Genomic DNA, 72089 nt, shown 5'->3' on the forward strand with positions numbered 1-72089 from the left:
GTAAAGCATAATCTAACTTGTATACTGAGATTGGAAACACTGAGCAATTGTATGGTGTGTTTTCTCTTCTGAAAGCTCAATTCTAAAGCTTTCTTCTCTTTGCCTCCACTGTTTTCTTAAACACAAAAGTCAGTTCAGCGTGGAGTTGTTTTAAACCATGATTTTGCTATGGTGCCCCTACTTAAAATCCTCAGGCTGTCCTTATAGAATCATAGAATCATAGAATAACCAGGTTGGAAGAGACCCACCAGATCATCGAGTCCAACCATTCCTATCAAACACTAAACCATGCCCCTTAGCACCTCGTCCACCCGTGCCTTAAACACCTCCAGGGAAGGGGACTCAAACACCTCCCTGGGCAGCCTGTTCCAGTGCCCAATGACCCTTTCTGTGAAAAATTTTTTCCTAATGTCCAGCCTAAACCTCCCCTGGCGGAACTTGAAGCCATTCCCTCTTGTCCTGTCCGCTGTCACTTGGGAGAAGAGGCCAGCACCCTCCTCTCTACAACCTCCTTTGAGGTAGTTATAGAGAGCAATGAGGTCTCCCCTCAGCCTCCTCTTCTCCAGGCTAAACAACCCCAGCTCTCTCAGCCGTTCCTCATAAGGCCTGTTCTCCAGCCCCTTCACCAGCTTTGTTGCTCTTCTCTGGACTCGCTCCAGAGCCTCAACATCCTTCTTGTGGTGAGGGGCCCAGAACTGAACACAATATTCGAGCAGCGGTCTCACCAGTGCCGAGTACAGAGGGAGAATAACCTCCCTGGACCTGCTGGTCATGCCGTTTCTGATACAAGCCAAGATGCCATTGGCCTTCTTGGCCACCTGGGCACACTGCTGGCTCATGTTCAGTCGGTTGTCAACCAACATCCCCAGGTCCCTCTCCTCCAGGCAGCTTTCTAGACAGACTTCTCCTAGTCTGCAGCTTTCTAGACAGACTTCTCCTAGTCTGTAGCACTGCATAGGGTTGTTGTGCCCCAAGTGCAGAACCCGGCATTTGGCCTTGTTAAACCTCATGCAGTTGGACTCAGCCCAGTGGTCCAGCCTGTTCAGATCCCTTTGCAGAGCCTCCCTACCCTCCAGCAGATCGACACTTCCACCCAGCTTAGTATCGTCCGCAAACTTGCTAAGGGTGCACTCGATGCCTTCATCCAGGTCATTGATAAAGACATTGAATAGGACCCAGCACTGAGCCCCAGGGAACCCCACTTGTCACTGGCCTCCAGCTGGATTTAATACCATTTACCACCACTCTGTGGGCCTGGCCATCAAACCAGTTTTCCACCCAGGAGAGTGTGCGCCTGTCCAGGCCAGAGGCTGACAGTTTCTCAAGCAGAATGCTGTGAGAAACTGTGTCAAAGGCTTTACTGAAGTCCAGGAAGACTACATCCACAGCCTTTCCCTCATCCAGTAGGTGAGTCACTTTGTCATAGAAGGCAATCAGGTTTGTTTGGCAAGACCTGCCTTTTGTGAACCCCTGTTGACTGGGCCTGATCAGCCGGTTCTCTTGCATGTGCTTCATGATAGCACTCAAGATCATCTGCTCCATGACTTTCCCTGGCACTGAGGTCAGACTGACAGGCCTGTAGTTTCCTGGGTCCTCCCTGCGACCCTTCTTGTAGCTGGGCACAACATCAGCCAGCCTCCAGTCCAGTGGGACTTCCCCAGTCTTCCAGGACTGTTGGAAGATGATGGAAAGGGGTTTGGCCAGCACATCCGCCAGCCCCTTCAATACCCTAGGGTGAATCCCGTCCAGCCCCATAGACTTGTGCCTGTCTAGTTGGGCTAGCAAGGCTCTGACCACCTCCTCTTGGATCATGGGAGCCTCATTATGCTCCTCTAGCTCCTGGGTTATGTAAAGTATAGGAACATGATGGGCAGAAATTGTTTGCAGATGGCAAGACGATGACAATATGAAATTGTTTCACAGGCCACATAATAATGGAACTTAACCCTATTGTATGTGGCTTCTCAGCATTCAACCAGCTTTCTTTAAAGGGAACAGGCTGTGTTCGATTAATTTCTATTTTCGCTTCTGCACCCTGTACCCACTAATTCTGAAAACATACATTCACTTAACAACAACATAAAGCCTCTTTTCTGCTAAATGTAGATTTAGTAAAACCTCTTAAAACACAATGCTGCAGAGCACATCCCTGAAGTTCTAGGAGGGCTGTTGGTGACACTGTAGTGGGAAAGGAATTAATCCCCTCACACCTGAAATTAGGCTGAAGAACACCTCTTTAAGATTTAAACCAAAAACGGAGAGTGCAAGAACCACTCTCAAAGTTCTAGTTCTTCATAGGCTCCAAGTTACACCTAAGAAATGCTGCAGATTGGTGGTCATGTTGTTAATTAGTGGGCAGAGTGGACTCATGAATCTCTAGGTTTGGTGCAGACAACCTGTCAAATGTAAGGCTCAAAGGTCACTTTGCAGGGAAGTCTCAGGAGACTTTACCTGAAGTCACAGCTCCCAAGGTTGTGTGATTATGACTGGAAAGGTCGCTGCCTCTTCACTCACAACCTCACATTTTAGCTTGCACTTCCTATCCTGTCTGTGTTTTTATTCTATTTGGTTTTGCTTGTACAGTTCTTCATTTTAGCACGTTTTAACATGTGTTTTTCCTTTTCAGTATTTTTACTTCTCCCTGCGCTTTACTGCGCTGGATTTGGATTTTTTTCTTATTTTTGCTTTAGATTTTCTTGTCTTCTTTTGACTGCATTATTGATTTCATGATGGTGTTGCTTTTTTCCCCAGCATGTCTGCCCAGATACCTTTTTTCCCCCAAGGGTGCCTGAAGGCCTGAAATTCAGTAGAAAATTGCCACTGGATGGCACTGGAGAAAGAAAGACCCTGAAGTCCCACCAAGCACATCACATGGGAAGACTGTCAATTCAGGCAAGCATCTGCAAGTAGGAGACATGGAAGTGGGAGAGGGAAAAGGGCGAGCATCCTGCCTCCTGGGCTCAGGCTAAGGATGGAGATGTGGTGTGGGGAGACTCACTTTTTCCCTTTGGGCTTCATCACAACGCCTTCTCCTTTCACTTACAGTTTACCCAAAGCTTATAGAAAGAAAAACAACAGAATTTTTGCAGTAGCCTTTTAAATGCAACAAAAAATGAGTGAAGCCTTAAATATTTCAATTAGTGGCAAACTCATGCATTCTGTATACTTATGCACAATTTTCCACCAGCTCAATTTAATTTCCACAATGTTTTGATCCAGCAACTTACCATTTGTAGGACTTTGCTCTCCTTAGATCTCATGGGACTGTTTCACAGTAGAAACATGCCAGAATTTGCCCACCCAGTAACCACGTTTTTGAGGAAAACTTGTTCTGTGACCACAACATTCAGTAGTTCATGTTTTATATGCCTGCTAACACCATCTATCTGGAGTCACAGAATCACAGCTTGTTTTGCACCATCTTCACACTGAATGAATGAAACCAAACCAGCAAATTTAGGTCCAGGTGAGTTTATTGTCCATACAGCATACTTAATCCCACCAACACACTTTTCTTAGAACCATCTTTAAACTAGTCAAAACAACAGGTTATTAATAAAAACACTGAACAAAGAAGACCTTTTAAAAGGTAACCAAGACTACACTGTATCAGTCTTATCCATCGAAAACAGTCTCACATACTTTCTAAAAACTTTTGTTTAAACTGATCATATCTACTACTGCACTTTCTAACATCCCCTGACCATATAAACATCCACACCTCTTAAATCTTAAAGAGCACATTGTGAGAGAATAACATTGACTTGATATGGCATCACACTCGATAAAGCAAAAAAAAAACCAACCAAAAAAACTAAAAAAAGAAGTTTGGGAACAGAAACTGTGCAACCAAGAGTGACTTTTGAGGTACATGAGAACATGGTAATAAACATAGTGGAAAAAATCCAGTGGCCAGGTGGTTTGCTGAGTAATTAAGAGCTGTCTGATTATTCAAACATAAATAATTGATATTAAAATGGGAGAAATAGTATTTTTCTCTTTCACAAGCATGCTGGAATATAAATAGATTGATCATGAGGTGCTTCTACACTACAGTAAGGGGAGGGAAAAAGTACCATCAATAGGAAGCTGAGAGAGAAATGCTTTTAGCAATGGTGCCAATCCTTTGGCACTTGTGAAGGTATAATCAACAAAGCATTTTTGTTGATCAGTAGGAAGGTTTATGGTTTCTGCAGTTCAAGGAAAAAAAAATCGCACACCTCATTTGCAATTGCAGCATCATTTTTTTAAAACTTCTCTTAAAAAGGAGTACTATGTAGCATTTTAATTTTGGATGTTGTGGTGAAAATGCTCAACTTCTAGGTTTTCCAGACTTCAAATACAGTATTTCTAGGTGTAACCAGATGGCTTGTATTTTTTAAGTGCACCACTGCAGCTGAGGACAGTATTAACCATGGCAGTCACCTGCATAGACCTCCTGAGGTATTGCAAGGGACTGGGGCAGCTGAATGGCACCACAGCTCCTGTGCCCACTTGACCTATAGCACAGAGGGGCGCAAACCATGCACATGCAATGGACGTGGTGCCTACGCTCACTATGGGCAGCTCTACTCCAACCCAGCATGCCAAGAGGGTATCCCACTGCCTGGAGACCCTCCCCCATGCTCCCTGTGAAGTCACATTTGCTAACACAGGATGGCTGTCAGGGAGTGGTCAGATCTCTCATGTATGAATTGCATGCAGCTCCAGAGCCTTGCTTCCACAACATTAACTTTTGTTTGTCTCCAAGAGAGACACTGCTGCTGAACTTCAGATGCTCTCAATGTGGTACATCAAGGTGGAAGGTCGCAGTGGTGAGAACAAGGCTGTCCCTACCACCATTTTTCAGGAAGATGGGCACTCCAGACCTGCTCCAGCAAAGCTGCTGGTGGAGAGTCAATGTATTTTTTCCACTATGAAAAGGATACCAAAGACCAAAAGGGAGCCAGCGCCCTGACTGCCTGCGGCCTCTCCCCAGCATGGCCAGAGCACAGGCCCTGGGGAAAAACCAAACCGTCACGTTGTGAGGTATTGTGAAAATGGGAACCATTTCTGTTTTGTCCAGTAAACCTGAGGTAAGTATACTGTTTTTGCAGGATGTGATCAGGAAGGATGAAAATAAAAAAAGAAAGAAAGAGGGAAAAAATAAAATAAAATTAAAAAATCATGAACACGCCATTAGGAAAAAAAGAAAAAAACAACTGTACAGGGCATTTCCAGTAAATCAAAGAACTCATCGTATCTCCACTTAACCATCTACTTCAGGATTTGAAATTTAAGCAGTAAAATAATATATTATAAAAATGTTTATAAAATAGCAGCACACTCAGTGAAACAATACAGCTAAGTACTGTTAATGTGAATAAGAATGAAACAAATCATAGCTTCTTAGCAGCGCAAAAAAACCCCCAACCAAACCAAACCCAGCCCCCCCCAAAAAATATAACCAACAGAACCTTAGACTCTTATCCCATTTTCTACCCTCATCTAGCCAAACACGGCTGAGTCCGTTCATATAATATTCTTCAAAGTAGCATGTTCTTTCTGGATTTTTGTCTTAAAGATGCAAACGTTAACATTTCAACCATCATTTCAACTGTATATTCGCAAACGGTTAATACAACTGTGCAAAAAAAAAAAAGAATAAAAAAGTTGCTCCAACTCCTTTGCCATTTAAACGCCTCTTCATTACAGATGGAGCAGAAAAATAAATTCAAGTACACTGAATACACTTTTGTGATAAAACCCCAAGTCACACACCTTGATGTTTACCACTCGTGTCTTTTGCACCAGCAATTTTCTTTTGTTTTCCATAGATAAGCATGCACGTGGTATTAAAATCCTTCTGTGACACTGAACAATACAAATCATCAGGCTTTTATCCGGAATGTCATGACAGGAATGTCATCTGAAGCACGTGTTGGTATTTCCAGCAACACTGCAACTAACCAAGTACACCAGATACTGGAAAATATTGATTAGAAAAAGCTATATGCTTTGCTTTTGTGAGTTTCTCTTTTTTTTCTTATTTTTTGTTCCTTTTCTTTTTTTTTTTCTTTTTTTTTTCTTGGTAAAATCATCATAAACCATCTCATTTAATCCCTTAGGAACAATTTTCAAAGTGCTTTTTGAATGAAATGGTTTACAAAAATGCTCACCATGGATCAATAAAGTTAATGAAATGCTGAAAAAGTGTGCGGGGGCTGTGGGGGAATATGGGTAGGTAGAAGAGGGATCAAACCAAATCTCATCTTCTTTAATAGAGTATATGTTAATAAAGAAGATGGACAGAGCATTATTTAAATGTCTTTACAGCCAAGCTAAGAAGCTGCCAGAAGATAACATTGATGTAAAGCACTAGCACTGTAAAGGAATATAATGCTTTTCACAGATGATCCACCCCATCTTGCAATCCAAAAGTTGGAGGCGGTCTGATTAGCTGACTGGTCAGAATTAATTGGTGCATTTCCCTCATCTAATGTGAACACTCAATAGCTTTGGCTTGGCCCACAGTCGAGTAGACAGGATTGCCCTTATGCCAAAGATGCTGCAGTGTTTAGGATATTAACCATTTCTGAAAGAAAAGGAGAAAATGTCCAGAGGGGAGAGGGGAATTTGGAAAAAAGGCAAAAAAATAAAAATAAACAAAAATAAACCAACCCAAAACCCCCACCACCTGCTCCTCTGGCTGGCAAAATAAAGCATCTTCTTTCTTAGGTAGCAGCTACCACAAACAGCAAGAAACAAGACTAACTGTATACAGAGACCCAACAAACACTTCTGACTAACAACAGAGGTGATAGATCAGCAAATCTCTTCTGCATTCAAAATGGTTCAATTGCTTCTGGGATCTTCTCCCACTTTGCCCTAAAACTCTTATTCTATTGCTTTGCAATCTAGTCAAGCCATAAAATCGCACACACAATTCCTTTCTTAAATCTAAAAAAGGGGTGTATGCACTAGGTCATAATATGCAGACAACTATACTCTACTACTTTGTTCCCACAAACGCAGGCTTACATTTAGCTAGCTACTTCATATGCTTTTATAAGCATTTAATATCACTGATACATAATCAAATAGCGATTACCAAATATATTGTGGGATTCCCTTCTGAAGAACATCACAGGCACCAACACTTTTTTTCCATTATTCATTTTTTGTATTTTTTTTTACCTAAAGAGCTTTAAATATGTTTTATGTGGGAGCCGATTAAAAAAAAACCCGAAGATTTCACTCTAAAAATAATAAAAAAAAATAAAGGGTCTGGGGGAGCAAATGTGACTCTGTGTGCTGATGTCCTCACAGGTTGATATCTCTCACATCTGTGGGAGTGCTGGCCTGGTCCAGTTCATCCATCGTCTTAGAAGGACTGCTTTGCTCTTCCTGCTGCTGGACTTGCCTAAGGCTGTTTACTAGCACCGCCTCAATCTGTTCTTGACAAGCTTTAAGGCAGTCCTAGAGGACAGAAAGAAAATGGAGCTATTAGTGGAGATGATAGGCGTTTTTCCCTACTGAGGTAGCAGAAGTTGGAAGGGCATCATTCTGCTGTTCCCAAGGAGTGTCTGCTGTGAAAGTGACCTTGAATTCTCACAGGTAATCACTATGTACATACTCTCTGGGTTAAACAACTCTAATGCCATCTTTATTAGACTCTCCAAATCTTGATATTTAACCTATTCTTGCTCATTTGTGTGGTCCTCTTGAGCAGGAACCAAGTGTTGCAAAAAACCAGAAGAGTGGGGTATATGAATTGTTGCACTCTCCTCTGCTGAGTTAAATCACTTGGGTGGTTCTTCACAACAAAAAAGTTGTGGTTTTCTCAAGAAATAATCAATGCGTGCTATGCCAAAGCTATACTGACAGAAGCACTTCAGTTTTACCATCAAGCAATCTGAGGGTAAATCAAAGCGAAGGAGAAGCTTTGAGGTCCCTGGAAAAGCAGTGTTCTGTCACTGAGTTTTTATCAGTTACACATTTGGGTTCCTAAAGCAAAGGCAAAAGAAGGGTCTGTTTATCTGTGGAAATTCACACATGGGGAATGAACGATGCAGCCCCAAACAAGCAGCCACTTTATCATTATCTCAGTGCATTCCAGAGAAGAAAAGTAATTTCAGCACCTGGGTAGGAGGAGGATGTGGTGTAGGGTATGCTCCCACACCTTCACTCTGAGAGCAGGGCTATTTTAACACCCCCAGGAACAGCTATTGGCAATAATGTACAGAAGACATTAAAGCAAGGACAGCTACTGGGAAAAGATGTAAATCAAAAATGCACAGCCAAGCCTCAGAGACCACCTCATTACAAATTACACTACACAATACTTGGATAAGGAGCAGGATACAGTTCAGTCACACAAATTCTTGTATATTAGGAGTCCTGCAAAAATAATGAAGTATAAATAAACTAACGTGAGGTATTCGCCACACTTAAACCAGACACAGCAATGAAGATGACCATTAGAATATTACAGGATGTTCCACAACCTTGATAATACACTGGAAGACCAAATAACATGGTTATTTAAAAATAAAGACATGAGAAAATGCTGACAAACACTTGGTTATAGCAGAAACTGAAAAACAAAACCCAAGCCATGAATGCATAAACACAATGCCAATTATGTGCAGCATACCGAGACTGTAAAAGTATCAATGCAACACTGAGTAGGTGGGCAGGTGGTGTTCTGATAAATGCTTTTTTTCTAAAAGCAGCCCTGTGCAGTCTTTCTGCAATGCTGGAAAAGGTACCACTACTGCAAACTCACCAAAAGCCTCAGACTATGTAAGAGCTGGGTCTCTCCCAAAGGTTTCAAGAAGCAGAGAAACACAGTTTTTGGTAGGAAGTTTTACAGCAGAACATTTTAAGCAGAACCCTGTTAGCATCTGGCATGGGTGGTGTGACCTGGTGCCAACACTCCCACTTCCAGGCAGGGCAACCAAAGAACAGAGCTGTGCACTGACCTTGTCAGGATTCCACGGGCACTTGTGTATGGACCATCTATCTTCTCCAGGCAATACCAGGTTATTTAGGAGACCTTGAAATATTAATGTGTGGAGATTTCATTTGTCATACTAGCCAGACTGGGTAACACGTCAAATGCAGAGTATCCATTCCGCTGATGATGTTTATGTTTGTGACGTGCACAATTAGCTCTGATGGGTTCACAAACACCCATTTTCCTTGGCTAGTAGCCAGCAGCTGCTAGCTGCAAAATCATGTCCTCTCCTTGTTGTGGAACTGTCCTGTTTAATGTAATGAACCTTTCCCTGAAGTTGCCTCTGCCACAGAGAGGCTGTGAGGGATGGCTTTTCAAATTGACCCAAGAAAAGGGGGCTGAATGAGATGCTGGCTGTACTGGAGACAAAAAAGATTCACAGTGATGTGGACTACTCCAGCTAAAGCCAGAGAAAGATGTCATCAAATCTCCTCAGTATCTAGGCTACCTGTGTGCAAACTGATTCAGAAGTTTGTTCCCTCAGCACGATAACACCACAGGCAACAGAGCACAGGGACAGTGACATGGAAAATCCCTGCTGCAATATCATGTGTGTGCAGCAGACAGACAGAGCCTTTCTCATGTTTGCCTTCTGTCCCAAGAGCTGGGGACAGTGGGACTGCCCCTGAAAAAGGAGCTGTGGTCAAGTTAACCAGATTGCAGCTGTACGGTTACCTACCCCAATGAAGCTCCACTGTAAGCAATGCTTCTCACTGCCACCAACTTTCCCAAGTCTCAGTCACTGCAGCTAAACTTTCACACGCTTCACCCTCCGCCTCAGGCTGGTTTTTTTATGGAAGAGAAGAAACCAGAACAAAAAAGTGCCGCTGCGTCCAAGGAAACAGTTAAGGAAAGCAGGTAATTTTACCAGCATTAGCCAGCTCTTAACCAAAGTTTCCAATTGTGTTTTTCCAAGATTAAGTATAATTAGGATTCAGCATGGCACATGGAGGGGTGTGTCATGCACCTTTTCATATCCTCAAAAAATGCAGCCCAGGATCAGCCAAGATACATGGCTTGGAAAACTACATATTAGCCATGCTCAGGGAGCTTATGGAAGTCTTGGTGCTCAGCTCCCATGGCACCAGATCTGCAAGACAGAGCCTCAGGAGCAGACCTACAGCAGCTACTGTCTCCGCAGCTTATAAGTAGACCAAAGCCAAACTGCAGCACTGCTGCCAAATCCGTGAACACTGAGAGATGGTGTTAAATCTGGTGATCTTCATTCAGAGCCCTTATAATTAAGATCTGTGCTTTGGAGGAAGACAACCACCGTCCTTGTTTGCATCAAAGTTCGGCTGAGCACAGGTCAGTCCCTGCAGGGGTACAGGGGAGTTCCCTGCCAGCCCTGGCACCCAAGTTTCCCTTCTCTGGAAACCAGGTTATAGAAAAAATGGTATGTATATGCTATACCACTGGTGCAGAGCCAGAACACAAATGAAGCACAGTGCCAAAGCAGGGAAGGTGGGAAATGGAGAGTTTGTTTAAGATGGCCGAGGCAGCACTGAACACTGAATTCAGGTGACTGGCTGTAGGGTCCTTGTCTCACAGAGCACAACACTCTCCTGAGCTCCAGCAAGCACCAGTATAGCCCACAGTCAAGCGAAGGACTGCTGCAACCTGCTCTTGATTGCACCAGTCCTTGCCCATACATGAACTACTCCTGCATCATATGTATTGCAGAGATCACCTCAAACTCTTTGTAGCCATTCCCAGGGCATTCCCTAATTTCTGTCACTACTGTAATTCATCCTGACACTCTGTAAAGCAGGAATGATGCCCTTGGAAGATCAGTAGTATGGCTGTGGGCACTGCCACAGCCATAATCACAACCATTTGCAACCAGTGAATAACTGTGGGGCTTAGAACCACAGAGCACCTGAAATGTCAAGACAGCTCAGTGAGATGCAAGTTTTATTGGTGAACTAAGTAAATGACCATTCAAGAGAAATGGCAGCACTCGGGCTGGAAGCCTGTGTTGGAAAACACTGGTCTTGGTGTGCCTGGTCACTGCTTCCCCTGCCCTGAGACAGGACACCAGCTCATCCCAGTGCCTGGGCTGCAGCTCTGGGTAGACCCATGTTGGGCTGTATCCCCATCTCCATCTCACACCAGTGAGCGCTACCTTTCCCAGGGCCCCACACTGAAAAATTCCTTGTGTATAAATGGTGCCAGCAGGATGTTAATCAAAAAAACGTGCAGTTACCAAACACACTGTTCACACATCAGCTTCATCACAGCCTGAGTACACCTAAACCCAGGCCTCCTAGAGCTCTATGGCAGGCAGAGCACTGCGGAACAGCCCATCCCTGCTTGCATAGCCATTGCCTGGGGTCTGCTGTCTGCTGTACTCCTGCTTCTGGAGAGAAGAGAAGCTTCAGTGTCCGAGTTTGCTTGGCACAGAGCAGGAAGCCTTGGAAGTGAGAGACCAAGGCAAATGCCTTTGACGATGCAATAAAATGTAAACACATTTCTGTGATGAGATTCAGGACAGGTAAGTTTTCAGCATGCCTCACCTCAAGGGGTTCCGCCTTTCTTATTAGCAAAAGATAAAGACAAGGGCTTCTTTCTCTGTTGCCACTTTCCTGCTGCTGCTAGCAAGGCTGATTTTTTTTGTACTTTTATATTTTTGTTTAACCAGGTAAATGTTTTTTTTTTTTAATAAGCTGGAACTTGCTCTTGTATTATTGGGAGCTTCATCATTTCCTAATTCTGGAATTGCTTGTTTCATGATGAGCAATAGTAGCTGGACAAATTCCTCAGCCTTTCTTCTGTAGCATCTACCTGGCAAAAGCTATTAGAAACTCAGATAAAGAAAATCCCCCGTTATTAGCCTGGGTGGGTTTCAGGTCTGTTGTAAGCACTCACCTGTTTGTGAGAGGGCAATGACAACAAATCACTTCAAGAGTCAAGGCATTTTCAAACAGAAGGAAGAAGAGGGCACCAGTTTGGAGACTTTTGTAACAGACTACACTCGTAATGCACCTTTTTATTTGGTATAAGAATCTCTTCTTTGAAAGCATAGCAGGGCACAATTTCAAAATAGTTTGTCCTTCTGAATATATGCCAGATTTTTTACAAGCAGCTTCTGACTGGAGAGCTTAATGAGGCAATTTCCTTGCAGCCAGGATTGGGTAAGGAAGGGTGGTGACATGTAGAACATAAGGCTTTAAGCATTTGGAGCCAACTTTGTCTGTTTCTAAACACCTTTACATTGCTATTATACAGACTTCTAGTGGTCAATATGATGCTCCACTTAATGTATGAAGAGCCTAAAATCTCTATGTAATCCTATAGAGAAATAGGTCATTTCTGAAATCTTCATTTTGTACATCAAAACAATGAAAGGGCCCAGACTGAAACTGCCACTTTGCATGGATTTTATTTCATATGGAGATCCACAGGCCACTGATTTTTTCTGTCATGCATTAGCTTTGGTCTACACTTATGTTTCAAACTTAAAATAATGCACCATTGAATTCTTTAAAATGAAGAACACTGGTGAAATGGGCAGCATGTCACATTCACCACGAAATAGCTTCCCAAAGAAGCGTTGCTATTTGCATACTAAAATTCCATTTTTTGTCGGTCTGAGTAACACATTCTGTTTAGACTCCTCTATAAAGCATCCATCCAGGAACTGAAGTTGCCTGGCCAGCATAAACCAATAACGGTGAAACCTTTATTTTGAAGGTTGTCAAGTTCTACAATCAAAATCTAGTAAGGAAAAAAACCAAACTCATCAAACTTATGAGTGAACCTCAGTTATGCAGCAAAATGAGCTGGAACACACCAGCAGATGCAGCCCAAAATCTCCAGTACTGATGATGGAGATACAACAAACTCATCCACCTGAGGCTGTGGCTATGCAATTATTAATCCCAGCTCTGCAGACTGGCCAGCCGTCTTGGTGTGCTGCTGGTCACACACAGACCCACACCACCGCTTCTGCCAAGGTATTCGGGTCACACAGTGGGTTTTACTCACCATGGCAGCTGCTGGACAGCAGATGATATCTGGCACAGCCCAATGCCAGAATGCTGTGGAAAGATCTGAGCAACGGGTTTTATGCCAGATGAGATGCCAGCTAAACCTGTAAATGGCTTTTTAAAATAAACGGGAATTGGCACAATAAGTTTACACCTGGCCAATGAGACATTTGAGCAAAGTGTTGTACTATTACATGAAAATCCTAAATCCATATTTGCTGTGCACTTGAACCACTGTCTCAGTCGGCAACTAGCTTTAAGATGTATGAAGCACACCAGCTGAAGGCAATCTTATGGGTGAAAGGAAGAAAAAAAAAATTTATTATGAGTATCTTAAAAGACCATTTGTAATAGTTTTATACAGGAAGTGGTTTATTTTATAGATGGGGCTACCACTTCCATGTGCTTCACTGCAACTTTCTGTCAATCCAAAGTTAAAGGATACAACACAAAAAATATAAAAAACCTGTCAGGACAAACAGTCTGGCCTTCCCATGATGCAGTGTTTTTAACCTCTCCTAGTTTCATGTGGATTTGCTGCATATGTACATATTTTACTGGTGGACTTCAATTTTTCAAGCTCTAAGTAGCACTGACAAGAGAAAATTAAAGCTTTAAAAAACTCATCAAAGAAAAAAAAATGAATTGCATTATTTTCAGCAACTCTTCCTGGAAAGAACAATATAACATATTGAAGTAATGGCCTAGGATTTGCAACACGGGGACTGGGCCGTTCCTTCACAATATTGTAGGGTTGCCTTTGCTGCTCTCATTAAAAAGTTTTTTAAGTGTGTGTCACATGGATCAACTTCCTCATTCTTCTATATGGTCTATGTAATGATTAAAATAGTTCAGGTACTTTCCATTCCATAGTTTTAGTTTTACTTCAGCATGTACAGAACTAAAAAGGCAATTAACTTCTGGGTTTTCTGAAGCTTTTTCATCCCTGGGTGGTTTTACTACCACACTTGAAGTGCATTTGAAGGAAAATTTTCTGTGTCTAATCAGCACCCTCGTGGCTGTGATGGAAACACCAGCAGTGAATAAAAGGAATAAAAGGGATAAAAGGAATAAAAAAGGGAATGGGGATATTAAAAAGACATTTTAGAGCTGATTTAGTAACTTGGCTTGGGTTTCTTCCATACACTTTATCTAGCCGTTTTCAAGTCTTCCTTGGCACCCCATCCGAATCAAAGCTGATGAATGGCATGAAAAATGAAAAGGATAGTAGAGATAAGTCAAAGCAACAATACTTTTCACCAGTCATGCACACATTGCTTGGATAATCTAAGAAAGCAGCAATCAGACATGCATTAAATGGTTGGGATTTACATAAATTCTAGTGTAGAATGTGTCATCTGTGCTCCTCAATATAAAAGAAGGGTGGATTCCTCTACTGGTTCACGTTTAAGCCCCAATTAAGACCTCTCCAAAGCACATGCTTCATTGTTGACATAAACAGGGATTCCTCCTCAAAGTAGGGCCTCCGTGTGCTGATTGTTGGCCTTTACCTCACTGATGTTCTCCAAAAAAAGAGCTTGCTGGGGGAATACCATGCCCATTTACTACATTCACTGTATCACACACTTTAAAAACAGGAGTATTTTCCTCCTAAATATGTCTATTTTTGCTACAATAACAAACAGCTTAAACTACAGATAAGTGTCTATGTCTTTGTTTTCCCATGTGGAAGTACAGGAAACATTAATTTGCTGATCCAAAGGGCATTTCATACAGACTAAGAGGACATCTTGCTTTAAAAAAAACCAAAACCCAAACCTCATCTGTGCCAGAATTTCTCCACTTAAAGATTGCTACATTATTGTAAGAATGCAATATATAAGATGCCTAACGTTAAGCATCTGAAAGATGACACATTTTTCTCTGCAATTTTTTGGTCTTTTCAGCACTTTCAACAGTGTATTTTCTAGATTCAGTTCCACTGTTTGCTTCAACAGTTAGTTTGTTGGTTTCCTGTTGCTTGTGTGGGTATTTCTCATAGCAACAGGAGAGAACAATCTTTTCAGAACCGGAAAAAAAGTGAGAGTAAAGCCAATGCACAGGAAGGGTGACACAGGGGCAGATGCCGTGCCTGAAATTATAATTCCTGCTTAATGTGACTTGGGATGTTAAGGATAATCTCTAACAGGCATACTTCACAACTGTGAAAAGCTGTGAATTTACCCTGCTGTAATAAAGGCTGTGAGCATTTATTGAAAAAGGGGGTTTTAAAAAAGCTGTGACAACCCGCTTGCATTATCCAAAGCTGTACAAGCCAAGTAAAGACTCCCCGCCAGAGGCTGGGCGCAAGTCTCTGACCAGACTATCTATCGCCAGACCCTGAGCTCCTCCGGCAGCGATGCCTGGGCTACGGAGACAGTTCCTTGGGGAGCCTGGCTTCCTTGGTGCACTGGCCAAGGCTGTATTTATGAATGGATCTGACGGAACTCCGCCATGAGCCCGTGGTGTAACTGCATCACCCCATTGTTGCTACACACGCACAGCAATCACTGGGGAACAAAAAGCTGAATGAAGTGGAGCAGCTGCCAACTCAGGCAAAGACAACTTAGGAAACTATCTCATTCTTCCTTTCTTTTGGCGGCTACATTGCCTGTTATTTCCTTGCATACAAAATGCTGCCTGCAACAAGGCAGGATAAGGTACAGCAGGTCCTGTTACTTGGTTCCAAAACCACAGGCCCTAAACACTACAAAGGAGGGGATAAATGGTCTGTGTGCTACAGGGACAATGTTCAAATGCTACCCATTCAAGATAGATTTCCATGGAACTATACTGCACCTCAGCAGAAACTCTTGAGCATGGTGGTTCTGAATGTAATTTCTGCGCAGACATTTGCAGGGCTCTTTATGCAGGGATGATTCAGAGCTTGGGGGAAGAAAAAGGTTCTAGTCCTGACATATGTAGCACATTTAAGTGGAGATAATTTAAATGCCATTTATGACAGATCCACTCTTCAAAACAGTCTGACATATTTTCAAGGGCTCACAGCCAGCTGTTTTGATAAGACTTTAAGAAAAGCCTGGTTCCTTTTTCTTCTCTACCTCAGGCCCTTACATACGCTTTGGATTTTCAAAACCATCCAGTGCACACTACCTTCCACATGGGAACAGACTTTTAAAAAGTACTTGTGCTCGTGTACAAACCTAAATGTTGACTGCCTGAAAACCCTTCTCCTGCTGCTGATGCTAGGGAAGACAATTCCTCATCAGCTGCAGGCAACCTTGTGAGCTGGGCTTTAGGAAGAAGATGCTCCTTACGTGCACATATAACCCTCATTATCACAAAGAGTGAACCTGGACAGCCTTTCTGGTAGCTATGGTGCTACAGAGTTTATACACAAACAGATACTAACCAGATTAATTTGGGATCTAACCTTGCCAGCTTTTGTCAATGATGTAAGCCTGAATGCATTTTTAATACGAGATAATAATTTCTACATTCCACTGTACTCAGTCGCATAAGAAGGGGATGGAAGGGACCTCTGGAACTGACACACTGAACTGATGGCTGCTCTTCCAGGAGGTGAGGAGAGAGATTTTCCCAAGACAGGCTTATGGCAAAAGAGAATATTGATTATAAGGTCTTAAAATGCATCCTACCCATTCAGCTCTCCTTTCTCACATCCCGTAATTGTGCATAGTGGGGATGCTCGTATCCTCTTCTGAAGCATATGGCGGGGACAGGATGCTGCACACAATGGAGGCCTGATCTGGGATACTATAGAAATTCCTGACTTCCAGAGTTGTTTATTTTTCCATTGCAATGACCCACCAAGAGATGCACAGGGAGCTCTGTGGCTTCCTGTGAGTAGGTCTGTTAACTCTTTGCCCACTAGCCCCTCTTCTCCTCTTCAAAAAACAGCAAAGAAAAATGTTTCCACTCTGGCAGCAAAACAGATCAGTAAATGCAATCTCCACCCTGCAGAACTGTGTGGGACTAGCTCCTATGAACTCTTCATGACAATCATGATCAGAAAAGGCAATTCAGACATACCACGCAAAGCTACTTCCACCACCCATAAGGCTGTTGAGCTTTTCCAAGAGTAGCTCCCTGGTGCTCATTTTGGTAGTAATGAAAGAATAATGAAACCAAGGTTTGCATGGCCTCATTGTCACTGCCTCTTCATAGTGTGATTTTGCTCAGGGACATGGTTTAGAGGCAGACAGAAATGGTTGGACTCAATGATCCAAGAGGTCTTTTCCAACCTGGTGATTTTATGATTCTATGAACCTTCAACAAATGGCCCAGGGCAGCTATTCACCATAAATAACTGTTATCCCTAGAATGACACTGGCGGGATGCCTTGTACTATCTCATCCAAAGTCTGGAGCACTGCTTTGGATTCATACAAGGATGGTTGACACCAGTGTGTTTTTGAAAGAAACACTCATGCGTTGGTTGTTTGCTTACACAGCAGCTGGGTTATAAATGAAATGCTGTTTATTTTTGGTCCAATTCTTAATGAAACATCCATTAAAAGCATTATAGAACTAAATGTCTACCTGCAGTCTCAGTTACACTAGTGTAAATCTAGATTAACTCCACTGACTTCAGCTTCTTCATTTATGCTATTTCATATCAAACAGATAGCACCCTCAAATTATCACTATAAAACAGAAGACTTCATTGCAGTGAATTTGCATCAAGATTTCACTATCATTCTCTATTTTCATACACTTAGAACTTCAAAGCTGAAATTTTTCATGCTTTACCTCAGATGGTGATGTTTTTCGGAAAAGCACCGAGAAAATCTCATCACCTGTTTCCATGCTAAGTAATCACAAACACCAAGAGAAAAAAAGAAGCAGACACCCTTGGGACCCTCTGGTTGGGAAGGACTCTGCCATTGTCTGTGCGCTACCAGGAGGTGAGCAGGGAGAGCAGGGAGGGGAAGCAAAAAGTTCTTCCTCTGCAGAAATGTAATTTCTGTGAGGTCCCTTGCACGATGCTCTGAAGCCTAGGAATTCTCATTTCTTCCTCTTGCTTAACCTCTGCTTTGAAAACAAAATCATTCATACAGTGATAATGAATTACTTGTGTTGCTGCAGGAACACCTCTTGGGCATCAGAAATTAGGAAGCAGACGAACTGAAACTTTTCATTCAAGTCTCAGCGTAAAATCTATTACAATAGTCTTTACTTTTCATTAACACAGACTTGGACTAACTCTTACACAATCTACACAGCACATTTTTTGCAACAACACATTTTAGAGATGAGGCTAATATTACTACCTATTGGTAAGACTGTCTGGTACTTCCCTGACATCCTTCCTTCAGTTGCTCATCTCTCTCTCAAGCTTCATGTGGGATGAAATTTTCCAGTCCTGGGCCCTGATTCAAATCAAAAGTCATGTGGAAACTATCTCCCAAAATATCTTTCCCATTTCCAAACTGCTGGTTGATGAAAAATACTCTATTTTGCCCAGGTTAAAAATTCAAGTCTGGGACTTAAAAGCTTGCAGGAGACAGACTTTGATTTAAGGCCACCTCAGCCACAACACTGCAAACATTCTGAAAAAATGACCGCACTTTGACCTTCTGAAAGACTTAAATTTTTTAGCAATTAAATTATTACTGAGTGAGACTCTCCTCAGCGGTCTGTGCTGCTGTGGGTTGAGACCAGGAGTAAAATGAAGAATGCTTGTCTCTACCCACTGGCAACAACAGACTCCTAGAAAGGATGTGACCAGTAAAACGTTAAATGTTAAGAGTCCTTTGTTATTTGGGAAGACCATTGTGACTTTTCTTCTGTACCTACAAGCTGAACACCTCCAGTACACAGTCTGAGCATGGGAAGAGTCACTTGGGATCCCGATTCATAGGTGAAGCAGCAAGGCATCCATCAAGAATCAGAAAGAAACACATGGAGAGGTGCAGCAGGAAAATCCATAGGTGTAGTTCCCCCTGAGGGGAGTGGCTATGTGAGCAACCAGCTGCATCTAGCCTTGTGGGACCTTCTGAACACAATCCCATGCAGCACAACTGCAATAACCCAACCGAAAGGTGACTAAGAAACAGATTACTCTGGCAAGGGCTGCATGAAAAAGGGATGTTCAAAATGTCTTTGCTGGCAAAAAAAATGGATGAGGGAGGGAAATACTCTTCCCTCTGACCAGGGAATCAAGGTACAGCTAAGTATCTTGCAAGGTCCCAATGATGCAGCCCTTGGGGTCCTGGCCTATGTATTGAGCCTGCTTGCCCTCACCTAAGACCTGAGTACCACCAGCACTGCACAGCCCTGTCTATGCTGAAAAAGACCAAGGAGGGAAAAGATCTTCATGACTGCACAGGGGAACTCTCAGAGGAAAATAACTACCCTGAACAACTCCCTGCCATCTCCAGAAAGATGGAACCCAGCTACTCAATGGTCAATCATAATCTACCAAACATATCAAATACAAATACACCAGCAAGGGCTGCTGTAGTATCCTCCTTCTGACATGTGCTAAAATATTGTGGATGTGGAAGCAATATCAGAGGTTTATCTGGAGTTTATCTGGAGTATGGGGACCATGGTCTGGTAATGGAAAGACTGCTTTGTTAATCAGATGGTATAGGAACAAAGTGATGAGCTCTGCTGAGGGTATGCATGCGTTCTAGGTCTGTGTTTTGGTGGTACCTGAACACTACTTACTTCTGCCTTTAAAAAGGATTTCTGAAGGACTAATTAGGGATTTCTGCAGGCAGTGATGTGTTGTGATATACTTCACAGCAGCTTAAACAGGTACTGACACTGTGAAGGCTCCCCCTATACTTTCCAATTACTCTCTTCTTCACTCTGCATACTTCCTTGTACCTCCCCTGCCACCTTAAGGGCTATGTGTGTTTCCATCCCTCAGTCCATGCAGTCATTCCCTTGCACTCATCATTATCCCTGTCCTGCTGACTGCCAGGTTGGTCCATTAGTCAGGCTATGATTTCTAGAGCTGTATCACAGAAAATGATGGTTAAAGGTATTCCTCTTGTCCCCATCTTGCCCTGTTGTCCAGCCCTGTGCCACAGAGCTCAGGTCTTCCAGCTGTTTATGAGGCTGTTCTTAGAAATCTATCAGTGAACTGATGCAGCTTAGAAATGAAGCAAGCCCCCATGACCTCCATCTCTGGAAAAAAACAAGTGGTCCTTCCTCCCTCCTTTAAGCTGGATCAGTTCCAGGACGGGATTTGAAGCACAAAGGCATGAACAGTTCTGCAGCCATGCATCAGCAAAAACAAGGAGAAAAACAAGCAGCAGCTGAGCAGGAACAACATTTGCATCATCATGCAACAAGGAAATCATACTGGTGGGGCACCAACTTTTCAGACACTTCATGGATTTAAGACATGGAGTTACTAAAGAAGTTCTTACTGGCTAGCACCAACCACTTTCCTTATTCTGTGGATATTCACAACCTTGGATGAAGACAGCACCTTTGCTAACAAAATGTCAAGTCTCTCCCTAAATCCTCATCTTCCTTTGCCCTGTTTTCTCATGTCACTCTCCCATCTGCCCACTTGCTTTAAGAGTCCTCCCTATCATTTGCTGGATGCAGCATTCAAAAGCCAAACATCCATGGAGAAAATTTCTTTCAGCCAATAACTGCCAGTATAAGTATCACTAACAGGTAATTCTTGTTATGCACACAAATGAAGCAAACTTGATGGATTTACACAATCCAAAGGTAACAACTTTACAAATAAGATTTGTGCAATACTTGTAACAGGCCACACAGTTTCAATTATTGTAGAGGACTCTTCTCGCACGCTCCTGCTGCTTCCTGATTACAGTATCACTGCTGTTTCTCTGGATTTATACCACAGACACAAAAATGTGTAAGATTTTCATTTACACTGAAATAAATGTATGTTAAATTACTGCAGCTAGCTGATTTACATCATAAGCATTCAGAATGGGAAATGGTCCTTTTTCTATGCAAAAGCCAGTTCCAATCAAAATAAATGGGGAGCCCCAGAACTGTACTTGAATATTGTGATCAATCTGATTGAAAGAAAAAAGAAAATTAGCAAAATTCTTCCCTTTTTCTTAAACTGGACTGTTTTATTTCAACTGAAACACAGAATATTCGTTGGAAAAAACAAACTTTCTCTTGGCAATGTTATCACAGATCTAAGAGTTGTACTGTGTATTTATTTACTCTGCAAACTGAAGGCAATAAAAGCTTCATAGGTAGCACATGATGTTAAGAAGGACATATTGGAAACTGATACTTTTATGGTAAAAAAAACCCCAAACATTATCTTATTAGTGACCTGCATGTCAGAAAGCCTCACTGGTTTTCTTTCCATTTGAGTGAATTTCATCACAGCAAGACATGTCAGCTTTGCAAGAGATGAAACTCTTGTTTATCCATAGAACAATCGATCAGTCAGAATTTGCAGGAGTGAAAGGTCTCTCTGCAGTGTCCCACCAATCTGGCAGTGGTAGAGGCACCAACCCTCAGGGAAGGCAGCCTCAGTGCTCCCTTCAGTCCCCTCAGCTTTCTGCTGAGACAGCTGTACAGAGCTGTTAGGTTGAGTTTTTTGTGTCTCCACTAGAAGCTGATGCCAAACCAGAGAACTCACTTTTGAATTGCCATGAGATCCACTTCTCCTACTGATGACAGGGCCTTCTGACAAGTCAAGAAATGCCCTTCATGGGGCAAGCTCAGTGAAGTTATAGACGCAGACAGCCTGGGTTGCACCTGCCTCAACACTGTGCAAGTACTGGAAGATTAGCTAATTTTTCACTTCACAGATTTTTAAATGGTAAGTCACAGATTTTTAAATGATACCTCAATGAGTGCCAGAAGAGCAGTTTCATGATTGCAAACACAGGACCAGGACACATACTGGTTTAACTTATGCCGCAGGGGATGCTGTCTGCCTACTCGCTCCATCACCCAAGGTGGTACCCAAGGTGGTTTCCTACTATAGCAAGCCTGAACACACTACTATGGGCAGAGCAGGCTCTCCCCCACCAAGCTGCTGAACAAAGTGTGAATTAAAAATGGTCCTGGGAGGCCAAGGAGCTCTGGACATCCAAAGCACAGCAGCCAAGGTGCCAGCGCCACACTTGCAACCTGCTTACTCTGAGAGTTCCCCCTTCCTTGACTGCACTGGGCTTTCAGGACTAGGCCAAGTTTGATGGCCTGGTTCCCCCTTGCACTCGCATAAGTGAAAAGGAGAAGAGCAATGTGGGACACTCACCACGTCTGTGTTTGTGATCTTGGCCAGGAGGTCCGTAAGGCTGTCACTGTCATCGAGCTGAAGGCCACAGATGGCTGCTCCCACACTTCCAGTTGCTATCATTGATGGTGGGTACATGGCAAAGTTAAAATCTGCAAGAACAGATCTGGGAATTAGTCCAAGCCCAGACCAGAAAAAACATCAGAGGCAAGAAACATAAAAAAAACGACATCCAGGAATAAAAAACGGGGAAGTAGGAGAAAGGGAAAAGTGCTACTCTTTTTGGTATGACAGAGCTCATTAGTCACACTGCTCATCACAAGCAGTCAAAGCAGGGGTAACAGATCTGCAAATTAACATGGAAATGTGGTTCAGTCTTTTATCCTCATTGATGCATAAATTAAACCTGGACAACTTTTAATTGTCTCTCCCTAGTTTTAAAGAAATGGAAAAGAGAAGAAGGAGGGTTTCTGTAATTTATGTCAGAAATCTGGGTCTTGGTCACATTAGAGCTCTCTGTATAACTGGAAAACTAGCTGGAATAAGCTACCACAAAGGACCAAACTAAGAGTTTAGTCACATCAATTTTTAAAGAATTAATTAACTCAAGCACTTAAAGACCTGTTGGGGAAAGAGATTTTAATTGACATTTCATCTTTACTACCTTTGCAATTAGGAAGCGAGAACATTTACAGCCCATAGCTACGTGATCAAAGAGTAAACAAAGATCACATTTGTCACTACTACTATTTCTTAAGAAACAAACTGAAAATATATTTCAAAACCTCCTCTCTCACATTTGTGAAGATCAGGAGAAAAATAAAATAAAACTGAAAGTTCTTGCAAACTTTATAAGGCAATTTTATGCTTTATGATACTGCTATAGGCACTGGCTTATTGGCACATCTTACTAAATAACGTTTCCAGGAGATCTTCTAGTTCCCTAATATTCTCCTAAAAAGTACTTTGGGTTGCAAGTTTTTTGGTTCAACAATAACTCATTAACAAACCTTTCTCTACCAGTTTTCATTGGAAGGACTGCAAGAGAAGGAAGAGGAAACCCAAGTGATACTTTAAAAGAAATAAACCACGAACAATATATTCAGTCTACTTATAGAAATAAATTGTTACAGAAAACTGTCCTGTTAAGGGCAGATCCCAAGCCTCCTCTCTTCAGCTAGTACAAATTCTGTAACACTGTTATGTCTGCATAACTGCCCAAGCTTTAGACACATGGAGAGTTGTTTTCAGCCTCCCAGACTCTGAGCTGGCAGATACTGCAATCTCTGTGGAGACAGTATGTTCCTTCTCCAGGCTGTAGTATGTCCCTGGGACCCATGAGGAATGAAGTAGTCAGGTAAGAACGGGAATCAAATCGTTAACGTTCATCCAGATGCACTGGAGGGGGGATGGTAGAATTGGAGAGAGAAATTCTTACATGGATTCGACTGTCTCAGAATGCTATGAGGAGGTGATCAACTGCAAGCCCACCACTGTACGCTGCTGAAGTCCACTGTCCTTCCTACCAGGAGCGCTCACACTCTGACAGCCACTTCTGAAGGAGCAAATTCCCACCAACAGAAGCAATGAATTATTATTGTAAAATATATATATTCTAGTATTATAATAATTATGCATGTCATTATTATAGAATTAATAATTAATTACTACTGCAATACTAAAAATCCACTGTACCTAGGAAATCTGATGATCTCGGAAATTAAGTCATATTGGCCCCACTGATGAGTTAGTCCAGAGTCTTGACTCATACTTATTAGGGCAGGACACAACCGTAAGGGTGTTGATCTCAGCACAGCAGGAACCGCACTTCCACAATCACAACTGCTTTTGCTCATGATGTTTTACTCACATACATAAGGGCTAACATCATCCAGCCTGGTAAATGCAGGACCAAGGAAAATAAATAAGGCTACTTGACACATGCCACATGCTCTACCCACAGAGCTGTCCCCATCCCCAGTGCCTCAGCTGGTGGCCACACTTATCATTGGAACAGACCTCAAGACCGGGCCATAAATACAGTGACATTTTAAGCTCTTGCAACAGCCTTTGGTTTATGCCATTCTACTTCTCTTCTTACCCACTGCTACTGACAGGGGACCCCAGGACTTGGCTCTGGGTGGCTGCTGCAGTAGCTCATTGCTGTGGGTTCATCTGGTAGCCAGTGGGTCCACAGAAGAACTGTGATAACTGGGCTACCAGTGTACAAATTCCAACGGGCAACCTGTTTACAAAGTCCAATATCAAAGCCAGGAATGGTTAAAAGACTCTGATAAGGAGAAGCTCTTATAAAGGTCATGAATGTTTATGTGCTTGTGTGACTGTCCAGTGCTTCCTCCTCGTCCATGGAGCAAAAAACAAATGTCTATAAAATCTAAGAAAGTTCAAACATTTATGGAAGAGATGTAGTGTCCCCCAAATCTGCTCTCATCTACACAGAGTGATTCACCAGCAATCCAACTGATTTCTTTAGAGAAGGGATAAATTAAAGCAAACTACATCTCTGCAGGTCTGTTTCTCCTCTTGTACACACTGCATTTGCTTGGGTTCACAAATACTGTATAATTGTATTGGTGTGAATGAGGTCAACATGGCCCTAAATTGGGAAGTGACTCCCACACTTAATATTTGGCCCTACCAAACCCACTCCTATGCATGGGAACTATGAGTGGCAAGGGACTTTCCATAATTTACCCCTCCTTTTCTTGAGTTTGAGGGAAGATATAGTAAAAAGATGGTGTGAAACCTCTCGAACTCTGCCAATGTTTGGACGGTCCCAATGGAAGCTACAATGCAGTGGGTGAGAAGGAAAGTCGACCCTCTCCCATCCATCATTTGTGCCAGCAGCAGGGTGAAACAGACCTACTCAAAGGCCCAGATGGACCCACGTTCTCACGCATGGTCACTGAGCTGCCACGGAGCAGCTTCACCCAGCACTGAGCAGCTGCTGGTGAGACCCAAGTAACAGGGAGCTCCCATGTCTTGAACCCAACACTCAGGACTGGCCAGGCATGGCAACTTGAGTGAAGGACACAGCTTCTGCCTGCCCTCTGAACCTCCTTGCCTCCTAGGGGCTTGCATCAAGACCTTCACATTATCCAAATACCATTTTTCTCATGGTTGATTTTAGATCTACATCCAGAAACTGTCTTCCTAGGAAGCCGAATAAAGAGCCACAGTGCCCCTGCCAGCTAGCACTGCTGTAGGTCTGCTTCCACGTGGGGTCACATGAGAACATTTCTATGCCCAATAACCTTGTTAGTTCCCTTAATGTCATTCATAATGCAAATGAGACAGCGAGCGAATGGCCAGAGGCCCAGAGTGACTAAAGCTCAGCATCCAGAAAGTCTTACATTGCCTCTAGCTCTAAACTAACTGCCCTCCATAACAAGCACCATAAACTTGGCTATCAAAGCTACACATGCCCAGTCTTTGTTGTACAACAGGCAGCGATTTGTATCACTGGCTTCTATTTTTAGCATATTAATTAACTACTGCAACTGGTGAGGCAAATGTCTCCAACTGGAGAGTGTGGCACCATTGTCTGAAGTCATCACCTCATCTCGCGCTATAGAAAACCATGGCAGTGACCCTCCTGCTGATATGAATTTAACCTGACATGCCCACAAAGAGATGGGGGGTGGTGCACCAATTTTGTGCACATGGTTCTCCACATCACCCTGGACCCTATTAGTCTGGAAAGAGCTCACTGAAAGAAAAGAAGCCACATTGTGCTGGGCCACCTAGAGGGTTGAATAGAAAAGGCTGAGGAAAAGAGCAGGCAGCAGTATAAAGGCTGTAATTAACATATTTCCATATTCAAGCAAAGCAATAACTACGTGAAATGTTTGTCAAGGTGCAATGAAAGCATAAACATTAAGTACCGCATCTGAGAGGATGCAGAACCCCCTCCGAGTCCCTTACATTCCATCAAGAAATTCAAAACAAGCTTTTTACACATTATTTTCAATTATAAACCTCTTATCTCTGCTTCCTCAGTGATGAGAAGCCAAGTCCCAATATTATTACTCAGTTTTTGTCCAGGTAAAATCGCTCTCAGAATTAAGTTACAAGCTTACCCTGAGATTTTTTTTTAAAAGACCAAAATAAAAAAGGGGAAGAGAGGACTTGAACATTTGACTTATGCTTTTACTTTAAATTCTTGTTGGAGATGATGAACTCCGAATTACAGAGGGAATATTATAAAAAACACTTCTTACTGGCCATCTGAAACAAGGTCATGGGCTAAACCCTTCTTTAGGACCTATGTGCAGTCTGGGTTAACGGGCATCCAGAGCCTGCACTGAAGACACACTCTCACTCCAACCTTATTGTGAATTGTGCAATTCTGTTGGAAAGTACAAAAGAGTCGGTTTCGTTAAAAGTCAGAGGAGTAGTGCAACAACGTGTACTCTACAGGAATCTAAGCAGATCAATGTTTCAAGGAAGAAATGGGTTGTTAAAAAGCAGGATTCCTTTTACCTTCTGTTCCCAGGCAATAAACACCAGAAACAGCCCCATCCCCATTTCAGAATCACTTTCTTTCTAAAGGAACTTAAAAACAATGGATCAACCTTGCACAACCTCACTGTCTTCACTGTTGAAGATAAAAAAGCCAGCATAAGAAACAGTGCCTTTTTGAACACAGCTGCCTCTGAACCTGGCAGCCGGAGTCATCAAGCAAACACAGGTTATCCCAAACCCACACCCTGCTTCAGGGGCATGGTTTGGTGTTTGATAGGAATGGTTGGACTCAATGATCCGGTGGGTCTCTTCCAACCTGGTGATTCTATGATTCTATGATTGTATGAACACTGGAGCTAACACAGCCCAGGCCGAACATACGCACATGTCAAGGATGTTTTTGTGCTGGTGCAGCACACATAGGAGATGGCCAGGTTCTAGGACCCCGCGCACTGCAGATGAGCTGTTTTGCTGGCTTTTCCCTCTTCCTGTGGATTTCACTACCTCCGCGCTCAGAAAAATGCAAGTTTGACAGTCAGTTTAAAACAGGACGGAACTGGAATCAGGAACCCAGAGAGGTCCTGCAAGGGGAAGACCTAACTCACAGCCAATAAATGAAAACTGCCGGAAGGAAAAGAGCACTAACAAATATCCAAGCTGAATGTGCTTGTTGTGCCAAAGCCAGGTAGGAACTCTACCTTCTTACAATGACCCTTGTTACTGCTCTGGGTGCAAGTTGTGTTCTTTAACAGACAGCTTTAATCTCTATAATTTCATAGAGGTTTATTTTCAGAGTTGCAAATGGACAATTGGAAACCCATCTGGAGGAAGATAGCGCTTTCAGGCGGGGCGGGTGGGGGGTGGGGAGTGGGAGGGTGGGCAGAGAAGGAAAGGAATGTTACTTCCATGAGGAGAACAGATGACAGCCATCAGTACTGGTTTATAAACTTCACCCAGACAGTGACTTTACTACAAGGACAAACATGGATCTATATTTTACTGGGTAAGTTTAAAAGAAAAGTCTAAGGGAAACAATGCAAGTAGTTAATTTAATTCTTGCCTGTTTTGATCCAAATGCAATTCCAGCATCAGTATGCTACTTTTTTTTTTTTTTTTTAAATGCTGTTTGGTTTAACTGCATTGACCATTTTTTTTCTCTTGCTCTGACATTTTTACAAGATACAGCAATTTTTACCCATGATAACTATCTTTGCTTTTCAAGGCAAAACCAGATGACTCTCAGCCCTTCAAAAGAGAGCATGGCAGTGCCAAGTATCATCAAAGAAAAAACTGTCCAGAAAAACAGCAGGCAGACCTGCTTCTATTCTTCAAGTAGGCAGGCGGGCAGACACCTAATTCTGTTCCTGGGCTACAGCGAGGCAGTGCCTTTATACAAATGGTTCTAATGTGTCCTAAATACTAATGCTACACCACAACCATTCAAGTGAGGTCGAGATAGTAAAATACATTGAGCACCCTAAGTAAAGTACATCATATACACTCAGTACATCATGCTTATTAGCTGATCATAAACTATATCTGAACAACTGTTTGCACTGGTTGCTATTTACACTTGTTCTACACCTTCACTAAGGAAGCCTAAGGATCAGGGTTATGTAAGTGCCTGAACCATAAAAGGGTCAGATCTGCAGCTGGTAGGAAGGACGACAACTTATCCAGCAGCACAGGAATTACACTGGCTTGCATCAGCAAAGTCTCTCTTCCTCCATTTCCTGCCACCTCATCTTCCCAGATCTGATGGGTCCTACAACTTAAGGAGTGAGTCTGCTTATACGCAGCACTCCCCAGGCCCTGCTTGCTTCTTAATGGAGCTTCCATGGTTCATGTAGCTTCATTTTGCTGGAAAGCTCAGTATACTGATAGGAGCCGCCTCTCCCAGGAACAAGGAAGAGTCTTCTTTCCTATGGCAAGAAATTAATGGGGATTATTCTTTCCTCTGCCATACAAGAAGCATTTGTGCAACCACTATCACTTTGCAACTAGTATTTTGTTTCTGAGAGATTAATCCACACAACGAAGCCTCTGTGGACTTCCTTCTTTCCTTCTAGAAAGAACAGGTACCCAACAAAACTTGTATCACACCTTTATCCTCTGCAGGACAGAGCCTAATAGCTCCTACATTAGCTGTAGGAAGGATGGAGAGTAGACTTGCCCAGAAGGAGTCCTGAGGACCAAACATGCCTTTTGGTGTTACAAAGCATTCTGTGTGGTTACCCTCCAGATCACTAGGGTTGTGGGCTCCATCTTGCATTTGCAGTCTTTTCTCAGACAACACTCTCATTGACTTACACAGAACTTCTGTCTGAGTAAGAACCCAGGTTTTGGCCCAGAAGTTAAAAAAAGCCCTCTCAGCTTTCAAATGTAGATGATTAATGACCCAGAGACAGTGGGCAGAAGTTTGGCACACTGTACAGAACGGACTTAAAGCTGAAATTTTCCTCCTTTTTCTCAGCCTCTGCAGACATAGGCTTTAAAAGCCACAGGTCTATGAGATGCTGCATTGTACCCATCATGGGAACATCTCACCTGCCATACCACCCAGCTGAAGCACAAGAAAAGACTACGCAAACGGCTGAGTCTAGGGATCTACACAAATTGCCTTCTGTCTCTGCAAGTCTGCAAAGCTTTTTGCTTCCAAGTTTTCCATTCCACTTAAACACTGAAAACCTCCTCATTGAGATTAGTCTCTCCATTACAGCTTGTGTTCACAGACGCACAGCTCTTCTTGAAAGCATGACTTACACAATCTGTCCTCCCTCCAAACCCATCCCCTTACATGCTTTGACATAAAAAAAGAGTATCCTGCACCAAAACAGCGGCATGCGCAGCCTCCAACGAGACAGAGTAATTCAAGGGAGTAGCTGGGCTTATGTGACTCTGAACTGCCTGGAAAAAAAAGAAAAAATGAAGGGCACCCTGAAATCAAGGAAATCACGCACTCTCTTTCTTTTGCCTGGTAGCAGCTCTGTAGCCAGTGCCCCTTCCCACTCCTCCAGGTATGGTTCCCTGTCTTGAGAGCACAGCACATACAAGCAAACAGGTAACCCCAGAGAATGCCTTTCCAAAGCATGGAGCCCTGTGTGAAGAGACAGAGGAGGGACAAAGGGTGCAAAACAATGAACAGATAGAGGTAGGGTCAGAGCAGGAAAGTGACAGGATCCTAGAAAGCTGAAGAAGGATGATGTCCATTGGTCTCACAGGTAAACAGGAACATCTCAAGCTGAAAAAGCGGTAAACATCAATTTTGCCAAGCTATACTCTAAGGATAAGGGGTCCAGATTCAGCCTTTTAGTGCCTTTAAAATTCAGAAGAATCCTGATGGAGGTTATAGCTTACATGAGGAGCCACCAGAAGGATAAGAAAACAAATGACATCATGACAGACCAGGCTATGCCTGTGAATGTCAATCCATACATTCTTACTGCGCAGTGAGCAAGGCAGCTTGAAGAAAGCTGGCCTACACACAAGCAATTCCCAGCCAACAGATTCTCACTTAATGATGGCTGGAATGGGCTGCAAGCAGACACAGCTTTTGGCCCCTTCCAGTGGCAAAGCAGGCTCCTGAAAGAATTTTGAGTGCAGAACAGGGGAAAGAGGCAACTTTTTATTCAAGGAATAAGCTTCTGTCTTGCTTAGCAGCTGTATGTTCAGATGGGACTAAGGGCAACAAGGGATGCATTCCAGTTTCAGTGATGCTCGTGTGAATCATTAATCACTACAAGGACTAGGGAGAGGCTGTAGATTTGTATCCATGAAGCTTGCTTCAGAAATAAAGCTTGCTCAAAATAAAGATAGACAGAATGACAATATGATAAAACATAACTGGGAGAAATACATAAAAGACTCTCACACCACCATCTTTTGTATAACATTCAAATGGAAAGGAGAATAGAGAAGACTACCAAAATCATCCTATAGATACAGCACAACATCCAGAATTGTCAATGGTTGCTTCCATCTCTGCTCACATAAAGTATTGAAGGACCAAGATCCCAGCTGGCATTGAAAAGGCAGGGAACACTTGGGAATTTCTGGCATAAAGCTTTTCCTAGCAAATTAAAATAGAGCATTTGGTGAAGAAGAACTCAGGCTAGAGGAGAAAAAAACAGTATATGCCATATTTTGCACGATACACTAAAGAAGGATTTGAGAGTAGAGAAAACTGCACTTAGATGAATTAGCAGATAAAAAAATATTCAATACTATGCTCCAGACCAGAGCTGTAAGCTAACCAGTGAGGTCAGGTCTGGTTCCAGTGAAGAGCCAAAAATGGGCCCAAACCACACATTTCTCACTGAAAGAAGCCAAATGGAGAAATGAAACATCAGGCTTAGCCTGAGCTGGCAGAGAGCAGAAGCTTTGAGGGAGAAAGAAGAAACATAGCAGCCGATGAGAGCTCTCCGACAACCAGGACAAGAAAAGGAAATGACAACTGATCTGGAAGGAAGACTGATGAGAAGGGGCTTTTCTTCACCACAGACAGTAAGAACAACTTTGAGAAAGCAGCAGTGAAATGGAAGTAGAGTCGTAATAACATGACAGTTCCATGTGGGAGAAGTAGCTTGCTAGTAAACTGTGAATGAGGTAGAAAACTGGGAGTGAGGGCTTGAATAAGACATTTGCTTTTGAAACTGCAATTGGCTGTGGGTCCTCCTCCAAACAAAATGCCAACACAGCTGTCTGTGGAGAGCAGGATGAGAAGAAAAGAAAATCCACAGCTAGCAACATGGTGCCCTGTCTCTCGGAAAGCTCCTTATGCAATTAATTATGTATTTCACTTGTAAGAAAAGAAACTCTGACCCATTGCCTCTTTAAATTACAGGTAAAGGACTTCAGTTCATGCACTGGAGACACGTAACTTGAGTAGCAGATCACACAGGAAAAACACAGGAGAAAAGTGCATGTTGGGACTAAGATGTGGAAAGAAGATGATGATGTCCTGACTCTCAGGAGAAGGACTAGTAAAGCACGGAGCTAACCATCAAAAAATTAATAGAAAAAAGGTTGTAAGAAGCCATGGACTTGGAAAGCCCACAGTCCCGTAATAGTTTGATTATACTGAAAACTGCAAGGGCAAAGGATTACAGACCTGAATTTGAAAAGTTCAATCATAATTACATCTATGTCACTCAAGAAAAAGTTATTTTGGATAAAACAAAACAAAGGGAAACACTATCATAGAAGGCAAAAGCAGCAAAAGAGAGGGAAAAATGATCTGGTCTGGAAGACAATATCCAGGTATGCTGGAGGCTGACGGCTAATGGTGTTCTGAGGATCCAGAGAAATGCCCACAGGAAAGGCCATCTTTATAAGAAAAAAAGGCAGTGTGAATGAACTCTGAGTAAAAGAAGAAAGCAAAAGAAAGAAGGCAAAGGTGACGTAACAGGTCGATACTAAAGTAAAATCCACTAGTACAGAAATGTCTGATGAATTACCAAGAGCGATCCTGCAGACTTTAAGCAATATTTCTATTGAGTCCTGTGGCCTTTTGCCTGAAAAGAATCACGTGGCAGTGGGAAAAGAAGGAGAAGCTTGACCATCTTGGTAACCAAAAAGTCAAGTACCCTAACTCAGCCCATGCTAAGATTCTCTTGAACAGACTGACTGATGTAGACAAAACTGGCCTAAGTCATAAAAGCAGTCACTACATCTCAAACATTGATAAGCAGGCATAGTAGTAGACGTTCATACTCAAAAGCTACATGCCATCTTCCTTTTCCCTCTGCAGACACACAGGCAGAACCGCTCCTATCACAAAGGACTAGGTATGTCAAACTGTAGTGAATGCAAACATTGAGCCGAATACCACTTGATAACAACCCTGGAAAACACTGTATGTGTTCCAGGTCTAACTTCCAAGAAGTGGTCTACCTGTTAATCCTTTAGGTGAAAATTAAAATGCCCTTATTTTCTAAAAATCATTGGGATAAAAAACCAACCAAACGAAACCCACTGTTTTGTAGATGGGTATAAATTGAAAGCCTCTTTTCCACAGAAGTAGTTATTCTCATCTATATCTCCAGAAACTGTATTTGGCCAAACATACAACAAAAGGCAAATGTAACGGTTCCCTTCAAAATGGACAAGTTTCACTGCCTTCTTGGAGCGAAGTTAGAGAAAAAATTCTATCTTTAAAAAAAAATTACTTCTTACATCGTCATTCTCTATACTGCAGTAATGTGGTAAAATCCCACACACGTTCAGAAACAAATCTTTACCTTCTATGTAGATAGCATCCAGTTAATGAAGATTTTACAAACACAGTAATTTAATGCATTACCCCAGCGCATTTTGGGCTAACTTGCCATAATTTCTAGCATTTTGGCTGTTCCATATCTATCCTTACGAATGATCTGGGGCCCTTGGAATAAAATTAGGGCACGGGCAAAGTAAAAAATCATACGGTCTAATCCAGTCTTACTGACTTTATCACAAAAGCCCCACACGTGTTCATAGGAGCAGGACTGCAACTCTACTATGGCTCCTGACTGCAAAAACACTCTTTATATGCAGTTTTGGAGCTTGCTTCACAATGCCCTTTGCAAACAGTCTCACTGGCTTGAACCACTCTTCCTCCACTGCGTAAGAACAGATGGAATGAAAAGCCCTTGCATCACCAGTGACAAATCACAGAATCACAGAAAGGTTTGGGTTGGAAGGGACCTTAAAGATCATCCAATTCTACCCCCCTGCCATGGGTGCGGATGCCTCATTCACACCAGACCAGGTTGCTCAAAGCCCCATCCAATCTGGCATTGGAACACCTCCAGGGAGGGGGCAGCCACAGTTTCCCTGGGCAACCTGTGCCACTGCCTCACCACCCTCACAGGCAATTTTTTTTCTTGATATCTAATCTAAATTTCCCTTCTTTCAGCTTAAAACAGTTGCTCCTCATCCTATCCCTACACTCCCCGATAAATGGCCCCTCCCCTGTTTTCTGCCCTTTCAACCACGCAGCAAGTAGCAGATGCATACGGAGCACCTTGGCCTACCTGTGGCACACAGAGCAATGAATGTCTGTGCATGCTTCCGGATCAAAAGCAACTTGTCTTTAGGTAGAGGCAGCTTCCTTAGGATGTGTTCAATGAAATCATGTGGGGTGATGGCTGCAAGGTTCCACTTCAACTTCCCCAGCACCACCAACTCCCATTCCTGCAGAGGAGGACGGGGACAGGGAAGGGAGAAGACAAGAAAAGCCGTAAGCAAACCTGAAGGAAATCTCAATTCATTTATAATTCATTTATTTCTCTGATTGTAATTATATCACTGCTAAATCAGTTTTGCTCAAACTTTTCTTTCTCTATACCCCTACTGCTTTGAAGTTGTTGACTTCAATAATATTGGTTTTGAACACTGGAAATATCAAGCTCTAATGAAAATAATGAGACCTGGCAGCTCCTGCCAAGATTTTCCTTTTTTTTTTTTGTATCCAGCGCTGAATGCCCACCCAGAAAGTTTAGCCTGCAATTAGATATTGCCAAGGTCACTGTAGTCCTTTCCTAGTAACTTCTTTTAAATGACTGTAGTCCTTACTACATAGCCATTTAAAGCCCCAGGGATAACCAGGCACAAAAATAACCTAACTACACATTCTTTTTTTTCATAACTGGAGAAGTTAGCTTGATGGCATCTCTCCCAAAACTGCATTCAAAAGCTCCTGTAGATAAACCTGATGGTGCTCAGAACACTCTAAGACAGGCTCTGCAGAAAGGAAATGCATACGTAAATTATCTGTGAATAGATCATGTAGAATCTATTCCCACATTCTTTGTACGACCCAAACTCCCAGTGAAACCAAAGGAAAGCTTGGGCGTGCATGTAACTACTAGCCATTCCCTGCAATGTGACTACACGTAGAAATGGTACCTTAATCAACAGATCCGGCCACGGGGTTCAAGCAGGGATAGACCTGCATGCTTTAATGTCTAAAATAAGTTTTGAATACCTTACAGTGCCAAGCAGAGTGAACAACATTCAGACCTTGGACTTCTTTCTTTCTCATGCATCAACTACTAGCTATTAACTAAATTCCATGCACTGATTCTTCAGTCCTGATGATGCATGAGCCTGGTGGAGCCCAGCACGGCAGGGAGCCCCAGCTAAGCTTGTAGAGTTGGCAAGTTGAAAGAAAGTCCTTTAATTTTGCAGCCAAGGAGAGGTCAACCAGCATTGCCGAGAAACCATAAATATGGACCCCAAAATGCCATTTCTGCAGTTGTTTCTCTGAACAGATGCCCTCTCTAACAGCAAGTCACTTTCCTTCAGACATTCCTACTGGATTATGACAGCATCCTCCATAGCTCAAAAAAATCTCACATTCACATATGTAAAAGCCCCCAGAAACCAGATGTTGTTTTGTTCTTTCTCAAGAAAACCTGTTAGATGTTTGAACGTAATAGTAATTACATTAACTAAGGACCAACCTTCCCAACATTACTAATGCGACAGATTTTGGTACAGAAGAACACTTAATCTAGAAGACTGAACACAGTGAAGCACATGCCTAAATCCATATGGCACAAAAAAGTAGGCCTGTTGTTCCACACCTTCTTGTGTGGAGCCCAAGGCACTTCCCCTAGCAGTCCATACCCCCCGTGGGACCTCACATCTGTGACAGCCATGGCAAGGTTTGCAGTGTAAAGCTTTTTACCATGCAGAAGCATGAGCAGACAACCTCTCCCCCAGGGGGAATTCCCATTGCCTTCACCCAGTGACTCACAGGAGAAAGCCTCCTGGGATTCGGCTGTCTACATGCACCCACCAGGACCTGTGAGAATAAAGCTATCTGCCTGAACATACATTTCACTCAGAGTCTTAAATACTCCTCTAGCACACTGTACCACAAGGCACTTTGCAAATATTATTTATTCCATAAAAAAAATTTGATTCTTTTTGTTTCTGCTTTCACTATGTCCAAACTGGACATTGGAGAAGTCCTACCACGGGACATGACTCACAGTGATGTTTAACCAGGCTCAATTTTCATCTTATTGCCTAGCTCATTGTTAAAACTACAGGGAAGTACATTCGTAAGCACCACAGGAGCAGGAGCACAGCTTCCCAAGTGGCAAACCCAACCATCCACCTGTTACTTCCCAGATGACAAACCCAGCCATTCACCCATAGCCTCCCAATGACAAACCCAACCAACCACTCACCAGCTGCCTCCCAGGTGAAAAACCCAGCCATCCACCTGCTGCTTCCCAGTGACAAACCCAACAATTCACCCACTGTTTCCAAGGAACAAACCCAACCATCCACCCAATGCTTCCCAGCTGACAAACACAGCCCTTCAGCCGCTGCTTCAAGTGACAGATCCAGCCATTCACCGGCTGCTTCCCAGGTGACAAACCCAACCATTCACCCGCCGCTTGCAGGTGACAAACCCAGCCACTAATCCACTGCCACCTGAGCTTTCCTAGGTGCCACCCGGCAGCTAAATCCCCCACCGGGCTTCTCCGAGACGGGGACCACCCCCCGCTACCCATGCATGACCCCTGCCTGGGGACGCTGCCCCTCGCTTCGCCCCCCCCTCCACCCCAGGTGGCGAGGTGCAGTCTCGCCCTGCACCGCCGCGTGTCTGCCGCCAGGTGGCGCTACCGCGCCGCTTCGCGCACGTGTGCCTCCTTCTCCCCAGCCCCCGCGCCCCCGGCGGGGGCCCCCGCAGGGACACCCACAGGGACACCCGCACCCGCGGCGGGGACACGTGGAGGGGGGGCGGCGAACCCCGGCCCCGGCCCCCTCGGAAGGAGGCGGGGAGCGGGTCTGAGCGCCCCTCGGCGGGGCGGCCCTGGAGGAGACGGAACCGGCGAGGTCCCGTGTGCCCCAGCACCGCGTGCCTGCAGCTTCAGGTCTTAAGAATAGTGGAATGGTCTGAGTTGGAAGGGACCTTAAAGACCATCTCAGGCTCCGACGCCTTTGCCATGGGTTGGGACACCTCCCATGGGAAGGGACACCTCCCACCAGACCTGGCTGCTCAGGTCGACCGAGTCTTTCACGCTTTTAGACAATTCGCTGAATGCATAAAAGAAAAAACAAAAACAAACAAACAAAATCGTGAAACCCACGATTTTTTAAACAGTGGCAAAAGTGCTGGCTTGCCATGCAAGAAAAGGAGAGGGAAGGAGGCGGCTGGCAGCGCAAGAGGTGATGGAGAAATGGCGGCAGGGGGCTGCTTACCAGCAGCTCTTGGGGGTTGATGGAATTGTCCGTATATATGCACAGCTTCTCGGCTGTGAGGGGGATTGTCTCTTTCAGCTTGGAGGCCAGGAACATGCACACTGCCCCCAGCAGCTGCAGATGGCACTTTCGAGTGGGCACCACAGCTAAGAATCTGTCCAAGTAATTCATGGCCAGAGGGAAAACTTCTTCTTCGCACTTCTGCTCTTCACAGACCTGCAAGCGAGGAGCGTGGGGAGAGGTTGGGAGGGGCAGGTGGGGAAGAGACAAGAGGGGAAAAAAGAAATAAATGAGTGATCCCACCAAACAGACCACTGCCCCCCCTGCAATGGCTCCTGCGATTTTTGTTTCCCGTGGAGCTAAATTTTGGGGGAGGGGGAGATCGCTGGAGAGGGTGGGAAGGCTGTCAATCGGCTTTCACATTCCCTCAGTTCATTCAGTAAGAAATGAATTCAAGACACTGTGTGGGAGAACCGAAAAGCACCATCCAGCAGCAAGAGAGCAGCCTCCGACTTTTTTTTTTCCTTGCGACGCAATTTCTTTTTTTTTTATTTCGTCATATTTTCAAAAAATCGATAAAAAATATCAAAACCTACTCGGGGGTCCCGGTTTCGGTGCCGGTGGCATCCCGGGACGATCCCCTACCGTTTCTGACAATTGTAAAAATTTCCCCGAGGGGCGTCCCGCAGCCCCGACCCCCGATCCGCCGGGGGAGGGGGAGGGAAGGACGGGAGAGACAGCGAGGACGAAGTGGGGTGGGGAGAGCCCGAGCAGCCCGAATCCTTTCGAGCAGGAGCGAGCGCAATAAAAATGATTTCAAAAATTTACCAAAAATCGAGGCAAGGGAGAAAAAGCACAAATCGCACATGAAAACCAAGCGCCGGGTCTGCTCTTTGCAACCCGGGAGGTTTGGTCCTGGGAAGGTCTCCCCCAAAGGAGATCCGAGGGGGCAAAGGATGGGCGGTGGGGCCGGGGAAAGGCAGGCGATGCTGCGGGGATCCGGGCCCTCCTGCCGGCTCGGGGTTCGGGAGGTGGGGGTTCGCTGCCCCTGCAGCCCCGGGCCGGCCGGCGGGCAGCGAGATGGGGGGCGTTTCCGAGCCCCTTCTTGGAAAGCAGTGGGGCAGGACGGGCTCGGCGCCTTCGAGCAGGGTTGCATGCAACGTAACATGGCGAAAAAAAAAGGGGCACGTCCTCGCCACTGCATACGTGGGCATGAAAGCCTCGCTGGGCAAAACCGAGGCGGGCACCGGGAACCCCCTGTCCCTCGCTCTGCCCCGGGCGCAGCTCCCTCGGCCAGAAAAGCCTCAATCCCAAGCGCTCCCGGCCGGCTGCAACCGGAGACGGCTTTTCTTTGCTTTTTTAATTGCAAATAACTTTCCCAGCTCCCCCACCCCCCCACCTCCTCCTCTCCGCACCCCGCTTTGTCCCCCCAGGAAGGGGCGATTTCCCCCGCGGGGCTGCGGATGCTCCCCGCGCCCTTTCCCCCACCGCCCCGCACCGGGCGAGCTTGGGAGGGGGGAGAAGGGGGGACCGGGACAAGAAGAACCCCCAAACCCCCAGGCAGAGGGAAAGGGTACCAGGCGAGGTGCCTGCCCCCACCTCGGTCAGCACCGCTCCCGGGGGCGGGGGGGGAATGCGCCGGGCTACAAACCTCCAGCATCCAAGTGGCCACCATCCTCCTCATGAAGGGCTGTATGTCTTTCTGGAAGCACTTGAAGTAGGAGCACTGGGGCAGATACCTCTCCTCTATGGTGAGTAAGTTGTGCAAAACCCGGTCGTCGTAGAGCAAGTTTGGGTCAGGCAAAGCTCTCCGCATGGAATCCACCTCGCAGCACAGCAGCTCCATGTTTCCAAAGAGATCTCCCTCTTTCTCTGATGGAAAAAGTCTTTTTTTTGGTGGATTTTTTTGGGTTTTTTTTTGATTTTTTTTTCGGAGGGGGGAAAGGGGGTGGGGAAAAGGAGAGGGGTAAAGGAGGAGCGGTGGGTGGGTGGGAGGAAGACGGCAGGGTTTTATAGCTCGTTCCTGCCTCCCTTGAAACTAGTCTCTCCCTCTCTTGATTTCTAGCCTAAAGTTGAGGCAAAGTGACGCAACTCGCGGGGCAGGCAGTTCTCTCTCTCTTGTTATTATGGAGAACAGCAGCTGGTCAGACGTAACATCAAACGCGGGTGTTGTTTTTGGGTTTTTTTTCCTCTCTCTATAAGCTAACAAGGAACCAGGAGGCCCTCGTATAGGGACACACACACAAATGACAGCTTCTTTTTCTTCCTTCCAGCGACCGAATGAAATCCGCTCCGCGCTCCTCCCGCGGGAGGCCGTCTGAATCTACCCTCCCCTTTTCTTATTGGGAGAAACTGAGGGCTCCATCGAGGCTATGGGGGCGAAGGGCGAAGTGTCGGGGCGAAGGACTAAGTTTCGTGACTCGGCCGGGATGCCACATCCCCTTCTCAGCCCCCCCCCCCCCAGCCCTTGATTCGCTCCCCTCCCTCCGGTACCCCCTTAATCCGCAGCTGGAGGGGGACGGAACTCCCCGCTGACAGTAAACCCCAAAAAGACGACCCCAAAGCTCTTCGAGGGGTTGGGGTTCGGCGACGAATTCGAGGTGAAATCTAGCAAAGCATCACCACTCTGCTTCCTCCGGCGCACAGACGCGTTTCGTGCAGGCGAATCGTTTCAAGCACTGCAAGGCCACATTGATAGGACTTTCTAGGAAACGCAGCGAGGGAGGGAGCGAGGTTGGCTGGGGGCGGGGGGGACGACGGAAACAGGAGTTGTGTCCCGCACCGGGTGATTTCCACCCTCCTCGCACTTCGCCAGCGTCGCAGTCGCTTCCCCGCCTGCAAAATGTGTCAGCTTTGCGAAGTCTCTGCCGCTGCTTGCTCCGATAGAGCAGGGGCTCCCGAAGGGGGGACACACAAGAGCCATCCGGGGCTGAGCCACCTGAGGATGCGCGGAGCTCGGCGACCCCGGCGGGGTGGCAGCTCAGGGTGACCGTTCCCCCCCACCCCCCACCCCCCCCCGCAGCCCCGGGCATCGCGGAGGTGGGACTCGGCGAGGGACAGGGGTGCAGAAACACCGCCTTAAAAGTGTGAGCGGGGAGTTTGGGGCGCTGCTTCCCCTCCCTGCATTTGCATAGCCAATAGCTCTGGGGCTCTCGCCGCTGCGCGCTGATTGTTACCGGGCAGATTATATTTTAAGGACGCGGTGCTGGCCGGCATCGAAAGCAGCCCGGGAGGGAAAGGGGCGAGGTGGAGCCCCTTCACCTGACCGCACTGCCCGTTCTGGGAGCCGCCGGGGCGCCCCCGGCATCGGGGGAGGCGGGGGAGCCGCTGTCGCTGCCCGCCGGCAGACAAACGCCAGCCCTCGCTCCCCCGCATCCGAAAAGGATGGGAGGGATGGCACCGGCTTTTTGCAGACACCGGCTGGGACGGTCCCGCATGCGACCCGCCGGCCGGAGCAAGCGCCCTCGTCACCCAAAAGACCGCAGGACTCCACGTCCCACAGCCCCCTGACGCCCCCCTCCGTCCCTCGGTGACGCGGAGACGAGCCCGGACAGCCGAGCTCCCCACGCCGCATCTCCCCGCAAGATCACATCCACGCCCCTCTCGTCCCGTCCACGAAGCCGGCGGCTCCCGCACACGGCTGAAAAGAAGGGACGGCGCTGCCGGATACCGTGTGTGGCCCCTCTTACCCTCCGGGCGCAGCTTTGCCCGGCGAGGATCGCATTCGAGGAGGGGGAAGGGAGGGGGCACCCGCGCCGCACGTCGAGGGCGGCGAGCGGGACCCGCTGCCGCGGGCGTGCTCCGCAATGAAAGGCTCTTTAACTTCCACCATTCATTTCCCCTTCCTGGCTGCTCCTGTGAACAGGGAGCGTGTTGTGTCAGCGCACGTTTTCCTTCTCCAAACTTAAATTCATAAGCGCTCCCGTCTGGCTTTGTAGCCCGACAATGCAGCGATTGTGATTTATGTCGGTTTCGGGCGGGCGGGGGGAGGACAACGGGTGTCCTAGTTGTCCGGCACCGACTTTCTGAAGTGGGGTGATGTCTGGGGCACGGCGCGGATGCCGGCGGCGGGGGGTGGGGCGCGGGAGTCCCCGTCGGGGACCGGGAGGTGGGATGCGGGGACCCCCGGAGGGGACCAGAAGAGGGGATGGGGGGATCCCTGTCGGGGACCGGGAGGTGGGATGCGGGGACCCCCAGAGGGGACCAGAAGAGGGGATGCGGGGACCCCGGTCGGGGACTGGGAGGTGGGATGCGGGGGACCCCAGAGGGGACCGGGAGAGGGGATGCGGGGATCCCACGTGCCCGGCGACGAGACGGAGCAGCCGTGAACCCCACGGGAGGACCGCTACCTCCGTGCTACCCTGCTGCAGAGGGGGGTGCCGTTAGGAAAGAAAACCACCCTAAATCAATCAGTGGACGCGTGCCAGGTCTGCACGCGGAGGTGCCGGTGATCTGCAGCGACGTCGTGAAAAATAAAAAGCACACCACTCTTCTTTTGGCCGGTGCTACGGCTTTTTGCATACTCGACACCCGTTTCCCAACGGGAAAGGCCGGTGCCGTGAAACGCAGCGGTCGGGGGCCTCGCGGGCTCGGAAGCCAGCGCGCCCCTTCGCCTTGTCCCCGTGCCCACGGGCGCTGCCGCACGCGTTTGGAGACAGCAGATGTTTTAACAGCCTCCGTGTAGAGATTACCGAGTGCCATATGTTACATATCACTCCCCTCCAGAAAAAAACCCAAAACAAACAGCAACCACAACAACGACCCCCCCCCGAAAAAAAACCCAAACCACAAATAAGCCAAAACTTTTCGCACTCTCTCTCCTTCTTTTCCTGACCAGCTTCGCCCTTTTAAAAGTGTAATTGATGAAATCAAACACCCCCGGTGTACGTTTTCCCCCGGCGCCTCCGGGAGCGGCCGTGCGCGCATCCCCGCGGGCGCCGCATCCCGGGGACCCGCGGGGACCCTCGAACCCGGCGGGACGGGGCTGTCCCGCTCCCAGCCCCGCCCAGGGCAATCCCCCTGTCACTGCTTTTGGCCCCTCTTCTTCAGGTCACTAGGGCTGGGGGCGCCGAACCCCGTCATTGATGCCGCATGCGGTTATCGTGAAATCTACGGTATGTATTTTATTGGAGTTAGCCTTGGAGTGCTGCAGAGCGCGGTGGCTCCGTTTTTTTTGTTGTTGTTGGTTTTTTTAAATCTTTTTTTAAATAGATCCTTCATTCGTCATCACTCCTATTTATATTATTTATTTCCTTCGCAAATCCGGAGAACCCTCTTGAAGATGCTTTCAGACAGCGTGGGATCCAGCTTTGCGTTTGAACCACGGACCAGCGGTGCTGTGTGCGCTCCCGGCGGCCACGGGGTTTCTGCTTGTTCAAATGGAAGAAGTATTCCCTTGCAGAACTTGAAACCTGGAGGCTGGAGTGTGAAACGTGAGAATCTGAAAGTGAAACCGACTGGAAGCCAAAAGAGAAACAGATGCATGTGTTTCTGCTGTCCAAGCTGAGGAAAGCCCCGAAAGGAAAGAAATAACGTGAATCACCAAATGTGTAATAGATTTGAAATAAAATTATTCCAGCCTCAGGCACTGGAAGCAATCTAGGATTTGGAGACCACAGGAACTGATGCACATTGCACATGTATTTTCAATGAGTTATTTTCAATTCTACAGGCAATTTTCAACGAAATACCTGCGTAGTGACAGCTTTGTTATTAACAGCCACCTTAAATAACATAATTACTGAGCAGGTGAAATGTATCCTGTAATAAAACTGTATGTGCCTATACAGGGTGATTTTACATGGGCACAACAGTTACAGCATTAACTAATGATTTCTGTGTAATTGCTTAAGATATTTTACTCCTTTCTGGTTTATGCAAAGTTTCATCTTTATTGTTTCTCATTCTTTAGCTTATAGTTCTTCAGTGCAGCAACTAGGAACTCTGCTTGTGCAATTCCCAGTGCAAGCAGTGCACAACTCCACTCTTAGATTTCTTTATTAGGCAAGACAGGAAAGGGCTCAAGAAATACCTACAAGAATGATCATGTACCTAGGACTCATGTTTTAGGCTGGGCATCTTCATAAATTCATCACAGTTAGCCCAAAGACACTCTCAGGTTTAACATGAACATTGATGAGAGAAATCTAGAGAAATTCAGGGACATTTGGGATGGGAGAGGTGGTAGTGGTACGTCTAACAACAAAGTGAACTTTTCAACTACAAGTTTAATTAATCCCTCTATATTTCATTTAGGGCTATGTCTTTAAGGTTAGGTGGTGTTAAAGCCTAAAAAGTGTATTCTGCCACAAATCACAGTTTCAGAGTTGAACGAGTGGGGTTCTGTGACCAGAACATAATTCCTATGATGTCTTCTGGCCTTAAAATTATTGTGTCTTTGGATCTTTGAATCTATGAATCTATGTAGAACCTACAACCCACTTTAACACAGGTATGTGCAAAATTTGGGTGAGATCTTGCAGTTTTTCCTTCAGCGAAGAGGTTGAAATCAATGAGAAATTTCTCCTGGAGCTGAAAGTCTAGGACTGGCATTTATCTCACTGTAAGAGAGAGAGGCAAATTTCTGTGTTGCTTAATTCTCCTGGTCCCACAGCCTTATCTTGTAGGGGTGCCACGTGCTTTGCAGCGAGTGCTGCCAACTTGATCCTCTCCTTGGTGAGCTGGGTGATAAGACTGCCGTTCCTTTACAGGGAGCAGGAACACGTAACAGGTGCCTCCCACACATGAGGAAGTTAATTGAAAAGGAAAACTCTTGACATTTTTACAGGATTGGGCCCCTGGTATGCAGAACTGTACATAAACACAATCACTTTCTTTTTCTTTCTTTCTTTTTTTTTTTTTTTTTCTAAGCAGTGTAGGGAAAAAATGGCTTTTGGAGCAGATATTTGAAAGAGAAAGAGAAGTTCTGACAAATTACGGGTATGAACCATTGATATCTCTTTCATCGTTAATGGTATGACAGGATCTGGACATGATGGGCTCCTTCCCCCCACCTTATGAATCAGCTTGCTTTTCTGCTTAACACTGCTGTTAACTTCTTTGATTCAGCTGTGTGATTTCCCTGCCCTCTGGGATGTTTGTATAAGTCCTCAGTGCAAAGATGGCATTGACATTAAATGCACAATAATTTTTCTTTCCAGATTGTTAGGAGAGACTAATAAAAGACTCTCTGTCCCTAAACCTTCAGCTTATCTCCAATTTTTGAAGCACCTTGCTGTCACACACCTTCCTTCAAAAATAATTACCTGACTTTTCTCTGTGATCTCTCAGTCTTTGATCCAATACATGTGCTTTTCCTTTTACCAAAGCAAACGGGGAGCTTCCATTCCATTTTATTTTCTTTCTGTCTACACTGAAGCAAAGATTCTACATTTAATATATGTGTGTAGCATGTCCAGGTCAGTATAAACAGGGAAGGAGAGTGGAAGAAAGACTTTCAGACAAAATTGCTTCTTTTATGGGGATTTGGGAAGGGATACTGCAGGCCTTGGTTATCTTAACATTACTGTGAGCTGGTAAATAATCATGACTTTTATTCCAGGAAGTAGCTTTATTTTAACCATAATGATTCTCTTTGTGTTAGTAAGAGAATTATCCTGACACAGGTTCCCACATTGAACAGTTTGCTGAAATGAGTGAGGCATATATTGCCTGGTGAACAGCAAAATAGTTTATATGGAGCTATATCAGTATGGAGTTTTGTTTTGGAAGCCGTGTTAATGACAGTTATGTGACAACTTGTTATGGAATAACAAGATTCTTCATTTTGTACAGATGTACAGAGCACAGCTGAGTTGTGAAAACACATGGGTTTTAAAAGGCAAGTAAAGCTAGGTTTTCCTTCAGCTTATTTCCTTGGCTTATTTCCTCTGTAAAAGCATCAAAAACTATCCATAAAGAAACAGGAGTTCCACAAGTATTCTGGCTTAAATAACCATTGATGTAGTGTCTTGGATGTCCCCTTTGCATTCCAAGGACTACAAAATGCTCTGAAGTTCTGTTGAATTTGGTCTCTTTAACATGATCAAACAAACAAATGGAATAAAGAACATTTTACTGCCTGAAAAGCAGATAAGCACATAAAAACCGAAATGAGTAAATGAAAATAAAACAGTGTAAATAAATGCTCTCTACTGAAGTAAACAATTTCACTTGTTAATATCCTCTTCCAAACCTGCTGAATTAAAAGTTATTCCCTTAGATAAATAGTTCAGATATTTTACTACTATGTGCTGTGTCAATTGCACCTACACTGGGGAAAATTAATTACTTTTAAAACATTAATAGCCTAAAATGTCACATTGCATATAATATTAATGACCACCTGATTGCAGTACTATAATTTCCTTGTTTTATCTCTCTTTCTCTTTTTGGAATGCAGTATTTTCTTTCTGTAACAAAGTGTCTCACCATCAGTGTACTACAAATTAGGAAGTAGGCATTTTAAAGTCAGTGATGAAATGAAAGCACTTCAAAAGTTTGTGCCCCTTTTCACAGTGGAAGTTACAACCAGAGTCTTCAGTTGCTTGCCAGGTGCCACATGGCTTTTGAAGGCATGTTTTTCTTGAGAAGTAAGCTGTGAGTGGTGTGAAACCTCTCCCACCTATGAGCTCCTTTGCATCCCTTAGTATCCCAGGACTTCATCCTCAGCACTGCTGCCTTTATTGAGACTTTGCTGGGCATTTGTGTGAGTAGTGGGGAACAAAGACTTCGGACACCATCCCTCTGCCTTTGCACAACATGAACATCTTTGTTTCAAGCTCTAGCCTTGGTCATTTCGGATCTGAGGTCCTAACACTTTAATGCAGGTAGTTTTTGGCTGACTGATGTGTCTTGTTAGGCATGGTGAAAGCCATATCTGCTTTGTCTATGTTACATCCAAAGTCTAAAAAGTTTCCTGTTTAGTCTGGGCAAAACTCCTGATACGGGTAAGAACGTTGCTTGCACAGAGACCAAGACAGGTAGGCAGTTGAAATGATAGCTACACTCCTGTTGAAGTGGAAAGAAATTCTCACAGGTCCCTGTGAAATCCACTGCTGGTGCTCCTGGGAAACTCCCAAAGCTCCTTCTTCACTGCACAGCAGTTCTCAAGGGCCACCTCTCCCCAGGGCTTTCAGAAGAATTGTCCTTCTCTCCTCTCTGCAGCTTTGCTGCCTTGCTTCTACAGCGTTTTGTTTTGCTCTCGGCTAGGAAACTCTTTTGCTTCATTGCTGTTTTCCCTGATTCTGAAGTTGGTGTTCACAGGCATGCACAACTTCCTGTGCATGAACTGATGCTCCCTGAAGGGTGCTGCTACCCTTCAGCTGTCTTACTGGATGACTTACTGTACACAAGCCTGACAGAAACATCACTCATAGAAAGAGTACAGTTGGAAGTCATCTAGTCCAATTGACTGCCCACAGCAGGGCTACCTTCCAAGCTGGACTGGGTTGCTCAGGGCCTTGTCCAGCCAAAATATCCAAGGATGGAGATTCCATAGCCTCCCTGGGTAATCCCGCATAGTGTTGCACCACTCTCAAGGAAGAAGAACCTTTCTCTTGTGCCTGGTCCAAGTTTGCCTCTCTGCAGCATTTGTCCACCACCGTTAAGTTTACTGAGTATTTGAAAATCAGCAAGAAGCAGTGGTGAGTGCTTGCTGTCCATTGGCATCACTCCATATATGTAGCTCAGGACATAATGCACAGGATCTGTAGATGTGAGTTCTATTGGTAAATGGATCTAAACTGCTTTATTAACTAAGAAAATCACTATCACGTGTTCCATACTGTTCTCCTTCATTGAAATCTCCAGATATCCTCCACCCTCTCCTCCCTCAGCTCCATTCTTGGCTATGAGTTATGCTCTGCCTTCATCCTTGATAGTGCAAACCTGTACCCCTAGCAAAACTGTTGTGCTGCTTATTTCTCTGTATGCTGAAACTCTCACCTGCCACCACATGATTATGAACATGGCAATAGCCTATTTGAACAGAGAGTTAGTTCCTGGGGCAATGTTGCTAGCTCTTGATCCTGCTCTTCAGCTCTTCCCTAGGTACTGTCTGCTGATAGAGTCAGGGCACTGGGCTAAGGGAACTTTTGCCTAAATGGCTATTCTGATGCCCAGCCATGAACTGTTTCTTCCACGGATTTCAAATTTTAACTTGTAAGGTTCATTGGTAGCAATCACTATTCTCAGGACAGATGCTTCACAGTGACGCATGGGTTAGGAAAGCATAATTTCCATTTTACAGGTGGGAAACTGAGGCTCTGTGGTATAAAGTAACATCCACAGAAGCTTCACAGTATATCTTGGAGTAGTATTACTGCCTTACTGATGTTAGTGCAGTACCTCGACCTAAACATCTCCCTCATCAGAGTGAACAGGATAGGCAACATTTTTTAAAGAATCTATGCACAGTATAGAACCCCAGTTTCATTTTATTGATTGTTTCCACCCTTCTAGCACTGTCTTCTGTTGTGTCCTTATCGCACAAAAGTTATACTAGGAAAGAAGGGAGTGGAGCTGGTTTCTCTGTCCATGAATAGGTGGACTATTAGAAACTGTTAGCACCTGAACAGGCTTGTAATCTTCAGATGACAAAGGAATTGCTCCATCTTGGAGAAGGTTGGGCTACCCAGCTTTCCTGGAGCAGGCTGAGATTGAGGGAAAAGCATTCCCTTAGAAGCAGGGCTAAGAAAGTGTATGCAAAGAAAGCTTTGAAAGTTAAAAAATCAAGTGAGGAACGTACTTATACGAGTGAGTCCTTTACAGGGAGACAGTACCTGTGAGTAGCAGCTGCAGAAGAAAGGCTTCCAATTGACATGGCAACACCTCCTGCAGAAGTGAAAGAATGTCCTCCTGGGAGGATCTGGAAAGGGGTTGAAAAATGATGGTGAAGAACAAGGTGCAACGAAGTGCAGATGGGATCTTCCATTGTGTTATTTAGCTCTGTGTGTTTTCTTGCTTATCTCAAGTGGAGAGTGATTATTTTTACAAACATTACACAGTCCATCTGCTATGTATTTTAATAGCTGTTTATCTCCAAGGTGGTAAATTAAAGTAGAGTGCCAACAAAGGCATGCAGAAATTTCAGCTGATACTCCTGGAGAGATGGGAGAGCCAGTGTTTGCCTCCAGTACTGGCTGTGGGGTCCCGGGAAGAAGTACTTGAGGGAGAACCCATGCCCTGAGAACATGGTTAGAAACCACTGTGCCTGGGATCAGTTTGATTTAAAGAAGCATAAAAAGCACATGGGTGTAACATGTTGTGACCCAAACACAGTCCTGTTATGAATAATCAGAATATTATGTGGTAGGTTTTGAAAGGATTTAGCAGATTTGGGGGACTGTGGGTTTGGGTTTTTTTGTTGTTTGTATTATCCTTTTCCTTGTGAAAGTCAGGGACAGATTGAAATCTGCTGACTCCAGCACTTGGAAGATGGTTAAAGGACCCAGCTCCTGGCTTAGAGTTTCTAAGCCCTCCTGGGAATCAGAACATACGTCCAGAAGAGCATCAGATACCTAGAGAAAGTTAGAAGGAAAAGTAATTTTGCTTCTTTTCTGAACTGAATCACAATTATAATGTTTGCTGACAACTTTCTGATGCTTACTGTAACTGTAGCTTTTTTCTTTTTCTCATACTGCAGAAACAGCATATTCTTGTCATGCAGCTACTGCTCACTGCGTCTTCCTTCTGCTTTGGGTGGATTTTCCCATGTTCATATCCGTACCTTTTGAGTCCTTCTCTCACTGAACAGCTGCGGGCTGATACTGATAGAGCTGATTTTTTTCTGTGTTCACACACAAGCAGGCTTGTGAACTGAAGATTTTTAAGAAAGCTGATAAATTGAGAAGGTCTTCTGAACGATGCAATGTTGCTAATATTGTAGACAATAAAAATCCTTGTACTTGTACTCACTGAAAGTAAAGGAAGACGTAACTCAGTCTGTTTTCTCTGTGAGCCTCTAAGCTTTTCCCTACAGGCCTGAGAGAGGATGTTCTTTAACGAGCTCATCTTTCATATGACAGAAAGGGAAATATTGTCTTACAACCTAATGCTTACATTTCTGTCTGCCATTTATCTTGAACACTGTCTTCTAAGGGGAGCCCCTGTTTTTAGTGGTCAGAGCTTAGGAGAGGATCAGAGCTTCTCAGGTAGTTCCAGCTCCGACACAGGCAAATCATGCAGCTTTCTATAAGGAAAGTAGATATAATTATCTTGACGTGCATCCATCTCAGACATGCTTCAAGGCTTGATTCAGTAAATTTAGCCAGCTGTTTGGCAGGCAGAGGATAGTGGGCCAGGGATGCTGACTGCCACTGTCTCCTGAGTGGGATTGAAATGGGAGCGTATGTGGGGAGCTATCATGTAAACTTGTCCCATGCTTGCATCTCTCTCACATTTCCTTACAGCTTTGGCTTTTGCCTGTGGGCACTGAGAATATCAGCTTCATTGGTTTGTTTGCCTACTTCCTTAACTTTTTTTTCCAATCTCGAAGTAATTCTTCCACATGTATGAAAAAAAATCCAGCAGAGACCGATCCATTTAGCTGGCACCATCCATCGTCCACTCTTGCACAAGTTGGCATGAGGACAGAGACGGATCCTGGTGACACGGCAGGCTCACCCCAGTTGAAGTGCATGAAGCTTTTATGAGGGTAGGGAAAGGGAAGGTGAGGGTGTACAGTGATGGGTTTGGCACAGACCTGACCACCCTTTGCCCCCTCTGCCAAGGGGCTTTGCCAGCATGGACATTTGTGTGTGCTGGGAAGAGCAGTGTGGGCTCAGAATGGGGGGACAGATATGCAGACAGATGGATAAGGAAGGGTAGAAGGGTTATGCCCAGCTCTGGTCAGCCCCCCTGAGACAGGCCTGTGTCACTGCTCCTTGGGACACTACCAATGGTGGGCTCTGGCGTGAGCATGGAGGGACCCAGGCCTGATACTGGAAGAGAAAAAGAAAGGAATAAAAGAAAGCTGGGCATAGCTGGAGACAAGATACAGGCTGCACAGGTCCTTGGTCTGAACTGACTCAGATGTGTCCCATTATTTTCCTGCTTTGCTTCATCTGTTCCTTGTCTTACACGCGCTATTTCAAGGTTGCTGAGGAAAAGATCATGCCATGGATTTGTGTTTGTGCAGACACCCGGGGAGATGTATCCATGTGCCAGCAAGGAGACCTAGGTTCAGCTCCACCTTCTCTTAGGTAGTTTGATCATTTTAGACCCGTGGTCCACTTCCCCAGCAACAACATTGCTGTGAGGAGAAACATGAGACAGCTTCTATGGCATTCACCTCTTAAACAAAGTGCATACATCACATAGGAGGGCAGAGGGAAAATATTACATGATATATATTCTATGATATTAACAGCTATAATATTAACAGCTTAAGACAGTGAAGTCAGCCTTGGGTGGATGTCAGACTGCCAAGGCACATTGTTTTGTTGGTGTAGATCTATGTTCATTTGTGGAGGACAGTCAGACTTGAGAGACATTTATCTTGCAGTCACCTGAAAAAATGAAATATTCTGGCTGAATTAGCTCTCACATAGACTGACACAAAGCCAGAGTGCCAGCTCTGGAAAAGTTATTCTCCGTTTTCATCCTGTTGATGAGATCAGGACATGTAACTGAAAGGGATGAGGAAAAGAAGAGTAAAGGAGTAAGTGGATTATGGAACACACATAGATCATCGGTGGTGCTTTCCAACAAGTATGCACTTTCTTCTTTACTGGGCTTTACACAAGGAAAATGCTCCTTATAAAACACAGGAGAACCTCTTCACCATTTCACAGATCTTTCCATTCTTCTCTTCCTCAACCCCTGCAGAAACTTGGCAGTGGCAATGCATCTGGTGTCCTGTGATTGCTGCTCAGCATGCTGAATGGTACCATCTAATTTCTTCTGTGGGCTCCTTGCCCTTCCATTCAGGCCCACCTGCTGCCTCTCATTGTACTGCTGCATGTGTGGCCAGCTCCATAATGGAAGCTTAGGCTGTGGTTACTAGGCTTGCCTGGGACAGTGCTTCCCAGCCAGTGTAGGTGTCATCCTAAGAGCAGGGTCTCATGCTGTGGAGATATTGAGTCTAGCATTACCCTATTATTGCAAATATTCCTCATCTGACATTGAGAGCCTAGGAAGAGGTTCCTCTAAATTCTTTTATTCTCTGCTCCCACTAATGGTGGCTTAATACTGTGATGAATGCAGGGACCTGCCAATGTGAGTGAGGGGAATGAACTGTGTGGGACCTTAGGAACATATGGAACAGGTCCAGAGAAGAAAAGTCAGTGGAGCAATAGGAAGCTTTTTGTGGGGAGAGGAAGAGAGTTGAAAGTGTCAGTTGTGTGAAAAGTGGAGACCTGCAGCGAAAGGCACAGCTTAAACTCTGCATAGGGTGTTGTGCCAGCAGCAGCTAAGCCAAAGTGGTGGGCACTGATAGAAAATGACAGCTGCAGTTTAAGTCGAGGAAGTATTCAGGGCCATCTTCTATCAGATTTTGACAGGCTGCAGCATGGTACTGGCCCAGAGACGCTGCATCATCTCAGTTGGCTTGAGGGGCATTTAAGAAATCTGGCAGAAATCTGGACAAACCAAGGAACTGAGGTGAAGGAACACAGTATTGGTACAACTTAAATATTAAATTTTTTTTTCGCTAAAGACCTATTTTGCAGCAAGGAATTATTACAATCTATAAAGTCTTGTTAAGTGAGACAGCACTTTGTAAACAAGCAAGAAATAAAATGTTTGCTCTTAAAAGCAGCATGGGATTGGACCGATTCACCTTCATCATCAAAGCAAGTCCTCTGCAAATCACATGCCACTGAACAAAAGTGCTGCGCTCAAAGGGGTTCATCACTCATGTATTCCCAACAACCCCAAGGCAGCTTAGAAGATTTTTCAGCTCTCCATAAGAAAATCCTGCAGGAAAAGCCAAAGCAGAGCCAAGGGAGCACTGTGTCATGGGAGAGTGGGATATATCAAGAACTTTGATGGGGTAGTCAGCTCCTACACCAGCAGGGAGTTTTACTTCCTAAAAATTGGTTCTTCATCAAACAGCTTCCAAAGTCTCTGTCAGTTGACACATTCATATATTCAGAGGTTATCAGCGTGACCACTGGACAGGGACGCCATAAATTTTGATACTTTTGGGAGCCCTGCATGGTAACCTGCATCTTCCTGAGGGAAAGCCAAAACTGTGATATTCCTGGAAGCATGGTATTCATCAGTTGATATAAACGAAGAGTAGTTCAATCTTCTTTCCAATTCCAATGGAGATGATGCTAGCACCTCCGGAATCCAATCACAGGCATAATTCTCTCCTCCTGGCAGTTTTTGCATTTAGTTTTAATCTCCTTTTTCTAAGTTTCTAAAACTTCATCTTCACTGGGGAAAAGCAAAGGAAAGAAGATTGGAAGAACTGATGGAATTAAACCTTGAGAAGTGCATGGTATTGTGCAAGAAAAGGTGAATCTCTGATGCATTCCTTAAAGTCTCTGAGACCCTAAGCTCCTTCTGTATGTAGGCACCATCGTGCTCGGTTTTCACTATTTCTGGTGTTTAACTGTGTAACATTTTTTGGTAAAGCTTTTTCATCACTTCCCAGTTACAGCTTTACATGGGCTATGGATGAAGTTGTGAGCATTGACAGTAGCGGATTTTTGCCTGCCTGTATTAGGGAAGGATGGAAGAGACCTCTGCAAGGAGGGCAGGAGCTAGGGGTTGGGTAGGAGGCACTGCTAGATTGAGAGGGGCTTTTATGAGGGAACTCTCTGCTCCCACCTCTTGGTGATGAAGGGGAGGGCGAGTCAGTGATAGAGCTTCATTTGCATAACTTTTCTACCCAGCAGTCATCTGGGGAGATCTTGAGTTGCTGTCAAGTCAAAAACAGCTGGTTGTGGAGGAAAAAAAGCTTCTAATGTCAGAGACTTTTTGTCCATTTTCTCTTCTGAATGGTGGAGTTTTCTTTGAGCAGTGGTGCAGTCCAAGCTGGAGTTTGGGGCAGAGCTATAGGAGGGACTTCAGCATAGCAAGTGATGAGACAAAAGCCTTCTCATAAGGAGGTAAAATAGTGGTGTAGCAAGTTGTTGGATGCCATCCTAGTGTGGTAATTTCTACAATGGCAGCAGAAACCTTGATCTACCATGAGCAAGTATCCTCTAAATACATGAGCTTAAAACCAGTGACATTCCATTCCATTTGAGTTTGAACACTAAAGTCTTACTTCATGCTTTTTTTTTTTTATCTGTGAAAGTGAAAATTTTTCCATAATGTTTGGCTCCAGAACTTGGAGCAATAAGAAAAATCCCCAAGACCTACTAAAATACTCCGTACACTGTGACTGCATAAAGAAGATCCATACTCTTTTCTGGTTTGAGTTTGGGGATTTTTGTTTGATTGCTTTGGGTTCGGGCTTTTTTTGGGGGAAAGTTTTGTATAGTTTTTTTCCCCACAAGGAGTTGATCAAAGAGAAATGTTTTGAAAAAAGTTACTTTATAAGTCTGCGGAGTTTTCAGGGCCAAGCAGACCTGGAGGTGAAGTTTCTGAAGAGGTGGGAGGGGAAAAGTAAGTTATGGGGACTGTAGAGCAGTAGGAAGAGAGTACACTGGCTAGCATGTGAACAGCTGGTGAGAATCAAAAATTAGAATTTCTTGTGTAAGGCATGCTCAGAATCAGAGATACCATTTCTATATTTGTTATGACAAAGACATAACGGTACTGGGTGAGTGCAAGGGGAGAAGGACAGACCAAACAGTTTAGAAAATGGCAGTCCTGTGAAATGTGAGTTATTTTGCAAACTGCTTTCATTTTCTCTGAAATCCAGGGAGGTTATTCTCCCTCTGTACTCTGCACTGGTGAGACCGCTCCTTGAATACTGTGTTCAGTTCTGGGCCCCTCACCACAAGAAGGATGTTGAGGCTCTGGAGCGAGTCCAGAGAAGAGCAACAAAGCTGGTGAGGGGGCTGGAGAACAAGTCTTACGAGGAGCGGCTGAGAGAGCTGGGGTTGTTTAGCCTGGAGAAGAGGAGGCTGAGGGGAGACCTCATTGCTCTCTATAACTACCTGAAAGGAGGTTGTAGAGAGGAGGGTGCTGGCCTCTTCTCCCAAGTGACAGGGGACAGGACAAGAGGGAATGGCCTCAAGCTCCACCAGGGGAGATTTAGGCTGGACATTAGGAAAAAATTTTTCACAGAAAGGGTCATTGGGCACTGGAACAGGCTACCCAGGGAGGTGGTTGAGTCCCCTTCCCTGGAGGTGTTTAAGGCACGGGTGGACGAGGTGCTAAGGGGCATGGTTTAGTGTTTGATAGGAATGGTTGGACTCGATGATGCGGTGGGTCTCTTCCAACCTGGTTATTCTATGATTCTATGATTCTATGAAATTGTGTAAAGGAAAGCCCAGGAGAATATGCAGTTTAACCTTTTTTTTTTAAAAAAAACCCCTTTTTTTTAACCTTTTGTTTTTAAAAAATATTCTCATTTTTCACTCTGAAATAATTCTTTCAATGAGACTTTATATTGAGTTTGTATGATCTTGCTGTCAAAGAAAAGCTGAGCACAAATTGAAATCCTCTGGGCTGTTCTGAAGCAAGCTATCATTGCTTATGAAAATTTGTCTGCAGAGAAGTGCAGAGTTTTCAGTATTCTTTCTGCTTGAAGCTGAGCTGAATTTGGACTTCCAAACCCCTTTTGTGTGAAGAGAACCCACATCTGCTGGGCACAGATCCTTAAGAGACAGCCCCTTAGCCTCAGGAAACCCCCGCCCTAAGCACATATTGAGCAGATGAAAGATGCATCATGGAGAAAAAATAGCAAAGGTCTTGATCTGTAACGTGCTGAGCAGCCTAGTCTCAGCAAAACCTCCAGAAGGCTTAGTTTCATTCTCAGTGACTCAGCAACTATTTGCATGCCTGAACTTAAGCACCTGCTTAGGGATTTTGCTGGATCGCAGCCTGAACACTGAGCACCCCTGGGATCAGGCTCATTTTGAACTCGTCACTTCCTTACTGTTACCCTTCTCAGCATTACTGCTTTAGTCCAGATCCTCACCAGATCCTCGTCTCTCGTCTTCATTTTCTGGGCTCAGCAGAAACTCCTTAATACCTGTGCCTTTAAGAAAAATTTAAAAATTCCTTGCTTGTGTTCATATTTATTTCCAATTTATTATGCCTCGCAACTTTCACTCATGAGGGAATCATTCATTTGTCCTTGACCACATGATGAATGCGGTTTAATAATACCCGTATTAGCACTGATCATCTTAACACCTCTGGAAAGAAAAAGCAAAGTCCTTCCAATTTGTTTCTTTGATGTTTATCATTACCCTTTGTTTCTGGTCTTCTAGTTGGTTTGCAGCCCACATATTAATACTTTTTTCCCAAGCCAATCTAAACTAATTTATCTACTGATGATTTCATGGGACATGAGATCAAGTATTTCATTAAAATCCAAGCATGCTTTTTCCCTTATATTCCCTTCAACCATTAATCGTGTAACGCACGATTTGCTTACCCTGGAGATGTCTAAAGATGTACCACCCCTCATCGTTTCCATATTGTGTTGTGGATAGAAACTGGACTTAAGGGATGATGGAACCTCACAGCCACCTCAGTGCCTCCAGTAAGGGTGTGTTATTGGACGTACCACCAGATGAAACACTTCCTTGCCAAATAACTAGTGATCAGGAATGTTTTCACAGTGTCATCCTTGGTCTATGTTCCAAAGGGCACTTTTCAAAGGAGAAGGTATCAACTCTTAAGCAGTCAAAAGAAAAACAAACAAAATGGCTGATCACTTTGGACATTTAGGTCTCTCACTCATGGTCTGAAAAGACCCAGCCATCAGTATTGGATAGGCTAACAGTGTGTTATTTAAATTATCCTATCTTGGAAGTAGGTATGTTGGAGTGATCAGTCTCTGAACTACCCCTCATTTAAAAGGACTTCTTAGGTAAAAAGCCATTGCAGTGAAAAAGGACATTCTTGTCAACCAGTAATGGAGATGTACATGTTTGAATCAAAAGGGTCCACTGTAACTGTAAAATGTACAGTGCTGGAAGTGATGAGGATGATAAAAGGCTGGAAGGAGAGAATGAACTTTAAAAAGTATCTACCACAACAAAATAGAATCCAAGGAAGTAACATGAGAGTTTGATATTTTTTTAAAAAAGCTACATTTTCAATGCTTTGCAAATCATGGTCGGGGTGTGATACAAACCCATCTAGCAGAGAAAACAATGGAAAACAAAAATACATCATCATATATCTGGCATTTGAGCTATGTGTTTTCTCCACGTGTGTTTGTGCTCCAATGGAGCTACTTGCATTGCATACTTGATAGCAATTAATTGACCACAAAGTATTCCTTTTGTTCCAAGGAAAGAATTAAATCTTGCTGAGATTTTCGAAACTACCTGAATCTTCCCAACAGTACTTTGTTTCAGGAAATGGCCCTAGATGCTTTGATGGGCAGACACTTCACATTAAACTGTGATGCATTGCTTCCTGGGACGGGGAGTTGCAGCCCTGTGGCTGGGCATTCTGCTCAGACCAGGCTGCCAAATGAGGTAATGCAGTCTTTTTTTTTTTAAGCAAGCAATTCCACTCAAGAGAACATGGGTAGGGTGCCCTGTAGTAATGAAAAATGTTGTGAGATACTTCACTGCTCCTTCCTAGGAGGCAGCACCCTGGCACCACTGAAAAGCGCTGCTAGCTCAAAATGAAACGTGTAGGATGAGTTCAACAGATCAAATAAAAACATATCAGTCAAGGGATGCCAAATGGTTTTGATAGAGAGAGTTTTAATTAAGAGTTAATTAAATTAAAAAAAAAGAGTTTTGCAATTTCTATATAATGTTTTCACTATTACATTTGATAAATCATTCCCAAGGCAGGAGGGAAATAAATGTGATATTTTCCTGGTGTCGGAAATTCCTGTTCTCAACTCAAGTTCTAAATGATTTCCTTTTCCAGCATGCACATGTTTGCATCCTTGCATACCTGCTTTCTCCTAATGCCAAAGCTTAGTTGCTTTTCTCTCCGAATCCGTGTGTGTGCAAAGACATCTCAAAACTCTGGAAGGAATTTGGAATATTTATTCTGAGTTTAAGAGAGGCTGTTTCACACTTTAAACTGAGGGTTAGATTTCAAAGTCACTACTTGATTTTATTTAGGGTTTTATCAGGTAAGGTTATGTTTGTTAAATTGGTGCCTATGTAAATCATAGAATCATAGAATCACCAGGTTGGAAGAGACCCACCGCATCATCGAGTCCAACCATTCCTATCAAACACTAAACCATGCCCCTTAGCACCTCGTCCACCCGTGCCTTAAACACCTCTAGGGAAGGGGACTCAACCACCTTCCTGGGCAGCCTGTTCCAGTGCCCAATGACACTTTCTGTGAAAAATTTTTTCCTAATGTCCAGCCTAAATCTCCCCTGGCGGAGCTTGAGGCCATTCCCTCTTGTCCTGTCCCCTGTCACTTGGGAGAAGAGGCCAGCACCCTCCTCTCTACAACCCCCTTTCAGGTAGTTGTAGAGAGCAATGAGGTCTCCCCTCAGCCTCCTCTTCTCCAGGCTAAACAACCCCAGCTCTCTCAGCCGTTCCTCATAAGGCCTGTTCTCCAGCCCCTTCACCAGCTTTGTCGCTCTTTGGACTCGCTCCAGAGCCTCAACATCCTTCTTGTGGTGAGGGGCCCAGAACTGAACACAGTATTCGAGGAGTGGTCTCACCAGTACAGAATACAGAGGGAGAATAACCTCCCTGGACCCGCTGGTCACGCCGTTTCTGATACAAGCCAAGATGCCATTGGCCTTCTTGGCCACCTGGGCACACTGCTGGCTCATGTTCAGTCGGCTGTCAACCAACATCCCCAGGTCCCTCTCCTCCAGGCAGCTTTCTAGACAGACTTCTCCTAGTCTGTAGCACTGCATAGGGTTGTTGTGCCCCAAGTGCAGAACCCGGCATTTGGCCTTGTTAAACCTCATGCAGTTGGACTCAGCCCAGTGGTCCAGCCTGTTCAGATCCCTTTGCAGAGCCTCCCTACCCTCCAGCAGATCGACACTTCCACCCAGCTTAGTGTCATCCGCAAACTTGCTAAGGGTGCACTCAATGCGTTCACCCAGGTCATTGATAAAGACATTGAACAGGGCTGGACCCAGCACTGAGCCCTGGGGAACACCACTTGTAACTGGCCTCCAGCTGGATTTGATGCCATTTATCACCACTCTCTGGGCCCGGCCATCCAACCAATTTTCCACCCAGGAGAGTGTGCACTCATACTCTGGTCACCCTGCTGAAAACCCAGCCTCTGGGAAATGAATCAGAGCCAAATACAGTGCTTTTGGCTTGCCTTTCTGCAGGTGGACTATTGTGCCAGGTGATGTAAATGGCAGCAAATCATGATTTTATTCTACCTAGGAATGTGTCCTGTTGCTTTGTAGTTTTTGTTTACCAGCTCCTTCTGAAAAAACATCTTGGCCAGTACACCTCTTTGCCCTTCATGTAAGGTTGCACACACGGATCTTCAGTGAAAAGTCATTGTAGCAGGGCTATAAATAGAGCTATACTTCTCCATCTCATTTTAGGGGTACATATTTTATAATTTTAAAAACACATGGATGCTCACAGATTTCTGCAGAAAATACATTGGTAAAATTTTTACTAAAGTTCCTCTACATTTTTTCTGCCCTTGTAGTGACTTGAGGTGTCTATGCAGCACAATAATATTAGATACATACCCAGTGTACCTAAAATGTTTCTCACATGATCTAATTCCAAATGACTTAATCCATTTCAAACACTCTTTCAAGGAATCATGGGTTTGCTTGTCTTCCCAATACTGCCTGGTTGCCTGCTTAACTTAGACTTTGTGCTTGTTTTCTGCCCATGGAGGAGTTTTGTGAGGTGAAGAAGACCCAAAACTATGGTGCCAATAGTGATTTCTTCTTCCTCTCTATCATCAGTTTAGTGCATTAGCAAAGCAATTACTGAGGATAAACCACTGTTTTTTCCTAAAGGTTAAAAGCTTTGGGAAACCTTTTAACCAAAATTAAGAGGCTTTAACCTTTGGGTGATGTTTGGAGGGTTTGTTTTATTTTGTTTGTTTGTTTGTTTGTTTGTTCTTTTTTTCCCCCTTCTCTCCTTAATCAGCCAGAGCTTGCAGTAATTTTAAAAAGAAGCACACAATCATTTATCTGAAAATATATGATACTGCTTGCCTTATGCCTACCTACAGACACCTGGAGCGCTGGTGGACTTAATTCCAAGGAGGGAGTATAGGCTAACATTGATATGTGTGTACAGATGAGGTCCACCAATTTTCTGGGAAATGTAGAGCTCGGGAAAACATTACAATCACTACCCCTGCTATTAAAATGCTAATCTAGTCTACCTGAGGACATGGTATGCTTTGAGGTGATCAAATAGCTAACTGCCAGTTAACAGAGTAGTCCTGCCCCACCCTAACATCAACCCCCTCACCTCTCTTGTGCCAGTATTGGAGTTTTCCGGACAGAGGGCCGAACCCAGCAGGAAGCTGTTCAGTTGTTGAAGCTGCACTAGCTTGCTGACAGTTTGGATCATGCGAGATTAGTTCAGTGGGAGGTCAGCTGAGCTCTAGAGTTTGTGGCCCGTAGACCTGGAGGAGGGCAAGAGGAATGCTTCAGCTCTGTGACAACTGGTCATCAAATTGGTTCTGGCATAATGTGAAGAATACAATCCCTAGAAAATAATACAGAATACCTTGATGGCTTCTCTGAATCTTGCAGGAGCGAGTGCCCTACTTGATAAAAAAGAAAATCTTTGTGTGACATTGCAGCTCAGGTAAAAGGTGAGAGATCTCTTTGAATTGAGAAATAGCATGCAATCATATAATGAAAGGCTGGACTCTCCTCATACATAGCAAGAGGAGCAACTTATGTTGGTAATTCAATCTTCACTCCAGTAATTTCATAGGCATCCCTGTACAGAAATGCAGGTGTCTGTGTGGAATAACCAGCTGAGTTTAAAAGTGCAGTCATCACTACAGGACAATTAATCTACTGCTGATCTTCCATTCAGAAAAGATCTTGTGGGTAAACCCCCAAATTTGCAAGAGGATTGCTTTGGTTCAGCTTGTGATTTCTATCTGAAGAAATACCTTGCCTCTCCTCTCATCCCCAAACCTCTCATCTCCAAATCTCCCATTTCATCTCCAAACCTCTCCTCTCTGAACCTGGGCTTGCCCTATGAGCAGTTCTGAATTTATATTCTTAAGTTTCAAGTTGATGTAAATCTAGGATATTTACACTGAAAGATTGGTATACCAAGCCTATAAATTGCTAACCTGTAAAACAAGGTAAAATTTGACCCTTGTTCCACTTTTGGGGATTTGGCATAGATTCTGACCTCATTGACAATAATAAACTGCTTTTGTTAATGAAGTCACATTGCAGAGTTGTTTCTTGTGTAAATAAATTGTGTTCCACAGGTACAGTATAGTTACTTTTTAATAAAAATGAAAGACTTGATGACATTTTGTACTGATACAGAAACCAACTCATTTTCAGCAGGAAGACTTACACAAAAAAGAAATTAAAACATTGCTTTGTGGCGTTTGTAGGGTCAGTGTGGCTCCAATATCATTTGAGGCACTCCTGTTGCAGACAATAATAATCAAAAGAAAGGGGATTACCTTTTTTTTACCATCTTGGCTAGTGCTTCTGCTTGACAATATATTGCTTTCAGAAACACGTCTTGAATGCTTGAAGTCTTGGCTGTGCTACACAGTTCTTGTGTAAGCTTAGTCTTCAGGAACCACAGTGCAATAGAAAATTAATCCAGTTTTGAGCTTTGAGAGAGGAATGCAGTGGATGAGCTGCCTGGCAGACTCCTACCAAAATAGCATTCAAAATAAAAATAAATACAAGCCTGCCTGGTGCTTTACATCCAGGAAGATGCCTCTGGAGCCAGGTTGAGTGCCACTGAAGGTACTCAAGAGCTGAAAGGGGAGATGTGGCCTGCTGCCCTATTCAGGGGCTGAAGGTTAATGTACACTTGTTGCCACAGTTTGTGTGGTGAATAATCCTGGGGTGTTTCAAGGGCTTCTTGTGTGTAGCAGGTGTCATTAAAAACTTAACATTTGCTGTCCTGTGTTGACTATAGCACCTTTTTGATGATTATATCTCTGAGGCACAGCGTGGTCAGGTAGTGACTTGGTGTGGCAGTTTGTGACTGACTTAAAACCATTGTTCTTTCTTGAGTAAAAAGAAAAGTTATTTTGGGGGTTATGGTAGTTGCAGGTTTCTGTGTGGGACCATAGCAGTCACCTAGACCTCTAGAGCAAGAAGAACAAATAAGCTTGCCTGTCATGGTAAGTTCTCTTGGCAACACCTCAAGTGGTTTACCTTGCGGCTAAGGTCCTTAACCAGGTTGTGGACGTTTTTCTGTTTCTATTTCAGTGCAGACCTTGGTTCTTTGAAGCACACCTCAGTTGTCTGTAAAGGGGGGATGATATTGCTAAAACTTCTCACGGTTGCATGTGGGGCTCAGGTATTACAGGGATTCAAAAGTCCTGGGTATCTTCTCAATTACAATACACAAACATAAAAACTTGGAGAGAGAAAGAGCTTTTGGTCATAAAATATCTTACACAAGCCGGTCAGTGGCAGCCTAAGATGTCAAATCTGGTTGTAAAATGTTTTGCAATAATGCCTTATCCCATGTGCCCTCTACTTCCACCACCTTTTAATAGTGGGGATGGGGAGAAATGAAGGAATGATAAACGTGTAAGGATAGGCCAGAGAGAGTGTTCTTTTGTTTTTTTCTTTAAAACATGGCTTTTACCATTGTCAGGTTGCCCACAAGACCAGCAATCCCAAACCTGAGGGCCTCTTCAATTTTTTATAGACTGACTCAAGAAACATGATAAAATACACTGTTGCAGTAGCTACTGGTCTGAGTCAGAGATTTTGGTAAAATCCAAAATTAAAAGGTAAACTGTAAAGTGCACATTTTTCTCCATATAGCAGACCTAAATGGTCTCTGAACTGCTGCAGATTCTGATGATTCTGATCCTTTCCTTCCAAATACTGTCTACAACTTCCTAACAGAGGTGCTGATCTCTACTCTCTAGTTGCAAAGGAATGGCTTGAAGCTGCCTCAAGGGTAGTTCAGACTGGTTGTGAGGAAAATGTTCTTCACTGAGAGGGTGGTCAAGCTCTGGAACCTGCTCCTCAGTGGAGTGATTATGGCCCCAAGCCTGATGGTGTTCAAGGAGTGTTTGGAAAATGCTGTTTTAGATGTAGGGTCAACTTTTAGGTTACCCTGCATGGAGTTAGGTGTTGAACACAATGATCCTTGTGGGTTCCTTCCAGCTCAAGATATTCTGTGATTTTGTGCTTCTATAAAAGACTGTGTCTGAGTCCACTTATAGCAGTAACATTCATAACCAAAAGTCCTATCCAGAAAGAACTAAAGTGTAAAATGGGAATTCTTGTGGTTGACTTAGCACTTCATCTTGTGGCTGTCTTCATCTAAACCTCAGCTTTTGAATATCTGTCAAATAACAGTTAATGGATCCAGAGACCTTCTTACAGTGTTGCCATCCTTCCTTGCACTAATAACCCTTCCTAAGGTGCATTTGAGCCATTTGGTCTCTGTACTGTCCTCTGAAATTTTCGGATGTCAGCATGACATGCCACCAAGGGGTGACTAGAATTGGATACCTTCACTAGAAACTTAGGCTTATTAAATTACTCATGAAGGTATTATGCTGACCTTAGTCTTCACAATCAGCAGTCAACAGACTAATAACTTCTTATCACTGTTAACCTGGATTAGGTTAGAGCTTCCAAGCTACTACCTTTACTCTGGGGGATGGATTCAGTAACATAGAGCTCTGCTGTAATGTGACTTTTGGTAATTTCCCATGTTGGAGATCGCAGAGCTTCCTGGATGATCTCTCTTAATACTTCTCAGGTCTGTCAAATGTGTGATAGTTGATCTGAGCTTGATTAGGTGAGACTTGCAACACTGAGCATTATCAGGTGAGGCTGGAACAAGTGAGAATCCAAACAGTTTGTTGGGTCTTCTGTGACAGACTCTTCTGTCTTCACAATCTTCTTGTTTCTATCTTGAATTGATCAATTTCTCACCAGTTGAGGGCATGGAGAATTCATCTACTTGTTGATCAGGTGAGCTCTCTGTACTGCACGCTCCTTAGCTTAGTTCAGTCATATTCGTCTCCCTCACGTCCTGCATGCTTGAGTAGGAAGCTGAGAAAAGACCAGTAGCAGGCTAGCAAGATTGTCACTGTTACTTAATTTTATTAGCCTGAAATGTATTTTGAGGCCTCATGAAACACGTTATCTTGAAGCACTTTCTCTGTAAAGGGCTATGTACATTTTTGTGAACATTTCTGTTTTTAACTGAGGAAAAGCAATCCTGTTGTCCCGTATTTGTTATTTTTTTTTGCAACTGCAACATTTTTAGCAGCTGCAACATTTATTTGTTTCTTTGGGAGGGCTAAAGAATTAGACAACATAAAAATAGAATATAACTGTCATTAATATTTTTTACAGGATTACAGAACCATTTTCTCACCATTAGTAATTTCTGCTAATTTGATAACTAGTGAAAAGAGAGAAAAAAAATCATCATTCATTGTAACACACAAATTAAACAGACTAAAAAGACCAAAGATGAGAGGCTAAGATTGTAATTCTCATTTCTCATGGATGAGACACAAGAAATCTAAATTAGGTGACTCCTCCCTTTCCCAAAATCATATGGATAGTAATGATCTGCTAATAAATGGCTTTGGAGGCCATAAGTAGCTTTTGGATACCAGACTTCTGAAAGCCTGGCATAGCTCAGGCTTTCTTAAGGCTGAGTCCTCTACCTGAGAACAGTGTTTTGAAGAATTCATGAACTGATTTTAAAAATGATCTGTAGTTTTTTTTCAGGGAGTGTGAACTGCTTCACAATGTTTTCCCTTTGCAGGATTTCCTACTCTAACAATTAGGTGATAAATCATTTCTGGATACATCTATTTTTTAATCCAGTACATAATGACTGAAATGCAGGTCCTTTGCAACAGGATGTTCTTGCGTGAGGCGAGCCGAGGAATCTCCAATGGGAGCATTTGCTAGACCTGTGACGAAAGAGAATTCTGGCAGTCAGTGCAACTCAGAAAAATGGAAAGATATCTGAAAAACTGTGAAGAAAGTGAAAAAACAAGGGAAGCAGATCCCCAGAAAATTACACAATGCTTTCTACCAGGAAACTTCCATGACAAGAGAGATCACAAAGTGGGAAAAGAAAAAAACACAAACATTGCTTTTTATAATGCACATTAACAATGTGCTAGGTTCTGCAGCAAGAATGTTCTAGAAGATATCATTGCAATCAGAGGAACTCGTACATCCCCATGCTGCAGAACAACATGGTGAGTAGAGATCATCATGGTCCAAAAGCTGTGCTGTCCTGCTGACTGGAGCACAGTGCCTTGTAAGCAGACTGTCCTTGTGCTATTCTGCGGACTTGTACCATGCCACTTTGCATAAACTATTTTTTAGCTGGGGGGGAATGTTACTAAAAACTCAGCAGAGAGAAGTTCTCAAAGAAGCTACAACACAACGCCTTCTCGAAGAGTTACCTCATGTAGAAAGGCTTGCTTAATGATTTGTACTTCATTGGCCTTCATGCTCAGGTAGGACAATATCAGTAAATGAACCAAAAGCATCAACTTTAATTAAACATCAGAGCATTCAAATATAGAAAGAGCCCTAACAGCCTACTAAATGTTGGAACACCTTTAGATACCAGACACAATATCTGAGATGCCACCTGGAAAAGTAATCAATCAGGAGTGTGCCTTTCAGTGAGCAAATGCAACTCCCTCTGTTCAAGAACATGAAAGCCGTACCTTGAAATAACTCAAATGCGATAATGTTCTGAAAATGGAGCAAAAATTCCTTGGCTAATCTAGGTGGATGATTAGTGTGATATTTCAAGTAAGGTTAGTTATAATGCCCTTTGACATTTGTTTTGCAGTTTGGAATTATTTCAAAATTTTTTCCCTCTTCTTTTAATACTCTTACGACTCTTATAGAAAGTCTTTGAAATTAGATACTGTGTGTGAAATTCAACTCCTGTTTTAAAATTCATATATACATGTGGACTTTTTTTTTTTATGGACTACATCAAGCATTATGCATGCTAAGTTTTTTTCTGATTTAACAGCTGATTTAAAACTTAAATTATATTTCCTTCCATTTCCAGCCATTATCCATGGTGTAACTAAGTAACACCATCTTCATGTTATTGATGGGGCTGAGTGCACACAGATCTTGCTGGCTGAGAGAGGCCTAATTATACTCCTCTTTAACCAGTAAATCCTGGCTTTCAACAGCAATGATTTTCTGCTACTTCTCATGGAGCTGCTGGTCCAGAAGCATTGATGTGGAGCTGCTTGGATGTGTGTTCTTCAGTGCAAGACTCTACTATGCCCACCCCTCTACACACAATTCTTATTCTTAAGTGTTTACAAAGTCATGTAAATTGCTACGCAAAGACTCACTGGAGGTAATGAGGTTGTTATAAATATGAATTATTCCTCATTCAGACTTGTAAAGTCAGGGAAATAATGGTTGGCATTCTCTTCTCTTCTGCCACACACAAGGAGCACATTTCATTTCTCCTGCCACTGTTTCACCTCCCTAACCATGTTCTTTTTCTCCCTTAAGTGTTTCTTCCTCAAGCATCTGTTTCCAAACCAACATTTCTGAGCACAACATACTCCTGCACCAGGTGTAGGAGAGCTGGAGGGAAAGAAGTAACCTAATAAAAATTTGTATATTGAATGGGACAGAGTTAAGGCTGAATGTTTGGTCCCCAAACAGCCATAAATGTTTTTCAGATGTGTTACCGCACAGGGCAGAGATAGATGAGTCCCATGGATGAGTTTCTTCTTGTAGTCTTTGCCTAACTCTTCTGGGTAGAGTCAGGTGGGTCAAATCAAGTTTATTATTTTGGCCTCAGTGTTGACATGGCTGGGGCTGGCATAGACGTGGAGACAGCAGTAGCAGCTCCAGGCAGGGCACATAGGCTGTCTTGGAAGAGCTAGGAAAGTAGGAAGGGAAGGAACTGATGCTGCTAAGCAAGGCACAGAGCTTAAGAAAGCTTACTGACTTCCTTAACATGGCCAGGCTACTCATAGTGGACTATGGGAGGTATGTCATGTCGGTAATTGTGAGAGGGGAGGAGTGAGCATCATATGTTAGTTGATGTCCTGAAGATGTGTTTTCTTGATTTTGTGGACTTGTACTCCACTTCCAGTTGCCTCAACACAGCACTTGGCAGATAGATTAAAAGATTCATTTTGAAGACTGTAGAGGGATGTCAGTCAAAGTTGATAAAAAAACCCAAAGGAGCTTCTTCCTGAGAGTGAGGAATGATGATCCGGGGATGCCCAGCTGAGGCATAAAGGCCCGATGTTGCAAGGGTTTGAGTACTGTACCTCTCATTCAGTAAATAAGATTTAGTTAACTATAAGTGTGTATCTGCTTGCACTGGAGTCAACAGTAACACTCAGAGCTTCAAGCTCAACAGCTGCTTATGTACTGTGGAATGGTATCCAGAATTCATCCTCTCGGACCTGCCTTGAAAGAGGGAGGGATGCAGACTCCCCCCCTAAATACCACTGAGATCCACAGAAAAGGTCAAGCTAAGACAAAACACATTCCTAGGATAAGGTCTCTCTAGCTCAAATTTCTAACCTGAGTTTTCTAAGCCCAGTAAATGTATACTTATTAATGCAAAATTCCACACTGGCTAAATGGATTTCAGTTATTTTCTGCTATGAAATAATTTTATTTTTAACAATAGCTGTCACTTCCAATATAACACAGTCATAGTTTAGTAATATAGGCTTTAGAGCACTGATCTGATAAATATTTATATTACTTATTTTAAGTTAAAAGCTTGGTTATGAACTGTTTTCATTCCAGCAGTGTAAACGTCCTTCTAGAGTATGTACTGTAATGTTGAGATTGAAGTCACCCACTCTCTTTGCTTGGTCTTATTTTATCAGTGTAAAAATATTCTTTAGTGGATGCTGATAAAATTATTTTCATCCCTATCACTGTACAAATGCTCTTCTGTACAATACAGAAAGGAAAATAGTGCTAGGTACCTATGACAAATGAGTATTCAATCAGCAAATGCTTCAGTTCTTTATTTGTTATATGTTATTTTAATTTGAATAGAAATTTCAAACATGAGCATAAAACAGTCCTTCTTTGCAAGGGGCATTTTCCTGGTGATAAATGGATTTTGCTTATTGTTTGGTTAATGTTTTATGCTTATTTGATACAGAAAACTTAGCTTTATAAAACGAGAAGCAAAAGCTATTTAAGGTGTGTGTAATAAGGTACTGGCATTAATAGCCTTGACTCTGAATTGATGAGCAGTAAAAGATAAATAACTGCATATGGGCTTTGGACTGGAATCCAGCCATATTCATGTGGTGAAAGGAAAGGATTTGAATGATGACAGCAGAATGCAAGCCTCCACAGTATGGAGTCTGAAGTGGCTGTAGAAATTCAGTCAGTCATTTAATAAAAACACCTCTTTTACTACGGAGGCTGTAAATTATACAAGCCTGTCAAAGTTACAGCTCTGCCTTTGTGCTCAGCACGATTGTAATGTCCTCAGTCCATAATTTAGAAAAGGATTAAGGTTCTCCAATGCTTTGCTGTTTTTACAGTGTTTTGGTGATAATAAGATTACCTCAGCTTCCCTTTCTCATGTGAAAATGTCCTACCATATATGAAGGTGGGGTTTTCTCACACACATGAGAAGGAGAAAATACATGACAGTGGCATCTGGCATCAAAATCTTATTGTAGGGCTGGAAATGCCTCGTTACTCATGGATGTTGAGAGCACACAGCTTATGTATGGATTTGCTTTGTATAAGTGCTGTTAAGACTTTAATGTCATATCAGTAAGGTTTCTGTTCATTAAAAACAAAATGTTCTAAAAATGAAGTTTTTAAAAAGCTTGGAAGAACTACAGAGCTTTTAGAAGAGTTACTGCTTGGAAAGCCAAGTTTCTTTACTTACCAGGGCTCCACAACTGGATAAGCCTCAGAAGGAGAAAATCATTACAAATGTTGCATGTTAGAAAGTTATAGCAAAATAGATTTTCAACCAGAATAAAAGTGTGGTTTTAAAAGCCTAGTGTCAGTGGATATTCTGGGAATGGAAGAAAATGATACATATTCTGCTGGTGACATGGTAATTCCCTATTTTCAACAGCAGGAAGCTCTGATTCCTCTTATAATTTGCCTCATCAGATCAGGTATTCTGTCTGTCTCTGGGCTTAGACTCCTTGCTGGTTCTGCAGTCATGGCTGCTGTAGCTGTTCGGGTGTGTACGTATCTTATTTTTAAAGAAAATGAAAAAATATTCCCCAGAAAAGTTGTTGGTTTTGTTATTCAAAGGTGACACTATGAAGCCACATGGAGATCAAGCAGACATCTTGTGGAGGAGAGATTAGGCAGCAAAAGTGCTGTAGAGTCGGACAAAGATGTATGAAAGACAAAATTTATCATATGCTGCTTCAGTATTGCTCTGATTTTCTCTACCACATACCAGATATACTTAGGTTTCAACTTCCATGCAAAAACTCCTGTTAATGCCATTTGCTTCAATTATTTAAGAAAATGAGAGGGTTCTAGAAGATATCAAAGCCCTAGACCTCACCTACAGTTAGAGCCTACAGCTGGTATTATACAGGAAAAATAAGGCCATAAAAAACCCATCAAGTTCCTTGTGTTCTAAGATCTAGCACCAGGCAGCTCCCATGGAGTTAGCTGTTATTTCAGCTATCCCCTGTCTGAATGACCCCAGAAAGCATTTCTATCAGGAAGGCCCGAGTGCCGTCCATGAACATCTTGATCTTGGCTCTTTTCCCTTCCACGCTGCTGCTGGGAGGAGGAACTGAACAGCTCAGCCACCCTGAGTCCTTCAAAACCCTTCAAAAACCACAGTCCATTCCTCTGGTGTGGAGCAGCCAGTTCTCAGTTGTGTTGCCCTGGTTGTTCCTTACATGCTCTTTTTGTGCAGGTGCAGAGGAAAATCTGTCTGCAGTGTCACTGAATTCTGCAATGGACTATGATGGAGTTGAACAACATATGAAGCTATGCCCGCCACCTGGGTAATTTAAGGGAGACACTTCAGATGCACTTAAACTACTAGTCTGTATCTGCACATCTGGGAAACTCGAGGTGGTTGTAGAAAGAGAGACCTGAGAGGCAAATAAAGACGGACCACACTAGGCATGAAGCAGAAGAGCATCCTTTACATGCAGCCTCTGGGAAGAACTGTCCTTTTAGATCCCCATTTTTTTACTTCTGTACCTTGAGGCCAAGGCATTGAGCTGGAATCAACCTTTCTGCTCTCCCTCTTGCCACTCTCTGCACACACTGCATCTGAAGCCATAGTTGCAGCAGCATGGCCAGATCAGGCTACGTTGTGGTAGGTTGATTCAATACATGCATCAGGTGTCATTGTTGCATGTATTCCTTCTGGAGGAAGAGCAAGGTGAATTTTGACAAACTGGCAAAGCACTCTAGGACAATCAAGTGCTGCAGCAAGTGGTGTATGAGGGGAGGCTAAGGGTGCTGGGTTTGTTATTCCTGCCTAAAAGGTTTTACCTAGACTTTAATCTAGGAAAAAATAAAAGCAGCTCAATTTTGTATGCTTCTTTGTCATTGCCCCTACTTCCCTCTCCAAAATCTCTACAAAAATTTGTTTGGTCAGCCTCAAGTTTCCTAAAAGGACATTCTAGCCTGGGATAATATCATGCTGTGAAAGTTCAGGCTGATTATTTTTCCTCTAGAGGGAGAGTCAAAATTGGTCTTATAATGGAGGTCTTGTTTCAAACAACGATGAAAGAATTTAGCATTTATGACATCAGTGGGGTGGCATGGGCATGGAGTCGCATGCGAGTGGGTGGAAGCTGGGCTTTTCTATGCATCAGTGGTTTTGTGAAGGAGTCTTTCACTGATGGAGGTTTATTCAAGCCCACCTGAACACATATACATATTTATTTACTAAAGCAAACCAAACTACAAATAGGAATAAAATCCACATTTAAACATCTTTACAAGCAACGCCTCTATGACAAGTTCTTTCTCTAGTCCTGCTGAAGAAAAAGCCTGGGAGAGCTTTTCTCAGGCTTTACAACTCATTGTTTTCCACAAAAGCACCCCTTTGCTTTTCCAAGAGTAAGGATAATTCTGTGGCTAAAGCACATGACTAGGACTTGGGGCTTTCTTCCCAGCTGTTGCACAAACTTCTTGTGTGTCCTTGAGTAAAACTGATTAATCTCACCGCACATCTGTAAAATGGATGCAGTGCTCTTTCTCCTCATTCGCAGGAGCTGTTGTGAGCCTTTCAGACTTTTATAAGACAACCAGATAGAAATAGAAAGAAATATGCATGCAGTTTTGTATACAAATGCGTGCTAATTGAGGCAAGAGTGGGAAAATTTCTGCCAGAATACATCTGAGAGAGCAGCTTATTAATTCTGCAGAACTTAGTATGAAAAATCTGTTTCTAGAGAGCCATGGATTTTCATCTCAAATTGAAGAGGATATTCATCAGAGGCTTTTTTTTTTTAAAAAAAAAAGAGAATTACAAATCTCAAAGTTACTTTTTGAAGTGGAAATGAGAAAACCTTGTTTTGTCATTATTTTATTATTTTAAGCGGGGAAGTAGCTCTTCCCAGCTAGCTGTGTGTTATGGGAAAAGGAATGCCTTTCTGATTAAATGCAGGCACTCTCAGGGCTGGGAAGCAACCAAACAAATCAACATCCAGCTCCATCCCACCATGCTTGCTCATATACACAGCATTTGTTTTATCATCAGGGTCAGACATACAGCTCTGTATGTCACCATCCACTTCTGAACTGTGCAGAGAGGAGAGGGCGACTACCACCTTCCTGTGATTGTCTGTCACATTTGCCCCCTTGTCCCTTCAGCACTTCACAAATATTGACAGACATACTCTCAGGACAAGGTATCTACTACCACATGCATTTTCTGGCTGGAAGCTGAAGTTGCAACGTTGGTGAAGGTATCCCTACATGTGCCCTGCTAGAGGCAAACCTGTCTTGAATCTGAAGGAACTACATATGTTAAAAAAGCAATATGACATGAATATATACAACCCTCTCCCCTTTATGGATTAAAAGCACAGCAATTTATTACAGGCAATAGTTTTTAAACTGGCTGGTGAACTTTTGTGACTTGCTTCCAGCTGCCCATAATGTGATACCTTGAAGGGACTAGATTTTTTGTGCGCTGCATGTTCACAGTTGAAAAGCAACTGTTCTGACAACGGGGTTCCTTTAGATTAAGTGAAGATAAGATTCTGAAAATAGTATCCAAAATTACTAGCTGAATTGAAAAAATGAATAAATATGATAAATTTTTTGAAATTATCTTAATTTTCGATTTATATTTTTCCTTCAAATTCTTTTGTAATAATATTTTATTAGTTGTTCAGTGGTAGAAAGCATCAGTCAAAAATGAGGACAATGAGATTTAAAAGAAAATGTTTTGAAAATAATTTTTGAAAATTATAAACCATTTACAAAATTACAGGCCTTAAAAAAGGTGTTTGCATTTTTGTGATAGTAAATTCCACTAATTTTGAAAGACTATAGTCTCCACCCCACACTTCAGAGCATAAGCATAAGAAATATTACTAGTGCCAAACGTTCAGGCTGTAAGTATTTACAGGAGTGGCTGAAAAATGGGATTTAGAAAGTAGTTCAAATTCTGTTCACATTTTTCAGTTTTCATTTCAGGAGTTGGAAATTTAAACAGAAAAGTATCATGAAGTCATGACAAATCCCACACACTGTCAAAATTGCCATCACTACAATGTGGAGGTTCCTCTATTTCTAACATTTTAAATCAATACTGTTCATGGATGATCGTGTTTCTGCTGACAGTGTTTACAGATTGCACAATGAATTGTGCAGGAGCAAGAGGGGAACATTGCAGACATGGTTTTACGAAGAAAATCCTAATGAAAAAATGTGCCTCATGGGTCAGATGTGCCTTCTAGCTGAGGACGCAGAAGGTTATTTCTGTGCTTTGCATTCACACAGGCTTCTTGTGTGATCTTAAGCAAGCCTTTGAAGGTGACAGTGTAACTGTATGTCTGTGTCCCTGCATGGCGCCTTT

General features: G+C 43.8%; 1 protein-coding gene across 2 annotated transcripts; it reads right to left on the reverse strand.

Moving 5' to 3' along the window:
- Positions 1–3466: 3466 nt before the first annotated feature.
- Positions 3467–39743, reverse strand: CCND2 (cyclin D2). Of its 2 annotated transcripts, none has more exons than XM_069863264.1 (6): positions 39663–39743; positions 38507–38727; positions 36856–37071; positions 33669–33828; positions 22192–22322; positions 3467–7458 (listed from the first exon to the last, which is right to left on the reverse strand). In XM_069863264.1, exons 2-6 carry the CDS (start codon positions 38699–38701, stop codon positions 7303–7305), a joined length of 858 nt encoding a protein of 285 aa, XP_069719365.1. In that variant the 5' UTR covers positions 38702–38727; positions 39663–39743; the 3' UTR covers positions 3467–7302. The 2 variants fall into 2 exon arrangements, with proteins under 2 accessions (XP_069719365.1, XP_069719356.1); XM_069863255.1 differs by lacking the exon at positions 39663–39743 and adding an exon at positions 39349–39587.
- Positions 39744–72089: the final 32346 nt, after the last annotated feature.

The sequence above is a fragment of the Phaenicophaeus curvirostris genome, chromosome 1 (assembly GCF_032191515.1).
Source record: "Phaenicophaeus curvirostris isolate KB17595 chromosome 1, BPBGC_Pcur_1.0, whole genome shotgun sequence".
NCBI lineage: Eukaryota > Metazoa > Chordata > Aves > Cuculiformes > Cuculidae > Phaenicophaeus > Phaenicophaeus curvirostris.

Coding starts and splice junctions, on each gene's coding strand:
- CCND2 (XM_069863264.1), bottom strand. CDS start 38,701: ATGGAGCTGCTGTGCTGCGAGGTGGATTCCATGCGGAGAGCTTTGCCT. Junction 33,829..36,855: donor TCAACCCCCAAGAGCTGCTG/GTAAGCAGCCCC, acceptor CCTCCTCTGCAG/GAATGGGAGTTGGTGGTGCT. Junction 7,459..22,191: donor AGATCACAAACACAGACGTG/GTGAGTGTCCCA, acceptor TCTGTCCTCTAG/GACTGCCTTAAAGCTTGTCA.